The 72,089-nt window shown below is 40.1% G+C and overlaps 1 protein-coding gene and 1 long non-coding RNA gene across 2 annotated transcripts; one reads left to right on the top strand and one right to left on the bottom strand.

Annotated features, from left to right (window-relative positions):
• Positions 1 to 25,232: 25,232 nt before the first annotated feature.
• Positions 25,233 to 27,354, top strand: LOC114277733 (ethylene-responsive transcription factor ERF060). Its single transcript, XM_028219675.2, has one exon. It carries the CDS (start codon positions 25,980 to 25,982, stop codon positions 27,102 to 27,104), a length of 1,125 nt encoding a protein of 374 aa, XP_028075476.2. The 5' UTR covers positions 25,233 to 25,979; the 3' UTR covers positions 27,105 to 27,354.
• Positions 27,355 to 39,366: 12,012 nt separating this feature from the next.
• LOC114307212 (uncharacterized) lies at positions 39,367 to 41,262 on the bottom strand. The gene is made up of 3 exons (XR_003645024.2): positions 41,063 to 41,262; positions 40,661 to 40,780; positions 39,367 to 39,977 (listed from the first exon to the last, which is right to left on the bottom strand). It is a non-coding gene; the product is annotated as an uncharacterized LOC114307212 (long non-coding RNA).
• Between the last annotated feature and the right edge of the window lie 30,827 nt (positions 41,263 to 72,089).

The raw sequence follows: 72,089 nt of genomic DNA, 5'->3' as shown, positions 1-72,089 counted from the left end.
TGTCAGAGAGATAAAGGAAAAATTATTGTTTGATCAGGGAGATTACGTGATTATATTTTTGACTAATTATAAATTCTTACGTTCTCTCATATTTTTTTATCAATTAATATACACCTTAATATATTAATAGATAAAGTGACATTATTTATATGATTTTGAATATTTATAACTTGTATAATAAATGTAATCAATGTGGGGATATATTTTCTAAGTACCAACACGTGACAAGGTGACGCCGGCGTGTCAGCCGAGGTGCCACGTGTCTTGGTCGTTGTGCCGAGGTCATCTCAGCTAGGCCGAAGTTATCTCCGAAGATATCGGAATCCGAGATAACGGATAAGGGACAAGAGTCCTAGAATGAACAGGGAACTCAACTTGGATATGGACAAGAGTCATAGATTAGGAGAAGACTTCAGTTTGGATAAAGATAAGACTCTTAGAGAGTTAATCCTAATCCCACTAGGAGTCCCAGATTAGCAGTAATCCTAAATCCATTAGGGCCAGACTCCTTTTGGGACTAGGATTGTGTTGGCTATAAAAGAAAGGCACCCCCTTGGGTCTAAGGTACGCAGTTTTATACTCAAGCTTGTGAGTTTAGCACTTGATTATCTTTGAGAGATATACTGACTTGATAGTCGGAGTGCCCACGGGTGGAAGAGCCACCGCCGGAGCCCTTTCTTTCTGTTACAGGTTACTGGAGCCATCTATTCTGCCGGTGCTCTCCAGCTGATTACTAGGCGGGCAGTGTGGTAAGAAAATTACCCACACAATTTGGCGCCGTCTGTGGGAATCTTAGAAGAATAGATGGCCAGTGACGGACAAGGGGAAAACATTAGGGGCGAAACTCCTGCTGGGAGTGGTAGACCAATCGACCTTGACGTTGAAGTAGACAACCACAGTACAGAAAATCATGACCAGGGCCACGGAGAAAAAGACGTCGGCCAGGAGGGCGACGCTTCAAAAAGGACAAACCAAAGCAAATACTACAACGAAGATAACCTTCAGGTTTGGAGGGATAGGTGCTTACGAAGGGATGAGGAAGTAAAAGACTTGGCAAACAAGCTGGCAGACCTACAGTCAGTGGTCAACTTCATGATGCAAAACAATGTTATGCAGCCACCATACCCGCTGCAAGATACACCGATGCCAGCGATTAATACCCAGAAGGGAGGAAGAAAAGCAATCCCCGAAGCCCCTCAGCACACCAGGGGTGCAAGCCACTCTCACCGACGTTCCAGGGAAGTCGGACGAGAGGAACCAAAGCAAGAAGAGTCCCGAAGGACACATCACATAAAGGACCCAAGGCCCAAAGAACATCGAAATGTTTAAGACCAAGCACTCTGCTTTGACACAACCCATGAAGAAAGATCGAAACGGGCCCACCACGAGGCCGAATGTAGTGTGCCAAAAAGATTGAAGTCCAGAGATAGCCGAGCTCCAGGGAGGAGTAAGGAAGACTTGAGGGACTACTTCAAAAGGAGACAACAGAATGTTGAAACCGAGGTAACTTCCCCAATTAATCTGAGAACACCATTCTCGGTGGAACTAGACAAATTTAAACCACCAAAGAGATTCAGTATGTCGAGGTTCCAAATTTATGATGGTAAGTCAGACCCCAACTTTCATGTTAGACTATACCTGAACTCAATGGCGTTATACAGTGGGAACGAGCCATTGCTCTGCAAAGTATTTCCCTCCTTCTTTGGGGAAATTGCATCTGATTGGTTCCATAAGCTACCAAAAGGAAGCGTGAAGACATGGGAAGGCTTGGCCGAGATGTTTGTGGCCAGGTTTGTAACAAACAAACTACAACCCTTGAGGGTCAACGCCCTGATGGCTTTAAGAATCACCAAGGAAGAAGGCCTTAGGGCCTACGCGAAGAGATACTACGAGGTGTTCAATCCAATACCCGAATATAACCAAGAAGTGGCGGTCGTATCTTTCAAGAACGGCCTGAAAGATGACTGCCCACTACGGAAGTCTTTGGCAAAAACACTGCCAAAGAGCATGGAAGAACTCATGGCAAGAATTGAGAAGTACGCCAGAGCCGAGGAAGATACATCGGGAAGCAAAGAGATAAAGCAGGAGAAAGCAAACGGCTCGCCGAAGCGAGGCCGAGGTAACAACGGACCATCCGAACAAGAAACGGAATTGAAGGGCAAACAGGCAGTGACGACGGTGTTCCGAATCCCCATCCATAAAGTCCTGGATCAAATACGAAACCAACCCTATTTTAGACCTCCAGCAAGAGCACCAGGGGAATTCATGGGAAGAAACATGGGTAGGCGTTGCGCTTACCACAATGAAGAAGGGCACCCAACCCAGGGTTGCAGAGCCCTAAAAGCACACTTAGAAGACTTGGTAAGGCAAGGCCATCTGAGGGACCTTGTTGATGTGGCCAGGACCCGAGAAGAGCAGGCAAGATTGCCTCAAGCACCAGCAGCTCCACCACCTCCAGCACAGCTACCACAGGTAGGAGGACCAAGGGTGGTTAATGTGATCCACTCAAGGGTCAAGGAGAACGAAGTCAGAGGAGAGACCCAGAAGGTAAGGCATTTACAGCATGTCTACCAAATCGGGGAAAAAAGACTTCGGCCTGAAGAAAGCCAAGGACCAATGATAACCTTCACTGAAGCCGACCTAGATATGATCCAGCATCCGTATAATGATGCCTTGGTAGTATCCCTCCAGGTTGGGGAATGCCAAGTAAAACGCATCCTAATAGATCAAGGCAGTTCTTGTGACATCATGTATATCAGATGTTACAAGGAGCTGGGTCTTCATCCTGACGACCTGGAACAATCCAACAACCCTATGGTCGGCTTCAATGGAACGCTAACATGGCCACTGGGCGCAGCAAGCGTGGAAGTACAGGCCGGTACTAAGAAGATCAAAACAGAATTTATGGTGATTGACACACCCTCACCATATAACATCATCTTGGGAAGACCATGGTTGCACGCAATGGAGGCAGTTCCCTCAACATTGCATCAACTACTACGGTTCCCCACAGAGCATGGAATTGAAGAAGTCAGAGGAGATCAACTGCAGGTAAAAAGTTGCTCCATGGCAGCAACGAAGTCCACTTGCAACATTCGAGAGCCAAAAGAGGCAGAGATTGAAGACGAGAACATGGAGGTCCTAGATAATGTCGGCAAGGAGCCAACCGAAAAGAGTGAAGAGACACTAAAGAAAATCCTAGTCCAAGAAGGCGATGAAGAACGTTTCTTTCTTCTCGGTTCAGGCTTAGCCGAAGAAGAGGAAAGAGAACTGGAAGATTTTTTGAGAGCCAACATTGAGGTGTTCGCCTGGACACCTTATGAAATGCCTGGCATTGACTCTGAGGTCACTTGCCACAGACTGAATGTCGACAGGTCGGCAAAACCTGTAATTCAACGAGCCAGAAGACCGACGTTGATGCACGTCTAAGCAGTAGAAGAAGAAGTAGACAAACTTCTGGAAGCCAGGGCCATCCGAGAAGTTCACTATCCGACATGGCTATCCAATACAATAGTAGTGAAAAAGAAGAACGGTAAATGGAGGGTCTGTGTAGACTTTACCAGCCTCAACAAAGCCTGCCCCAAAAACAGCTTTCCTCTGCCCAAGATTGACCAGCTAGTAGATGCAACTTCAGGGCACGAAAGGATGAGTTTTTTGGATGCATACAGGGGGTACCACCAGATTGCCATGTACCCACCAGACGAGGAGAAGACTGCGTTCATCACCCCTAAAGGCTTGTACTGTTACAAGGTAATGCCTTTTGGGTTGAAAAACGCAGGAGCAACTTACCAAAGGTTAGTAACAAAAATGTTCAAGCACCTGATTGGCAAAACGGTAGAAGTCTACATCGATGACATGGTCGTGAAGACCAAGGAATCTAAGGGTCATCTTGCCGACCTAAAAAAGGTCTTTGATATACTCAAAACATACCGGCTCTGACTCAACGCATCAAAGTGTGCGTTTGGAGTTGGATCAGGCAAGTTTTTAGGGTATCTGGTAACAAGAAAGGGCATTGAGGCCAGTCCAGACCAAATCAAGGCCATCCTAGAACTACAAAGCTCGACGTCGGCAAAACAGGTTCAGATGCTTACTGGAAGGGTTGCAGCCCTAAACAGATTCATCAACAGAAGCTCAGATAAATGCAGACCCTTCTTCAACTTAGTGAAAAGAGCCACAAACTTTCTGTGGACAGAAGAATGCGAAGCCGCTCTAACCGATTTAAAGAAGTACTTGACCACAATTCCGGTTCTTTCCAATCCAGAACCAGGGGAAGAACTGTTTTTGTACTTAGTAGTTTCAGAACACGCAGTAAGTGCAGTACTAATCCGAGAAGTAAAAGGGGAGCAAAAGGCGATTTACTATGTAAGCAAAACCTTGGCCAGCGCAGAAACAAGGTATCTACCACTGGAGAAATTAATGCTGGCCTTAGTAATGGCTTCAAAGAAGTTGAACCATTATTTTCAGGCGCACAAGATTGTGGTCCTAACAGAGCACCCACTGAAGTCCTTGCTACAACAAGGAGACTTAACAGGAAGGATAGCAAGATGGGCAGTGGCTCTGGGCCAATATGACCTGGAGTTCAGGCCGAGAACAGCAATAAAGGGCCAGGTTTTGGCCGACTTCGTGGCAGAATTCACACTTGAAACCATCGAACATCGGGTTCCGTTGAGCCGAGATGAGCAGTATCCCAGCAAACAAGGAGAAGCCCAGCCAAAGGCAAAAGAGCAAAGGAAGGAAAAACTCAGACCCTACAGCGTCTACATCGGCGATTCATTCAGACTGTTCGTCGATGGAAGTTCAAACCGTCAAAGAGCAGGGGCAGGAGTACTGCTGATATCTCCAGATGGAGAAATAATAGAACAGTCCATCCGTTTGGGGTTCAAGGCCTCAAACAATGAAGCAGAGTACGAAGCATTAATTGTAGGGCTAAAACTGGCAGCAGCAGCAGAAGCAGATGAGGTAATTGTTTTTTGTGATTCACAACTTATTGTTAACCAGTCAACAGGCGAATTTGCAGTCAGAGACGAAAGAATGTCAGCATATGCAAAAGAGGTCATCAGATTGGCAGCCCTATTTCAGAACTGCCGACTACTGCAAGTCAACCGAGATGACAACACCCACGCCGACGCATTGGCTTACCTGGCAAGTTCAATACAGACTAGAAAAACAAGAACAATTATGATCGACTATATGTCGGGCCCGAGCATAAAACCAGACAGCACAAAGCAGCAAGCAATGTGTGTGGACATGGGGCCAAGCTGGATGGATGCAATTGTTGCATTCCTGAAAGAAGGAAAGTTGCCAGATGATCGTAAGGAGGCACACAAAGTCAGATTGAAATCTGCAAGATTCTGTCTGACAGAAGATGGACATCTCTACAGAAGGTCCTTCACTGGACCACTTTTAAGGTGCGTACACCCTTTGTAGGTTGAGGATTTCCTCTATGAAATTCATGAAGGAATTTGTGGAAGCCATGCTGGGGGCAGATCATTAGCCCACAGGGCTATTACCCAGGGGTATTGGTGGCCCTACATGCAAAAGGAAGCTGAAGCCTACGTAAAGAAGTGTGAATAATGCCAAAAGTTCGCACCTTTGATACATCAACCAGCTGCTGACCTAAATCCAGTATCCAGCCCTTGGCTGTTTGCCCAATGGGGCATGGATCTGGTTGGGAAACTTCCCCAGGCAACTGGGCAGAGAAAATACTTGCTGGTGGCAACAGATTACTTTACAAAATGGATAGAGGCAAAACCTCTTGCCAAAATCCGAGATGTGAACGTCAAGAACTTTATAGGGAGAAATATCATCACCAGATTTGGCATTCCAAGAGCAATAATTGCCGACAACGGAACACAGTTTGACAGCAAACTCATCAAGAACTTTTGTGCCAAATTCAAGATCAAGAACTACTTTTCAACACCAAGTTTTCCCCAAAGCAATGGTCAAGCAGAAGCATCCAACAAAGTAATTTTGGATGGAATAAAGAAGAGGCTGCAGGCAGCAAAAGGAAAGTGGGTAGACGAGTTGCCCAACGTGCTTTGGGCATATCGGACTACGCCGAGAAGATCAACAGGGGAATCCCCTTTTGCCATGGCTTATGGCACAGAAGCTGTCATCCCATTAGAGATCGGTATCCCAGGGATCAGGACCCAGGGAGTAGAGAATGGCACTAACGACATAGTCTTAGCCCGAGATCTGGACCTTTTGGAAGAACGACGAGAAAAGGCTGCAATTCAGCTAGCAATATACCAACAGCAGCTTGCTAGAACTTACAACAAAAAGGTTAATCCAAGAGATTTTCAAGTCGGTGACCTAGTCTTGAGAAAAGTCGTCGGCAACAAAAAAGATCCCAGAGAGAGCAAGCTTGGCCCAAACTGGGAAGGACCCTATAGAATTACTTCGGTATTAGGCAATGGAGCCTATCGGCTTGAAGATAACGAGGGCAAAGCACTGCCAAGACCTTGGAACACTTGTAATTTAAAATTTTTCTATCATTAGATATACATCATTTTTTGGCCGATATCATCAATAAAGTCTTTTCAGAATTCTTTCAACACATATGATTGACAAAATTACATATTGGTGTTTTTGGAAACATGAATAATGAGAACCCAAGTAGAACTCAGGATTACATTGGGGGCAGAGAGAAGACAACGACACTTAATTCACTTGTTGAAATTTGTAACAATTTACAAGTTGGAATTAGGCTGATTCCTTATCTTCACTTGTTGAAATTTGTAGCAATTTACAAGTTGGAGTTAAGCTGATTCCTTATCTTCACTTGTTGAAATTTGTAGCAATTTACAAGTTGGAGTTAAGCTGATTCCTTATCTTCACTTGTTGAAATTTTTAGCAATTTACAAGTCGAAGTTAAGCCGAGATAATTCCTTAATTCATTTGTTGAAATTTGTAGCAATTTACAAGTTGGAGTGAAGCTGATTCCTTATCTTCACTTGTTGAAATTTGTAGCAATTTACAAGTCGAAGTTAAGCCGAGATTACTGTTTCTCTTCACTTGTTGAAATTTGTAGCAATTTACAAGTCGAAGTAAAGACAAGGTTATAGTTTGCACACTTATAGCAATCTACAGCATGATCCAACCAAAGAAGATGCTTAACACTTGTTGAAATTTATAACAATTTACAAGATAATGTTAAGCTGACATATGATCATCTGTTGAAATTTGCAGCAATTTACAAGTTGAGGTAAAAGCTAAGTATATTGTTTAAACACTTGTTGAAATTCGTAACAATTTACAAGTAGATCATTGTTATAACTTGAAGAAAAAATTACAGTATATATTAACACTTGTTGAATTTGCAGCAATTTACAAGTAGGTTAGACCGAGATTGCTGTTTAAATACTTGTTGAAACTTGGAAAAAAGTTTACAAAATTGACATTAAACAATATATGTTTTACACTTGTTGGAATTTATGAAGAGTTTACAGATCTGTATCTTGCCGAAGTGAAGTTGGACATTATTTCACCCGAGGTGCGTAACCCCGAGAAGATTATACAAAGAAAGCAAAATGGAAAGGCATGCAAAAAATTCTAAGTATAGAACTATGCAGAAGTAATCAACAGAAAATTACAAAGATTGAAATATCTATAGAAAAAACAGTTGCAGTTACATATTGAAGAAGGCACTACGGCCTACCAGAAGTAAATCGTTTTTTCAGGAAAAGGCACTTCAGCCATACAAAGAACCTTATATTGTCCACAAAAGAAAACAAGTACAAAAGACAGGGAAGATTATGATTTTTCGGCTTCAGAAAGGATTTGGGTCTGGACCTCGTCCGATTCTTGAAGAATTACCTCGGCAGATTCCTGAGGAAATACTTCGGCAACCTTTTCTGCAGCTAGCTCGGTATCGATCTTAGCAAGTGTTTTAGAAAGACTCCTTTCAGCCAGAAGGAGGTCGGAAGATAACATCCCAATATCAACTTCCTTGGGTACCTCCTCAATCTCCTCATCTTGGGTTAAGTCCAGGATGGGCTCAATTTGAGAAGGAGACTTGACCCCAGCATCACCCTTGGGTTTCTTCATCAAGGCCTCAGCATCATGATCATCTTCATCCTCAGGCTCAGACCCAGATTCTTCCTCGGCTTGACTTGGTGGAAGAGGAGGAAATGGGAGAGGAATAGCGTCGGCATTACGGAAAGGCGAGTCAGCAGGGAGATCAAGTCTTTTTAGCAGAGACATCCAACCAAGGGAAAATCCCCTGTTGCATGCTTGCCTGACTTGAAGCTTGTACTCCTCAGTGACGTCGGCCATGCCCTGCGCATAAGCCTTTTCATCAGCTTCTTTGATTTCAGCCGTTTTCGTGGCCAAGGCCTCCTGAAGTTCCTTCTCGGCTTGGGTCGCCTTGTCCTCGGCTTCATTTTTCTGTGCTTCGGCAACTTTTTTTATAGCTTCAGCAGCCTCGGCCTTTTCTTCGGCCAAAGTTTGGGTTTTAGTGGCAGCCTCGGCCTGGTCTTCCAATTTCTTCATTTTTGTTTGAAGACCCTTGTTGATCTTCTGGAGTGCAGAATACTCCTTCTGCAAGTCAGTTAACTTCTTCCTGTTCTCAAAAGATTGCATGGAGAATGAGTGGGCATGCTGAACAGCCTGAAAGAACACAAAAGCGAGAAGTTATTACAGAAAGTTTTACAAACAATAAGGAAAAGACAGGTTACCAAGTGAAGACACTTACTTGAACACAGCGTTGAAGCATGAAAGCGTAATTTTCATACTCACTCATTCCAGCATTCTTTTCTAGATCACCTGGGAGAAGAAGAGCTGTACTAAGGGCAACGCTGACATTAATGTCGTCGGCGCTATCAGTAGCCATGACCGGCTTGTCCTCCAGGGTAATATCGGGCGTCCAGGGGACGTTTGGCACTTTGGATTTTGAAGTCGTTGCAGAGGAGGACCTCGGCCTCTTTGACTTTGAAGATTCTAATGGCTGGGTCTCTGCGTACCTCTTCTCAGCAGAGGGTTGGGATTTGCTGCTTTCAGCCAGCTTGGAGATGGGCAGGGCATCCTCAGCCTCAACCTCAGTTGCCTTGGCCTTGGGCTGAGCCTTTTTGATTATTTTTGGCTTCGGTGGGGGCATGGATTGAGCTGGAACAACATCAACATTGGCAGGTAAGTCGGCTAAAAGATCTATAGCAATAGGCTTCAGGCGACCCATCTCAGCAGTCTTGACAAGTCGACGCCGACGTTTTTCTTTCTGGTATTGGACTAAGTATGGGGCCGAAGTAGACGGCAGATCGACTGGGTCAGAAATAGATCCTTCGTCTGCTCGTGATATGGAAGCAATGGGGGGAGTTGTGGCAGAAGGTGGAGAAAGACTCTTTTTCTTCATTTTTGAGACGTCAGGTAGTGTGGATTTGTATATCGGAATAAAATTCAGTAACAGGGGAGCCTTGCGCTTGTGAATTGGAAGATCTAGAAGCTTCTTTAAATCTTTTCCAGGGAAGAAGGATTGACGGAAGTTTTTGGGTGGCTGATGAAGATCTGCAAGACAAACAAACCAACATTAGAAACAGACAGAGTTGTGAAAACTTGGAAAAGAAACAACTAAGTATTGGCACTGGGCTCTTACCCTTGCCCTCTTTAACTGTTCGAGGAAGAGGGTAGAGGTGAACATCTTCGTCTGGGCCAAATTCCCAATTTCCCGAAGCAATGACAAAGTCATCCCCGGCTCCCTTGTTGGAATCCGGGAGGTCGGCTACAATTTTGAACTCGGTGGACCTCGGCTTGAGGTAGTAGACATAACCTCTTTCCTTCAGGTTAAGGTATAACAAAATTGGATATCGGCAAGGGTGATCCTAACGTTCTCTTGCCTAGCCAGGGCTATGATACCATTAATCACTGGATAAGAGTTGATGGTAAGTTGCATAGGGTTCAACCTATAGAAGTGGAGAACCTCGCGAAAGAGGGGATTGAGTGGAAGCCGGAGTCCACATTCAGTAAAGGTTACAATAGGAAAGGGCATCGTATGATCTGTGGGCATGATGGAATCACCATCCCCAGCTAGCCTAAGGTGAACATCGGCTGGGATGGAGAACTCCTGCCTAAAGTATTCGAGTTTTGTTGGGGTATTTACCCGATATCTCCACATACCCATAACGTCGGCCTAAAGTCAGAGGGCTAGGTCTCAGAAAGGAGGTGTTCTTAAAAAAGTTATTGGAACCTCGGCAACAACCTAGGTAAGTAGTGATACGGTTTGTTTCAGTTTTTCCTAAATTAAAGGTTCTACAAACAAATCCCAAGCCTAAGAACTTTGAAGAACAAGATCAAAAGCACAGATCTGGAAAGGAAAAACAGAAAACAAGAAACAAAGAATGACGTTTCAGAATCAAGAACAAAGGTATGATTCTCAAAAGCGAAAGAGGTACAGAAGTAAAAGATCAAGAACCATGGCAAGGAAGTGTTGAAACAGTACAAGTGTTCAAGAGATAAGTGAAATCATGAATAAACACATCCAAATGAACAATCCAAGGTATGAACAAAACAAAAATGGCAGCAAGTAAACAAAAGCGCATAGAAGAAATTGAGAATAAAAGAAACGGAATCTTACCAGAACAAATGGAGCCGGAATAAAAGCCGCCGAGGTAGGGCAACGATTGCAGACACAACAGAACGGCAAACGCTTCGCTGAAATGGAGGAATGAAGACGGTTGTAGAGCTTGGAGCTAGAACAATGGTGGATTTCAGAAAGTTTAGAGAGAGAAAAAAAACCAAAAATTTGAATGCATAAAGTAAGGAAAAGAAGATAGAAAGAAAAGTTTTATCAAAAAACTTGAAACGGCGGCAAAAGCAGAGCATTTATTACGCCTGGAGCAACGCACACGTCAGACGGCGCAGACGAGTGAAAGACAGCTTTTAGGCGCGTCACAGACACGGGCCAATGAAGACAAAGCACGTGAAAGGAACGGTTAGATGTGCATGACAGCTCATGCGCGTGATGGAGTTCATTTGAATTCTTGTTCTCCGAAGAGAACACATCGGCTTGAAAATAAATTATTTCGGCCAAACAGTTTTTGAGCCACTATGCAGAAAGAAATATCGATGTAGGTTCCATCATCTCAGGATGCTGAGGTAATAGAACCTAGGGGGCAGTTGTGAGGATATATTTTCTAAGTACCAACACGTGGCAAGGTGACGCCGACGTGTCACCCGAGGTGCCACGTGTCTTGGTCGTTGTGCCGAGGTCATCTCAACTAGGCCGAGGTTATCTCCGAAGATATCGGAATCCGAGATAAGCGGATAAGGGACAAGAGTCCTAGAATGAACAGGGAACTCAACTTGGATATGGACAAGAGTTATAGATTGGGAGAAGACTTTAGTTTGGGTAAAGATAAGACTCTTAGAGAGTTAATCCTAATCCCACTAGGAGTCCCAGATTAGCAGTAATCCTAAGTCCATTAGGGCCAGGCTCCTTTTGGGACTAGGATTGTGTTGGCTATAAAAGAAAGGCACCCCCATGGGTGTAAGGTACGTAGTTTTATACCCAAGCTTGTGACTTTAGCACTTGATTATCTTTAAGAGATATACTGACTTGATCGTCGGAGTGCCCCCGGGTGGAAGAGCCACCGCCGGAGCCCTTTATTTCTGTTACAGGTTACTGGAGCCATCTATTCTGCCGGTGCTCTCCAGCTGATTACTAGGCGGGCAGTGTGGTAAGAAAATTACCCACACAGTCAATAATAATATCATAATACTAGTTAGTACATTAATGTGTACATTAATTAGTGCATGTAGCACTACCGTTTTTTTAATTATCTAACATAAAAGAATAATGTTATATGCACTAATTAATTTACTGACTAATATACTAATTAATAATGCAACATAATTTAAATTTTTTTTAACATTTATAATTTGTATAATAAAATGATTAATAATAATATCCTAACTGATATTCATATATTAATTAATACTTAGTGCCATTTTGGAAACGTGGTAAAAAGTCACGTTTTTGGACAAAATATTCAAAAACATGGCTGCCAAAAATGCCAGAAAAGTCATTTGGCAAGTGCTAAAAACGCAACTGTAAAATTACAACCTATGAAAAAAAAATAAAAAAATAAATCTCTTATGTTGGGTAAGGGTATTTTGGTCATTTCAATTTAATTTGACACCATAAATGAATATTAAACTAAAAAGAAAAAAATTAATTTTTTACCAACTTTTTAAATCACTTAAAAAAAAAAAAAAAAAATCAACTTTTTATTAATTTTCCAAAACAACTCTAATAGTATTACTGTACATAAAATTGCGAGGACAACCATTAACTTCTCGAGATAGAGAGCGAGAGAGAAATTACGGCGGTACTTTGCGTGTCTTGTAAGTGATATACACGTAGGAAACGACGTGTGAGCGCATCAAAAGTGGGCCCATAACTCCATCATCAATCGCCCCCACCACCCCTAATAAATTGCAATTTGATCCCTTCGCTTCATTCTTACGCTACTTCGCAGTCAAGCTCGCATATTGGCATCGTTTGAAAAATTGATTATTTTAATAATTATTTTATTTTTAATTATTTTAATAAATTAAAATATTTATATTTAAAAAGTAATTATAAATTTAATAAAATATTTTATCTACTTATTTTATATTTTTTTGAATTAAAAAAAAAAAACTAATTTTTAACTTTGCAAACACCCCTGTTATCACCTCCCGTCCCGTTTCTCAACGTTTTGACTTCCAACACCTAACCACGGTTACTTTGTGTTCTCTGAATTCTGGACCGACATTAACCATGGTTTAAATAACTTAACCAGCGGTGCTGCTTGGTTAGCATGGTGGATCCAAATTGCACCAAGGATGTATGTTTTTTTTTAAAATTTTCTAAAGTGGTGTATTGTGTGATTGAGATTTAATATTAAAAAATTGATGTGACTTGTCATTAAATCTCAACTACACAATACATTACTCTAAAAAAATTTTTAAAAAAAAAACTTTAGAGGATCCTTACTCCCCAAATTGGGGGCCTCTCACGAATCTCTAGAATCCCCCACTCTAACGTCTCTTTCTCTCTCTAAAAATCTCTCCCTCTAGAGAGTTCTGGCGCCGCAATTAACGATGGATGGATTCGTCCCACTTGCGAGGGGGACCGGTCACCTAGTGGTCACATGATGATGCTGGAGTTTTTTTTTTCCTTAATTATTTTAAAAGTTAATTAAAAAAATTAGCTCACTTTCCAAATTATTTAAAAAATTAACATATTTTTTAAAATTAGATTTTGAAAATATAACTTTAAGGGGTTATTTAAGATGATCTAAATAAATATACTTTTTAACTTTTTATGAAATATGCGTTGAGTATGGATTAAGTTTGAAGTGATATGGTAGAGAGGTGATTTGACTTAAATAAGATGATGTGAGGGGTTGTTTGGAACGACCTAAATAAGTGCAGTTTTTGTCTTTTTACGAAAAGATGTGCAAAAAAGTAGAGAGGTGTTGTGATGGAAAAAAGATAAAAAGATAAAAAAATAAATTATTTTTGAGTTGCCAAACTTGGCCTATAATAAAATTTTGACTTTTTGAATTTTTAAATTTTTTAGTTTATGCCAAACTAGGCCTAAATTGAAATCACATATTAAAAATATAATTTATGATGACATGGACTTCATTAAGATATATTCCATTTTCAATATGTGATTTCAAGGTAATATTGTATATTGAAAATGTAATTTTAATTTTAAAATTATATTTTTAAAATGTAATTTCAAAAAGCATGTCAATTTTTTAAATAATTTAAAAAGTGGGTCAATTTTCTAAATTATTTTTTTTCAGAATATTAAAAAAAAAACTCGATGATTCTATTCTAGCTTTATTTATTTTAAAGATAGTAAAATGTAATTTGTTAATGAAATTAAATTACAATTAAAAGGTCATTGTTAGTCTATCAACTTGAATTCTTAACATTTTTCTTTATCAGATGTTAAGATATAACTACAACATCACTGAACCAAATCCAAAATACTTCCAGCTCTCTTTATTTGATGTGGTGGTCTTATAGCAAATTTACATGGGGTTTGTTGATTGAAATTGTAAAATTTATTTGTTTGGTTTATACTGTATTTTTAAAAATTGATTTTTTTTTTTATTTTTTTTTGTATTTTGTGATTTTTTTAATATTTTATCAAAAATTTTATCTTTTAGATACGCCTGATTTAGATATAGTTAAAAAGTATAATATTAAATTTAAATTTTTTTCCACAAATATTATACTTTTTTAGTATATTAAGATTAAGTGAATTTAAAAAGTTAAAAAATTTGATTAAAATATTTTAAAAATTCACTAAAATATAAAAATACGAATTAAAAATTCAAAAAATTATTTTTAAAAATTCCAAACTAAACAAAGTTCCTTTTTATTAGAATTTTAGAGAACAATTTTACAAATGTCAAACAATTAGTGTGGAATAATAATCCAAATCCCCAAATGATTCCTCATTTATTATTATTTCGGTTAGAAATTGATTAGAATTACACACAAAATATTAATTTTATTAGTTTAAACAATGAGAATTGTCAATTTTTATATTGATTTTTGAAAAAATAACATGACAAGTGTCATATCATGAATAGTATGGGGCATTATTTCAATTCAACCCAAACGTGTTTGCTTATCACTTAGGGGTTTTTTAAAATGTTTTAAGGCCTCGTCTGGGGACTTACTTTTTTTAGTCAATTAATTAAAAAGTTATTAAATTAGTCAAAAAGTCAACAATTCATACCAAAAAGTCAAAGATTCTCTTTTCTCTCTACTTTTTGCACATCTTTTTGTAATTAGCCAAAAAGTCATCCCAAACATACAAGTTTTTTTTGCCTACATTTTTAGCCAAATAGCAAAAAAGTTACTAAATTAGCTTGTTCCCAAACGAGGCCTAAATAAGTGTACTCTTTGACTTTTTATGAAATATGAATTGTGTTTGAAGTGATGTGATATAGAGGTTATGTGACTTAAATAAAATGATGTGATTTAAATAGGATAGTAACTTTTTACTTTTTTAACTTTTTTAGAGGATGCCAAACCTAGCCTTATTCTTTTAAATAAAGCGATTTTATGCCTCGATTAAAAATCATCATTTGTCCAGAAAGGCTCTTAGCCGAACCCAAGCGCCACCTCGGGCATGTTAGCACAACTTGAATGAGGTTGGGCTTAAGGTTTTGGGTTTAAAATCTGGCTTTACCAGTGTGTGACCTATTGAGTCTGAATGTTTGCCTTTTGAGAAGCAATTAGTTAAGCCTGTTGGAACAATTCGTCTTGAATTCTTCAGCTGGTAACCTTTGAGTCTTCAAAATTTGGCGATGATCTTTATCTATGTAGAACAAAAATTTTGTGTTTCAAGTTGCATTATTTAGTCACTTTCCTAAAGACAATATTTGCATCTACCGAAAGGTGTGCAGGGGGTTATAGCAAATTTGCCTCCAAAATACAATGAAGCCTGATTTAATGATTAAGTCTACCGGCGCCTGCACTAATGACAGCAGATCAGAATACTCTTTATATAATCAAAAAAACTAAGTTATTGATAATCAAATCTGCAGAATTTGATTACCAGTAAGAAAAACAGAAACTTATTTAAGAAACTTTTGATCGAAAACTCTAAATCAAGAGAGGGAGAGAAAGAGAATTGCAGGAATGCTTTCTAAATTTTAGATGATTGAAATGGCTAATTTCGCAGCCTATTTATAGGCCTTGATGCATCTGATCAATGGTCATGTCTCTTAAATACATCCGATCAGATCTGACCGTTGGATCGGCGTCATCGCTCCAACCTGTCCGATGTAAATAGGAAAACGCCCTTATGGTGCCGATGCGTATGTGCTAAGTGCGCCATCAAATGCCACAAAGCCCATTGCCTACGCCACGTGCGTGTGTGCGGATGGTGTTAGGGAAAATCGATGTGATTCCCCACAAGTAAATCAATCAATGGGAATAAAAACTAATGCGGAAAAATTAAATCAAAGGCAACACAAGAATTTTTACGTGGTTCCCTCAATGTGAGGTACATCCACGGGATCGAAATCCGATTCCACTATTAACCAAATAAGTTCCAAACAATTACAAACGAGACACTAATAGTCTCACAAAACCACCCTTAGGTGAATTCCAAATAATCACAAATAAACAAAGAGGAAAGACCTCACCAAATAGATGAACCAAAATCTTCAGAACCAAGATTGTAGAAGACCCAAAACAACGAACCAAATTAGTTTCAAAGCAGCCACAAACCGAACCAACAACAGCTTCACCGAATAAATTTGATCCAAACAGCACTTGCACAAGAAGAACAAAACCCACCAAATTTTATTATGTCCCAAGCACTATCTCACCAACTATTGATCAAAAGATGGCTACTGACGGCTGCACCTTTTTTTTTTTCAATCTATCTCACACTTGCGGCACACCCAAAACAATATATATATATATTGTTAATTTTAGGGTTTGTTTTATCAAAACCCTAGTTGTAACTAAATTGGATTGGGCCTCCACAAATTAGATATAATATATAAAAATATATTATACATAAACCAAACCAAATTAAAACTCTTTTTCCAAAACTAATTGGGTCCCACACTCCAATAAGGACGTATACCCAACAATTCTCCCCCTACCGACTTAGGTGGAGACATCAACCATACCCGCCAAAGTTCGACACTTTAAATGTTTGTCCCTCGACAAAGTCTTTGTCAACATATCTGAAATATTATCATCTGTGTGAACCTTTTCGAGTTGTAACAATTTCGAATCTAACACATCACGAATCCAATGGTATCTCACATCAATGTGTTTCGATTTCGAATGAAAAGTTGAATTTTTGCTCAAGTGAATAGCACTTTGACTATCACAATAAAGTACATACCTTTCTTGCTCTAAACTCAACTCTTGCAAAAATTTCTTCAGCCATAACTCTTCTTTGCAAGCTTCCGTAATGGCAATAAATTCAGCTTCGGTAGTTGAGAGAGCAACACATTTTTGTAATTTCGATTGCCATGCCACAGCTCCCCCTGCAAAAGTCATCAAATACCCCAAAGTAGATTTTCTAGAATCAACATCACCGGCCATGTCAGAATCAGTGAACCCATCAAGCATCGGTTTACCATCTCCAAAACACAAACACACCTTCGAAGTCCCTCGAAGATACCTTAAAATCCATTTTACCGCTGCCCAATGTTCTTTACCCGGATTAGAGAGAAACCGACTCACCACACCAACTGCGTGAGCAATATCCGGCCTTGTACAAACCATGGCGTACATCAAAGAACCAACTGCTGAAGCATAAGGAACTTTCAACATCTCTTCCTTGTCTTTCTCACTTGTAGGACATTGATTCGAACTAAGCTTGAAGTGACCTGCAAGTGGACAACCAACCGGCTTTGCTTTATTCACGTTGAACCTCTCAAGAACTTTCTCAATGTAGCTTTCTTGAGACAACCAAATCAGTCCCTCTTTGCGATCACGAACAATTTTCATACCAAGAATTTGCTTTGCCGGTCCCAAATCTTTCATAGCAAAGGACTTGCTCAACTCCAATTTCAACCTGTTTATCATGGTAGAATCTTGACCCACAATTAACATGTCATCAACATAAAGCAAAAGAATAATAAATTTGCCATCTGAAAAATTTTTCACAAACACACAATGGTCCGAAGTGGTTTTAGAAAAACCATTATTCATCATGAAAGAGTCAAATTTTTTGTACCATTGCCGCGGGGCTTGCTTGAGACCATACAAACTTTTCTTCAATTTGCAAACAAATTTCTCTTTTCCTTTCTCCACAAAACCTTCCGGTTGCTCCATGTAAATTTCTTCTTCAAGATCACCATGAAGAAATGCGGTCTTCACATCAAGTTGTTCAACTTCAAGGTTCATACTTGCAGCCATGCCAAGTACAACCCGAATAGAAGACATCTTTACAACAGGTGAGAAAATCTCGTCAAAGTCAATGCCTTTCTTTTGCCCAAAGCCTTTCACAACAAGACGTGCCTTGTACCTCAAATTCTTGCCATCATTCTTCAATTTGAAGACCCACTTATTTTTCAAAATTTTCCTCCCTTTAGGCAACTTCACTAAATCATAAGTCTGGTTTTCAAGCAAGGAATTCATCTCCTCGTTCATGGCCTTTTTCCAATCACCTTTCTTTACATGCTCAATTGCTTCTTGGTAGCCCTCCGGCTCCCCTTGATCAGAAATCAACACAAATTCATTTGGAGAATACTTTCTTGAAGGTTGTCGGTCCCTTGTAGATTTTCTTAACTCAAGTTGTGGTGGCGGTTCTTGAGTTGGATGTTCTTCCTCAATTTCTGACTCAACTTCATTTTGAATAGCATCATCCTCTACATCTTCAATAGGTAGCTGCATATCTCCCCCATTTTCATCATCAATTGAAGATGAAGGAGATAGATTCATATCAATGAGATCACTAGTTTTTGGCTCCAGTTGATCACCTTTGCCAAAGTCTTCAATTGTTTGGTCTTCAAGAAACACAACATCACGGCTTCGAATAACTTTCTTGTCGACCGGATCCCACAATCTATACCCAAATTCATCACGCCCATAGCCAAGAAAAATACATTGTCTTGACTTACTATCAAGCTTGGACCTTTCATCTTTTGGAATGTGAACAAAAGCTCGGCAACCAAACACTTTCAAGTGCTTATAAGACACATCTTTACCGGTCCAAACTCTTTCTGGAACATCACCATTCAAAGGATAGGAAGGAGACAAATTGATCACGTCAACCGCTGTCTTCAATGCCTCACCCCAAAAGGATCTTGGCAATTTAGCTTGTGAAAGCAAATACCTTGTTCTTTCCACAATGGTGCGGTTCATCCTCTCGGCAACCCCATTTTGTTGAGGAGTCTTCTTAACTGTCTTTTGGTGCCGAATACCTTGGCTGCGACAATACTCATCAAATGGCCCAATGTATTCACCACCATTGTCTGATCGGATGCACTTCAATTTCTGCCCTGTTTCTCTTTCAACCATAGCCTGAAAATGCTTAAATACTTCTAGAACTTGATCTTTAGTTTTTAGTAAAAAAGCCCAAACTTTCCTTGAATAATCATCAATGAAAGTAACAAAATAAAGTGCACCACCATGTGTTCTAACTTTTAAAGGACCACAAATATCCGAATGAATCAACTCCAAAATATTTTCTTTTCTAGAAGCAACATTTTTATGAAAAGAAACTCTATGTTGTTTACCCGCCAAACAATGAACACAAGTTTTAAGATGTGTACCCTTCAAACCGGGTAGAAGCTCTTTCTTGAACAAAACTTGCAGCCCCTTTTCACTCATGTGGCCAAGCCGCTTGTGCCACAATTCGGTAGAAGTATCATCTTGAAGTGCATTGACAACACCTTTACAAATTTTTCCTTGCATCGAATAAAGTGTATGAGTCTTCTTACACTTAGCTACCACCAAGGAACTTTTTGTGAGCTTCCATATTCCATCACCAAATTTGTTGTTGTAGCCTTCATCATCTAGCTTCCCGGTAGAGATCAAATTGAGGCGAATGTCGGGAACATGCCTCACATCTTTAAGCAACAACTTGCAGCCCAAATTTGTTTCCAAGCAAACATCACCCATACCAATAATCTTGGACAAACCTTCATTACCCATTCGAACAGAACCATAATCTCCTGCAGTGTAGGTAGTGAAGAAATCAACTCGAGAAGTCACATGAAAAGAAGCACCGGAATCAATCACCCAATTGCTCTCGTGGCCCACAAAATTGATACAATCATCTTCACAAATGACCATGAGATCACCATTGGTAGTAACTGCCGTTGTGTCTTCTTGCTTCTCGTCCACACTTTTGTCACGCCTTTTCTCCTTATTCTTGAGCTTTCGGCATTCTCGCTTCATGTGCCCTTTCTCATGGCAATAATAGCACTCAATGTCTTTCTTTGAAAAAGAACCATCTTTTGATTTGTCACGGCTTTGATCACGACCATGAGGAGTCTTACTCCTCCCCCTTGTTTTGCTTCGGCCTCTCACAACGAATGCTTCCGAATGAGAGGAACCCGCTGATTTTCTTCTAGTTTCTTCATTCAACAAGCTACTAGTGACTTGGCCCATTGTGACAACTCCATCAGGCGCCGAATTACTAACGGTCACAACCAAAGTCTCCCAACTTTCGGGCAAAGAACTTAGTAGCATCAAAGCCTGCAACTCATCATCAAAAACAATTTTCATAGAGGCAAGTTGGTTAACAATACTCTTTATTTCATTTAGATGTTCCGGAATATGGCTGCCCTCTTTATATTTTTAATTAACCAACTTACGAAATAGAAAAGCTTTATTTGTGGCTGATTTTCTATCATAAAGGCTCTCTAATTTTTTCCATAAATCATGTGCTGAAGTTTCAGTAGCAACATGATGAAACACACTGTCATCAATCCATTGACGGATAACTCCAACGGCTTTTCGATTAAGCCTATTCCATTCATCATCTTTCATACCCTCGGGTTTGCCACAAGCACCCTCAATGGGTCCATACAAATCTTTACAAAATAATAGGTCCTCCATTTTAGTTTTCCAAGTTACCCAATTACTTCCATTGAAGCTAGACATATGACCCACATTCCCCTCCATTGATTTACACAAATAATTAAACCCAAATAAACCGTATGCTCTGATACCAGTTGTTAGGGAAAATCGATGTGATTCCCCACAAGTAAATCAATCAATGGGAATAAAAACTAATGCGGAAAAATTAAATCAAAGGCAACACAAGAATTTTTACGTGGTTCCCTCAATGTGAGGTACATCCACGGGATCGAAATCCGATTCCACTATTAACCAAATAAGTTCCAAACAATTACAAACGAGACACTAATAGTCTCACAAAACCACTCTTAGGTGAATTCCAAATAATCACAAATAAACAAAGAGGAAAGACCTCACCAAATAGATGAACCAAAATCTTCAGAACCAAGATTGTAGAAGACCCAAAACAACGAACCAAATTAGTTTCAAAGCAGCCACAAACCGAACCAACAATAGCTTCACCGAATAAATTTGATCCAAACAGCACTTGCACAAGAAGAACAAAACCCACCAAATTTTATTATGTCCCAAGCACTATCTCACCAACTATTGATCAAAAGATGGCTACTGACGGCTGCACCTTTTTTTTTTTTTCAATCTATCTCACACTTGTGGCACACCCAAAACAATATATATATATATTGTTAATTTTAGGGTTTGTTTTATCAAAACCCTAGTTGTAACTAAATTGGATTGGGCCTCCACAAATTAGATATAATATATAAAAATATATTATACCTAAACCAAACCAAATTAAAACTCTTTTTCCAAAACTAATTGGGTCCCACACTCCAATAAGGAGGTATACCCAACAGATGGTGCATCTTTGCGGTGTGAGTGCATGCATACTAGCATCCATCCTACAATTCCATAATTAAAGGAATATTCCATGTAACACTTTATTAAGTATTTCATGTTTTGCTCTCTTTCCAATGTAGGACAAAATCTTCAAGTTTATTTCAAGCTTTCTAAAAAAAAAAAACAAGAAAGATTTTGAAAACAACCGAAACTAAACAATAAATTCGGAAAATTCATTTTTTTGAAAGTTTCCCAACAGGGCTTGCTTGCGGGCTCACTAAAATTATGAAAAAAGTAAGGGAAAAACTAAAAATGTAAAGAAAAAAAATACAAAAATAGACCTTAAATTCAAGCACATTGGGCTAAGTTTGTGAGTTCATCTGAGCCAAACCCGCCCAAGAATTTTGGCTGACTCGAGCTTGCCAAAAAAAAGGCCATTAGGCTCAGAATTCTAACTTTTTGATATTATTTGATATATGTATAAAAAATATTAAAATAGGTAAATTATGTATTAGAATTCAAACTTTTTTTTAACAATATTTAATTCTTAACAAAATCATTATCATAACTTAAAATTTAACCATCATAAAATTATTATTTATTATACAATGATTAGTTTCTGTATTAATTATCAAATTAAATAAAGTAAAGCTTTTTGATTAGTGGCTGGTATGGATAAGGATGATACGAAAAGGGAAATGTTAGGCTACAAGAGAGGAAAAATGGATTTTAGTGGATCAACAATTTCATTATTTAATAAAGAGAAATAGTACTCGCACTCTATATTTAATCTCTCATACTTTTGTTGTGAGAGATTAAAATGAGAAAAAAACATAAGATTAATATAAATACCATTGTAATTTAACAAATTGTTGAATCCATCATACAACGTTTTGTAATAGAGGAAAAATTATGAATCACGTTTGGAATATATTTTTCATCTATTTAGAAACTCAAAAGTGGAAAAAAAAAAAAACACTTATGGTTTTGTTCGGTTCCAATTTCAAAATCAATTTTTTAAATTTTTTATTAAAAATAAAAATTAATTTGATACATTTTAAATTTTAAAATTATTCCTCGTCTCCAAAAAAGCGGAACCGCATAAAAATGACAAATGACAAGTGTTTTTGATTTATTATTATTTTTACTAAATTAATATTTAATTTTTTTTTTCAAATATTTTCAAAAAATAAATTCTGAAAATCAAACCAAACCAAATTATATTTTTTTTTTTGTATCATAGTAATTTTAAATTTTTTAAAAATTAATGTAAAAGTATTTTCCACAAAATAGGTGCTTTTAGAAAAAAAATTTCAAGAGTAGTCAGCCAAATAATTTCCATTTTCAAATTTTAATAATAAAAAATATAAAAGGAAAATGATAAAAAAATATAAAAATAAATAAAACGCATTTTTCATCCAAAATACATCTGAATGATGTTTACACTTTGATACTGATCAAATGGTCCAAGCTAGTTGTGATATTTTAGTATGGTGGACCGCGAAACGTAGGAGTCCTGCCTGGTGATCAATTATCATTGAAGTCAGAGCCTCAGGCGTGCTATAAAAGACAAAACACTCATTAAATTCCGAAAGCCTATGCGGGGGCATAAAGAGTCAACAAAATCCTCTAACTAATTATCTCTCGCCACGTACACATACGCGGCTAAGCCACTAAAAATCGGCGGCCAATAATTGGACTGTTCATGAACGAGTCTTTTGTGCCATTGGCTGGCCTTCATCGACTAGTGGCATCCATGAAGTGACAATTAAGTAATGAAAAAATAAATAACAATAATCAATATAATATGTTATATACCCATTAATTAACATGTTAAAAATTTTAAAAAAATTACTACACATAATATATATTATATTAAAAATAATATTTTTCTCATACTCAAGTGACAGATTACAAAGATTTTTTTTAAAAGAGTCATATTAGTATAATTTTTCTTAATTATATATTGAGTTTTATACAATTCCAACCTAATTTAAATGATACTGACTTTACTTATTTTATATGAATTATATTTGATAAATATTTTTTAATATATTTTTCATGATAAATTGAGATAATTCACAAATCAAATATCAATTTTGCGTTTCATATTTTTTTTCTTAATTTTTTCAAGGGTATTAGGATTTTTTTAATGCTAATTTTTTTTTTCTTCTTTTTATTTTCTCGTGCATTATTCTATATACCCAATATTAATTTTATATTATAAATTTCTCATTTAAATTTTATATAAAAAGTAGAATGAATAATTTGAGACAAATGCTAACAAGTATTTTTAGGCATTATTTAATATTGAAAAATGCGTAAAAAAATATTTTAAAAATATATAAATTTTTAAACATATATTAATTTCAATAAAAATATATTAAATTTAACATAAAGTGTTTTATATTTTTTAATCTTTTTTGGTCTTTTACTTGTGGCATATGGCCATTTGTTAGAAAGACTCATAATTAAAAATGTTAGAAAGTGCCTTTATAGCACTTGTTAATATTGAAAGAAAAATGCTTGGGAGCACTAATTAGTGCTCCCACTAATTAGGTGGCAGTGGGTTTCGCCATTAATGATGTGATGTTTTGGTCTTGGAATTGTATTTTTTTTTTTTTTACTTTTTTAATGCATTAGTGCTATTAGTGGTGATGTTTTAGTGGGATGAATCATTGTTGATATTGAAAATGTGAAAAAATAGTCTTGAAAAAATGAAATATATATATTTTTAAAATTTATAAAAAATATATTAAATTTAATGAATATAGAATATTATATTCACATCTATTGAGATTTATTTAAAATATGAATTATGTAATATGGTTTTGGAAGTTAGATTATGACTCTTTAAATTTCTAATTGCATAACAAATGATCATTTTTATTAATAAATTATCAAATCAATTAAATATTTTTAATGATTTCAGAAATATATTTTAATTAATAATTCAGTAATTTATTATTGTATAGAAGAGTAGTTATAAAAATTTGAGAAATCTTAACTTATGTATATTTATAAGAATTTACACGATTGTATGAGATAACTTATATATATATATATATATATATATATGTGAGAAATTACGCAAGTATATATGGTATGTATCCCATGCTATTAATGGCATAGAGTGTTTTACTAATGTCCAATCATTTTATTTTTTACAAAAATATTTTGTTCAATAAATTTTAAAAAATAAATGATTTGAATAATTAAATTCAACCTAAATTACGTCCACCAAATCTCAATGCTCTCTTAACGTGGTAGAATTCAAACTCTGAAGAATAAATCAACTAATATAGGGTTATTTTAGAAATATGGTTAAAAATTATCTTTTAGTTTTTAATTCATTTTAGGTCACATCATTTCTAACATTTTTTACACTTTTTTTTAAATAAAAAAAACTAAAAAACTAACTTTTAATTATTTTCCCAAAGCAACCCATATTTTATGAATTTTTACTTATCAAAGAAAATTATGTAAGGATTTGTTTGAGATGTGAATTGATTTTTTGATTTTTTAATTTTCTGGCTATTTTAGTATGAAATTAAAATTTTTATTTGGGTTAGATTTTTTGATTTTTTTACTTTTGTGAAAAAAAGTAAAACGATTATGATTTAAATATGACATTTTATCTTATTAATTTTTTAATTTATTTTATCTTTTTATGACTGTTTTAATTTTTTAGTTTTATAAAAATAATTCACCCCTTTTATTTGAGAACTCTAAACAAAATTTTAATGACTTTGACAATAAAAATAAAATAAAATATAAATATCACATCATTATAAAACCTACACACCATTAAAACTTTTCTTTTACAACTCCAATTTCCAAATCTTTATTTTTTTCTTTAATCCTATGCTAGGCTAACGATGCAGTACTCTCAAATTAGCTAATAATTATAAAAAAAAAAAAAAAAAGAGTAGAGAGAGAACACGCGAGTTTGGAAATGAGATGAAGAGAGAGAAAGGTGGGGGGATTGGTCAGGGCATTATATAAGGACAGAGTGGGTGACCTTATTATGCAGGAGTGAAACACAGAGTGAGGTCACATAAACAAAGTGTGTGTTCATCATCTTCTCTTCTTTTTTCTCAAGCCCCCCTCTCTAATCACCCCGCTTCTCTGAATCCCTTTCTGTCATCTTCTGTCTTCAAAAACTTCAATTTCACGGTTTGTTTTTTCTTGAATTTGAAAAGCTCATTAAAATCACACTCAAAAAGCATAGAAAAAAGAAGCAAACCCGTAAGGGTGTTTTTGAAAGTCAGGCGATTCAGAATAGAGATCCAGGTTTTTTCTTGGTATAAATTTCTGGTTTTTTTTCTTTGAACAAAACAACTAAGAGGGTTTATTTTTCTGTCTCTCTGGTTGCTTTTGGTGTTTAATTTCTTTTCTTTATAAGGATAACAAAAGGTTAGTTATTTTTAAACCTCTTTGATCCTTCAGTTTGCGTAGAACTCTTGCCTGTTCTTTAATTTTGTTATAAGAAACAGGTTGGTACTTAGATTATTTCTTTTTTTTTTTTTCAAATCTCTTTCTTGCTCTTTGCAATTTCTACTTTTATCTCTCTCTCTCTCTCTATAATATTTTATTTTTGTATCTAACTTTGTTGAGAAGTCATGGCAGCAGCTATAGATAATACATACAGTAGCAGCAGCCCAATTTTCTCAGATCCCTTCAGGGGTGAGTTTATGAAAGCACTTGAGCCTTTTATGAAAAGTGCCTCATCAACCATCACCACCTCCTCCTCCTCTCCTTCTTCCCCCTCCCCTTCTCACTCTACTTCCTCCCTCTCTCCACCCTCTACCTCCTCTTCTTCTTCCTCCTATTACCCTTTTGGCTCTCCTTACTCTTCTCTCTCGTCGGAGCCCAACATGTACCCTGGTTTTAGCTCATCCCCATCCCCATCGACAACCCACGTGTTTTCTCAAGGGTTCTCGAGCCATGACCAAATGGGTTTTGAGCAATCAGGTCCTATTGGACCCAACCACCTCACCCCATCTCAAATCCTTCAAATCCAAGCTCAAATTCAACTCCAACAACAGCAACAACACTACTTAGCTTCATTAGCAGCAGCCTCATCAATCCACACCCAAACCCTTGGACAAAAACAACAATCCTCTGGTTTTCTTGGCCCCAAACCAATCCCAATGAAGCAGGTCGGAACTCCGGCGAAGCCAACCAAGCTCTACCGGGGAGTGAGACAGCGTCATTGGGGTAAATGGGTTGCAGAGATCAGACTCCCCAAGAATCGAACTCGTCTTTGGTTGGGCACTTTTGATACTGCTGAAGAAGCTGCCCTGGCTTATGACAGAGCAGCTTACAAGCTTCGTGGAGACTTTGCGAGACTCAATTTCCCTAATCTTCGCCACCAATTAGCTGATTACAAGCCTCTCCATTCCTCTGTCGACGCGAAGCTCCAAGCCATTTGCCAGAGCCTTGCCAATTCACAGAAACAGGGGAATTCAGGGGAGCTTTCAACAGAGTTCTCGATGCCAAGAACTGAAAATTTCTCTGATAATTCGACGAAAAGTGAACTGGGTTATACAGGATCGGATGATATCTTCTTCAAGGTAGAGGCCTCGCCGACATCGTCGCCATCACTGTCTGACGAATCATCGGCAGGGTCTTCGCCGGAATCCGATATCACTTTCCTGGATTTCTCAGAGCCTTCATTCGACGAATCGGAGAATTTCACGTTGGAGAAGTTTCCTTCAATTGAAATTGATTGGTCTGCTCTCTAGTATATCTGTTTTCTTCACTCACTTTGTGTAATTGTAACCTCTGTTTTTTTAGCACTTTGTAATTTTCCTTTTTTTGTTGTCTGTACTTGTAATTTGGTGTCTAAAGTAGCTTCTGCAAATGGGTTTTTTGACATTTGTAGAGGTGAATTTAAGTTAGGAAGGTCAGTCATTTGAAAGGTTTTATGTAGTTGTTATGTTTATAAATAATGGAAAGATCTCTGTATCTTGGTCGGCTGGTGTTTTTTTCTTCTATGCTTGGTTGAGGGAGAATTTCTAGTTTCAGTCTTTGGGTTTGTACTTATTTGGTCTTTTTTGAATGTGTTAATGTACTGTTCTTCTTTTTTGTGTAAGTTAATCTTGGTGTGTTTTTGTTTCTATTTCTATGTTTTTGTTTGTGATTCAATGGGTAGTTCATGTGCACAAGAATAAGAAGGTCAAGAGTAGTCAATTTGAAAATTTAACATGTTAACAAATTATTAAAAAATACTACTATGCCTGGGCTTTTTCAGACTTTTTTGACTATTTCAGTCACAAAAAACAAAATAGGTTATTTTAGCCATAACAAACAAAACATCACATCCAACCTATAATCATTATATTCTTCTCTCACAAAAAAAGTCAAAAAAGTCAAAAAGCCAAAAAGCCCTTTCCAAACCATGCTTTTTAGCCCAGGCTAAAATAGTCAAAAAAGTCAAAAAGTCAAAAAGCCAACCCACTTCCCAAACGGAGGCTATATATAATTAAAATCAACGACCGTGTTAGGGAGTTCGAAAACGAGTTCTCCCGAATCTCTCTAATCTTGATTTTTTTTTTCAGAAGCAGAGAAGGAGGAGAGGAAGGAGGAGGAGGAGGAGGAGGAGTGGACTGGAGGGGGCCATAACAGTTGGGAGGAGGCGGAGGCGGGGCCGGAGGCGACGGCGGAGCTGCTGCGACGATCGGAGCTGGGTGACGGCGGCGACGGGCTGGGCGATCGGCGGCGACGTGCTGGGTGACGATTTCTTCTCTCTTCCCCTCTTCTACTCTCTTTCTCTCCCTCTCCCGCTTCCTCCGAGCTGTTGCAGAGTCGAACATGGAAGAAGAAAAAAGAAAAGAAAAGAAAAAAAAAATCTCCAAAACGACGTCGTTTTGGAGATTAGGGGATTAGGGGGGGCAAATTCGAGCTCTCAAATATTATTTTAAAATCAATTTGTTTATTTTTTGACCTTACCAATTGAAATAAGTTTGAATGACTAATTTTTTTATATCATTTCTCTATGTATATAAATTTATTGGGCCAAAAAAGAAAATTTTGGAACTTAAAAAATATTTATATTTAACTTGTTTATAAATCAAATTAATCTCAAACAAATTTTAACGAGTTAAACATCAAACTTGAATAGCTTGATCATTTTATGATTTTAGTTTTATGAAATTCACAATCAAGTTGTCTTAATATTTTTTTAATACATATTTTAAACATTTTAATACATTTGTATATCATTTTCAAATTTCATACATTTTTTTAATACATATTTATGATTTTGTTTATAGTAACATCTTTTTATATAGAATTCAAAATCATTCATATAGTTGAGGCATATGACGCATATAATGCTTACACTGAAACTTGCCAATGCTGTAGGTTCAAGTGCTATGTCAACCTTGAAGCCAGGGGGCTTAAAGCCTCTGTCTTACTATTGTGAGTGCCCATCAATGTGTTTGTTTTGAATTTTTTGAATTAAGTTTTTTAAAAATTTAGTTTTTTAATTTTTATATATTTTTTTATTTTTAGTGAATATATTTAAAATTTTAAAATTTTAAATATATATTTTTTTTATTTTTTTAGATGCACCTTATTTAAATGTATCTAAAAAGTAAAAAATTTGTGAAAAAATATTTTTAAAATTTAATAAATATATAAAAATACAAAAAATGTACTGAATTCTTGTATTTTTTTTTTGGTATTTTTGGTATTTAGTGAATTTTTAAAATGTTTCTTTCCCAATTTTTTTTACTTATTAGGTATATTTATGTTAGGTATGTCTAAAAAGTAAAAAAAAATTATTTAAAATATTAAAAAATTCAATAAAAAATAAAAAAAATATGAAAAATAAGAAAGTAAAATTTTTTGAAAAGAGTTTTTAAACAACTCTAACCAAGCATGCTGAATGAAATTAAAGAAATTGAGGTGTACACATATGCAACATTAAGGTCCAAAACACTTGTTTAGAATTAATATCCGCTTAAAAGTTTGAGTTTTGTAAGTGATAAGATTCATGCATTTTTACTTTTTAATCGTATATGGCTACGTTTATTTGACGGATTAGGTTGGATGATATTGTTAGTGAGATATGGTTAATAAAGAGATTGTTAATGTAAGAATTATTAGTGAGAGAATAAAGTAAAAATGTGTTTATTTTGATAATAAGGTGAGAAATAATTAATGCTGGGGTTGTTAAATTATTTTCAAGTAAAATAAATTAAAAAATTAAAATAAATATTAAAACAAAAGGTGCACTTGGGTTAAAAAAAAAAGAAAAAGAAGTTGGCTGGCCAGCTATTTTTTTGTCTGGCCGAATGTTTTTTGGTTGGCCAGCTATGTTTGTAAAAAATTAAAAAAAAAAAAAATTGCACTATATCAGATGTTCGGGAAGACATTCGGGCGAATGACCTGATAGACTGAAACTGTTCACTATTTTCTTAATCCCACTCGTTTTCCAGCCAAGCTAATCCCTCTACTAAGGGGGATTATTAAGCCGCTCAGACTGGGTTGGCCGACGTTCGTGCAAATTCTCTAGGGTTGCTGAGAGTGGTTAATAAATTACTCTTCAATATGATCTTTGCGGTTACGCACAATAGGTTTGAAAAATGTAGTGTGTGGTACCTCGAGTGAGGGAGGTATGGAAACTTGATGAAGAGTTTGCAAGCTACATCAAGATGTGTATAGTGGGCTACTTTGTGGGGCACCTTGAGCTAGGACGTGTGAGCACCTCACTAAAAGAAGGTATTGGTTGTATTAGGTCTTCGAAAATTCACAAAGCTTGAGTGACAAACTCGACAAACCACATATGCGATAGGAGGTGATTGTTGCAATGGTCTGTATATGTAGACGTGTACCAAGCCTCACATGGCTGTGTTGCATGAATTATAAGTGTGAGACAGTGAGTTGTGATCCTTTACTTAATAAAGACAGTGAGTTGAAAATGAACAATATTGTACGATATAGGTTGGGATGCAACTACTTGTATCAAGTGCTTTTACTACTGTGCAACATATTCCTCCATTACTTCCTAACTGTTGCACCAAATTTTGTGTATGTATGATGTATATATAGAATATATAATGTGTATACATATATGTTCATGATTGACACTATAACAAAAAAGTGTTTTTACTGTGCCAATGCACGTCGTGGATATGATTCTACGACGCGCAAGGTAATGTCATATTTGTAGGACAATCTTCATTGTATTAAAGTTTGTATACTTAACAACAAACAGAAGAAATAAAGAAAGGAGAGAGTTTGTTTGATTACAAAAATCAAACCAGTAAAGAAAATAAAATAAAATAATAGATTCTTATTTTGTTACAAAAACAAAATTAGAATCTGATAAAAAATAAATAAATAAAACAGAAAGTAAATTAATTACTAACCTTATGTATTTATTGAACAAAATTCTGATCAAGTCCAGTATTTAACACTATGTCCTTAAGAAAAATTCATCCTCTTCATGGTGCTTTCAGATTGTGGACGTTTATCTCCTAGGATAAAATGATCAGTAATGAATAATTGCAGCACTACAAATTATTCGCACAACGAACACACTTTGTGCATACACTTTTTCTCATAGGAAAATTAAATGCAGCAAAATGTAGAGAGTAATTACAGAGGGAAGAATGAATTTTCTGAATGCAAAATCCAAATGAGGGTCTATCTATTTATAGGAGAATTTGTGGTTGTTTGATTTGAATTAAACAGGTGCAAATTTGTTTGAACAGGTATTATACCAATTCGGTTTGAATGAACAGGGAAGGAACCTGTTGGGTTTAAATTTTAAACAGATATGAATATGTTTGGTTTAAATTCAAATAGATATGCATTTGTTCGGGTGGGGAAAAAACTGGACAGGTGTGACAACCAATTTTTGATTTAATTTTCGAAATTCAAATTCTAAAAAATTAGAATTTAATTTTAGAAAAATAAAATTCAAATGTTTTTGGCTAAAAAATAATTAGTATTGGGCCAGACAAGCCTAACCTAACCTCACACTATGTACTTGCGCCCAACCCAGCCCAGGCCAGTCTAGCCCGCCCGGACGAACGGTGGCGGCGGCGGCGGCGGCATGCGCTTGTGTGTTTATTTTTGGATTCAATGGGTCTAGCCCACTTTACCCATAACCTCTCCCTTCTACAAACTTGGGGTGCCCCTTGGGGCCCTCCCCAAGTTATAAACTGAAGCCTTATAAACTCACAAAAGTTTGCCCCTCAAACCTTGGTTTTTTAAGGCCACTTTTGTGTTGGGGGTGGTCTACCCCCTCTTAGGCCTTGTTTAGCCTTGTTCTTGTGCCTTCGTTTTAAGCTATTGGGACCACCTTGTTTTGGCCTTCTCACCATTGAAACTCAGAGGAATTTCAGTGGTGGAAATGGTGTTTTGAGGTCCCAAATGGGAGAGGGTCATCCCCTCTCTTTGTGTTCTTGAATGCTTGCTTCATTTGCCTCATGTTTGAGCTTGTTTGTTAAGCTTATTTTGGCTCCATCTTAGCATGTATTTGGAGTTATTTTGATATGGCATACCACTGTTTTGATTTGGTTTTGTCATCCCTTGCATGCGTTATACACTTGTAGTGTAAATCTTGCAAACTAACTTTGTGTGCTTCATGAAGTAGCATGTCTTTCCAGCTTGTTTTGAGTCCATATCAGCATGTTCTTGGTGTATTTTTGCCATGATATATCTCTGTTAAGGTTTGGTTTGATAGCCCCATGCATGCTCCATGCACTTGTAGTGCAATTCCATGAACTAGCCTAATGTATATCATGCTTTAGACCATCATTCTAACATGATTTTGGCTTAACTCTAAGAAGCTTTTGTCCATGTTTTAGCATACTCTAGCTCTGATTTGTGTTTTTTTGGTCATGCATGCCATGCTTTGTATAGCTATAATACATTCTAGCTTGTTAGCTTTGTGTATCAAGTCCACTAGCATGCATTGCTTGATCTATTTGAATGATTTGGAATCATTTGTCATGAGATTTCAGTACATGTTTCATGGTCATACACTTGCATTTGTCACTCTTTCCATGCTTTGGAGGGTTGGTCTTTTATACCTTAAACATGAGCCATTACGTATGCCTTCATGCTTAAGCTTGCGAGCTATCATTTCAGCATGTTTTTGGGGTTATTTTACCATGATATAATTCTGATTTTTGTTGGCAAAGCCATCTCATGCTTGGTCTTAGTAGGTGTAGTGTAATCCTTCCTTTTGGCCTTGCATATTTCATGCTTCATGCTCACCATGCTAGCTTATTTTGGCTTCCTTCCATACATGTTTTAGCATCATTTTGACATGCTCTAGGACTGTTTTGGGTTGTATTTTCCATATGCTTCATGTATTGCATAGCTATAGTGCAATTGGCCTTGCTAGCTTTGAGCTTTGAGCATCATAGCATGCTTCATTTGTGTCATGTGCATGATTTGACATCATTTACCATGACATTTCAGAGCATATAGGACTGCCATGTTCCCATTTCTTTCACTCTTTGAATGCTTTAAAGGGCTTTAAAGGGTTATGCATTGTTGCCTTGCTTATGGCCTAGTTTGTATGCTTGCATGCCTTGACTTTTGAGCTCCCATCTAAGCATGTTATGGTCTTTGTTTAGACCTATTTGAGTTCTGTCCATGATTGGTTCATGCCTTTGTACCATATATTGCATGCCCCCTTTGTAGTCATCTTTGCTAGCTTTAATGCTTAAGGACCTTTGCATGCTATACTTGTATTGTTTGAGTGATTTGGCATCATTTTATACCTAATTTGAGAGCATGTAGTGTTGTCATACTTCCATGTTTATCACTTCTTCACTGTGTTTGAGGGTTGTACTCTTAGGCTTAGTTGATAGGTCAATACGTATGCATGCATTTCTCTTGCCTTCATGCCTTTATTTTAGCATTATGGCCGCTGATTTAGGCATGACTGAGGTCTGTCCATTTTGGTCTAAGTCCATCGAGCATGTTATGTAAATGTTATTACATTGCCTCATGTTGTTACATGCTTATGTTGCTTTGCATTGTGCATGCATGCATTAGCCTTGACAGCATGCTCATGTTGCATTAGCATTGTTTGCATGTCATTAGCTTTGTTAAGTTGATCATGTCATATTGCATTGTGTATGCCATGTTACATTGCATTGTGCATGCTTGTTGTTGGCATTTTGTTTTGCATGCTTAAGTTGCATTGCATTTGTTTGGATTAGGTGTTAGTCCAAACACAAGGAACGAGGGAAGTTTCATACTCGAAGTGATGAAACGTGCCTCAATTCTTGGTCGCCGACCCTCTTGATCATACATGATAGAGGTCAAGGCTTTATGTGTTTATGTGTGCATTCATTTCATATTGAATTGTGCAATTTGGCTTCTCGGCCATCATGCATCGAGATGCGTGATTGGTGGCCCGACGGTCGAGAATCGCACTCCCTTGAGCTTATGAAATGATAGGGAGAATGGTGGTGCACACATATCTTGCAAATACATTGCCATGTCCTTTCTTGCTCTCTATTGCAGCAAGCTGGAAGAGTGCATCAACAACTGGTTGGCCGACCAGAAAAGCTAGCTGGCCGACCACCTGGTCTGCAGCAAAGAAAAGTGGTCGGCAGGTAGTTGGCAGCATCAACAACTGGTCGGCCATGTTCCTAAGGGTCCCATGGTGGAGTTGAAGCTTGGTGGAGCTTTGTGCAATGTTCTGAGAACAGTTACAAACAGAGGCAAATTGGGGCATCACGGTGGATTTTTGAACGAGGCGACCGGGCATGCATGCACTCCTCTTCCCGAGGACTTCTCTTTACTGCTTTCCTTAGCTAGTTTATGCTTTGGTTCTGTATTTAAGTAATTAATGCGTTTAGCTGCTTATTTGTGTTGTAATAACTTAATTAGTTAATTTGTTAGTTAATTAGTTTTGTGATGTAATAATTAGTTTAATTAGCTTAGATTAGCTAGTTAGTTTTTTATTCGGACCCTCCGGCGAGAGGGCCAACTGTTGTAATAAGCATGTGTGTGTGCGATGCATGTCTTTCAACCCCCATTTCTTTCTCCCTTTTACTTAACCGCTTACGATGGTTAGTTTTAGGGCATGTTTCGATTAGCATACCTTAAGCTTGCATGCGTGCATCATTCATCTATTTGGTATGCACCGGCCTCGGCGCATCATACTAACTACATTGTATTTCAATTCCAAGTTGAATACATGTATCGAATTGTCGCATTCATATGCCATTCTAGAATAGCTGAGCCTATTTTAGCTATATTTTTGCATGTGTTGCATTAGCCATGTTAACATGAACTAGGATCATGCATGATTTCTAACTAGTTCTCTGTTTTGGCTCGGAGTACACTGTGAGTGTTTACACTTTAGCATACTGCATGTGTGTAAATGTTGCCACGTTTAGCATGCTTACCATGAGACTAATTGCTTATTTGATTAACTGCCTGAATGCCTGTGGGTGAAGATTGGATTGCTTGAATTGGAACAATTCATCAAAATCTGCGACTTAGCCTACATGCGAGTAGCAAACTTCAAACCATTTTCAAACAAACGAACATGCAATGTTTTGTTCAAACTTAGGTGATCTAGTCATACTTGTATGTTGCGCACATCACATAGTAATTCTAGGTTAATAACCGGAATAAGAACACATGCGTTTTCAAAAACAAAATATCATGTTAGTAAAGGCCAATTTTTGATCGGGCGAGCGGGGGTGCTCATTGCATGACCTTCCCCTCTCGTACACAAGTTCTCAAGCCGAGGCAACTTTGGTGATGATGGACACGTGGCCTTAGGCACGAGTCAGGGTTTCCTAAATTTCTCCAAAATAAAATTTTTAGGTGGCGACTCTGTATCTGGCAAAGTAGTCCATGTTTGACACTTCTTTATAAAAATCAGTTTTCCAAAACGATTTGCCAGATTTAGACTCTTTGGTGATTTATCGGTCTCACATTGCATTTTGTGAGATTAGATTCAGAACCTTGACACGAGTCTGAACTGTAGTAGCTCAGAACAAAACGATTCGTGCCCCCGCGGTGCGGAGAGCGGGAGTTCTTGGGGCGGTCTACAGTGGTCGACCTTTCCACAATTCATAAGGAGTGCTATTCGTTTTTTTGTAGGGTATTCTATTAAGAACATAATTAGCAGACAATATTGCTTCTCCCCACAAGTTCGGCGGTAAGCCTGAACTTGGTAACATGGCATTCATTATTTATTTAAGGGTTCTATTCTTCCTTTTAGCAATCCCAATTTGCTATGGAGAATAGGGTGCTGTACTTTGGTGAATAATGCCATGTTGTGCACAAAATTCATTTAAAAGTGCATCATATTCATCTTCCCTGTCACTTCTAACCATTTTAATCGTTTTACCAAGTTGATTTTCAACTTCAGTTTTGTAAAGTTTAAACATTTCTAAGGCTTCATCATTACTTCTAAGTAAGTATACATAACAATATTTTGTACAATCATCGATAAATGTTACGAAATACTTCTTGTCTCCTCTAGTTTGAACAAATTTAAGAGCGCACACATCAGTATGAATTAATTCTAGAGGTTCAATTTTTCTTTCAACCAATTTAAATGGAGCCTTAGTTAGTTTCGCTTCTACACAAATCTCACATTTGTGATTAGGATCAATTTCAAACTTTGGTATATAATTCAAACCAATTAAACTACACAAAGCATCAAAATTCACATGTCCTAATCTACTATGCCATAAATTTGACTCAAGAATATAAGCAAAAAATATGTTATTCTTATTAATAGCAAGTTTTGGTACAACCGTCATTACATTTAACTTGAAGAGACCATCACCTATGTATCCCTTACCAACATACATACCACTCTTTGTTAATACAAATTTATCAGATTCAAATATAAGCCTAAAACCATTTTTATTTAAGAAAAAATCAGAAACTAAATTCTTTTGGATGTCTGGTACATGCAGCACGTTGTTGAGGGTTAGTTCCTTCCCCGATGTCATCTTCAAGACTACTTTCCCTTGTCCAGCCATAACAGAAGTAGATGAATTTTCCATGAATAGTTGCTTACCATTTGCAGCCTCATTATAGGTAGTGAACATCTTCTTGTCCGCGCAAATGTGTCAAGTTGCCCTAGTGTCAACCCACCATTCCTTGGGATTTCCAATCAAATTAGCCTTAGACACCACAATAGAGAGATTGATGTCATTTACCCCGTCAGAGATGTAATCAAGTTCTGTCACATTGGCTTGATTGGTAGTCTTCTTGCTTGTACTTCAGCGATCCTTCTTAGGGCAGCGGCAATCAGAGGCTCCATGTTTGGTCTTGCCACAGTTATAGCATTTACCTTTGAACTTTTTATTGCCATTGTTGTTGCCTTGTTTAGGACTATCTTCAGCAAACTTTCTCTTTTTGTTATATGATTTGGGTACATGTTCAACCACATTAGCCTTGGACTCAATGAGATTTTTACCATTATTCTTTTCAACCTTACGGTTATCTTCCTCAATTCTTAGTTTTACAATCAATTCATCCGTGGTTATCTTCTTGCGTTTATGTTTTAAATAATTTCTGAAATCTTTCCAAGCCTGTAGTAATTTTTCAACTAACGCAGTGACTTGGAAAGACTTGCTCAGAGACATATTCTCAGTATGAATATCATGCAAAATTAATTGAAAATTTTGAATTTGAGAAATTATTGTTTGGGAGTCTACCATAACGAAGTCTAAAAATTTATCAACAACAAATTTCTTTGTACCGGCATCCTCTGTCTTGTATTTTTTCTCCAAAGAATCCCACAATTCTTTTGCTGTTTTTAGAGAATAGTAAACATTATAGAGCATGTTGTCAAGGCCATTGAGAATATAGTTTCTGCACAGAAAATCAGAATATTTCCAAGCGTCTATAGTGGCAACAACTTGCTGATCACTTTCATCCTCTCTAAGTACTGGAGCCTTTTCACGGAGAAACCGCAAAGATTCAGAATTGTAAGATAAAACAACATTTTCTACCGTCATCTCTTAAACTCGGTGCCATTAAATTTTTTCGATTTTTCTCCATGATTTATAGAAACTTAAACATGGTTCTGGATAGGGACCAAAGTCGTTGTAATAATCGGATTTGGAGTACTACTTTCAGCAGCCATAATATCTGATTACAAAAAATCAGAAAAAATTAAAACTAAACAAAAATTAATTTTCTAGTTACTCAAACCAGAAAATAAATTATAACACAAAATAATTTTACTTTTCTGGTTACTAAAACCAGAAAAATAAAATACTACACAATAATTTCCTGTATAAGTACTACACAAATTAATATTATGAAATTGTTAATAACACCAGTATATTACTACTAGTTGTCAAAGAAAATAAACAGTATATTACTATTATTTGTATTTTCCAACCAGAATATCACTTTGTGAAAGCACAGAAAAATAAATACAATGAAGACACCAAAATCATCTGTCTTAATATTGTGGGACAATCTTCATTGTATTAAAGTTTGTGTACTTAACAACAAACAGAAGAAATAAAAAAAGGAGATAGATTGTTTGATTACAAAAATCAGACCAGTAAAGAAAATAAAATAAAATAATAGATTCTTATTCTGTTACAAAAATAAAATCAGAATCTGATAAAAAATAAATAAATAAAATAAAAAGTAAATTAATTACTAACCTTATATATTTATTGAACAAAATTCTGATCAAGTCCAGTGTTTAACACTATGTCTTTAAGACAGATTTGTCATCTCCACAGTGCTTTTAGATTGAGGATGTTTATCTCCGAAGATAAAATGATCAACAATGAATAATTGCAACACTACAAATTATTCGTACAATGAACACACTTTGTGGATACACTCTTTCTCACAGGAAAATTAAATACAGCAAAATGTAGAGAGTAATTACAGAGGGAAGAATAAATTTTCTGAATGCAAAATCCAAATGAGGGTCTATCTATTATAGGAGAATTTGTGGCTGTTTGGTTTGAATTAAATAGGTACAAACTTGTTTAAACATGTATTATACTTGTTCTGTTTGAATGAACATGTGAGGAACCTGTTGGGTTTAAATTTCAAACAGATATGAATCTGTTTGGTTTAAATTCAAACAGATATGCATCTGTTCGGGTGGGGAAAAAACTGGACAGGTGTAATAGCCAATTTTTGAATTTAATTTTTGAAATTTAAATTCCAAAAAATAATTAGTATTGGGCTGGACAAGCCCAACCCAACCCAAGCCTAGCTCGTTCGGACGGACGGACAGACAGCGGCGCGCGCACGCGTGTGTTTATTTTTGAGTCCAATGGGTCTAACCAACTTTACCCATAACCTCTCCCTTCTACAAACTTGGGGTGCCCCTTGGGGCCCTCTGTAAGTTGTAAACTTAAGCCTTATAAACCCACAAAAGTTTGTCCACCAAACCAATGCCGGACAAGCCTTTAGTTCAAACCTTTAAGGAAACTTTACCAATATACCATTTCCATGGAGCTCTCTTTGGCTTCAATTTCTTATTCACCCGATAATGGTTTTGAGCAACCAAATATACCATGTGAATCACAACGTGACATAGAACACGTTACCACTTAGACTCGCCAACTTTGGCGCATGGGTTCCACCTAAAAAATAGACCAAAGTTTAGGAAAAAACCTAATTTTCCAAAACCATTTCTAACAATATTATGACCAGTCATGGAAAGTTATTCACTTCCAACGGCATGCCATAGCATGCTGTTAAAACTTTTAACAGTACATCTTATAGGTCATGTTTAATTTTTCTACGACTACTTTTGCACGTCGTTAATTCAAGAGACAAACCACGACACTCATTGCTAGTCATTAAATATTTAACACAACGACCTATTCTGCTAATCGTAGAATATGTTTAGTTTTTTTTTTTTAATTCAATAGGTTCTTTTCACCTATTTTGTACAATCTAAAAAAAATTACAAACAAATTTCACAAATATATATATATATATATATATATATAAGTATCAATCAACCACCAAAATATTTATTAGACCTGTTCTGTACAATCTAACAAACATTAAAATAAGCTTCACAAAACATTAATTAACCACCAAAACATTGTTTCAAGCATAAAAAGGAAACTATATCCATAAATTATGAACATTTAACAATTGTTTATACATTCCAAACATTCAAAACCTATATCTTTAAGTTCTAAACTGTCCAAAAAGTTTAAATCATCCAAAAACTATGCATCTAGGTTTCTAAATATATCCAAACTATTCAAAGATTATCCAAAACTACCGGCAACAGTTTTTACAGCAAACCCGCTTGCTCCTATCACAAGGGCAATGGTGCTCAATGTATGTGCTAAGGCACCTAAACCCGTGGCAAAAACTGTAGCAGTAACCCTGTTGCCAATAAAATATGAATTCATCAGGAAAAAATACTCATGTCATTAGAAGCTTATTGGCCAATTGCATTTAAAATATTCAAAAGCCTAAGCTGAAGATGTCAAACCACCAATAATTGCCATCAAGGTTCCTCCGGTAAATACAGTTGCACTTATTATACCTCCACAATTCCACTTGTCTCAAAAGCTGTCTGGTGATTGGTTGTCTCCTCCTTTTAATTGTTCCCTTTTTGCTAAAGCCATTGCAGAGCAAGCAACCATCATCTCCATGGCTTCCTGCAGACATAAATTCTCTCTTTATCGAGGGTAAAAATCTAAAGTTGAAAAAAAGAAAATTAATAGAGTAAGAGATTTCACTTAAAAAAAAATGAAATTGTTTGATTTCATTTCGCAAAAGCTTACAAGAATTTTGGTTGGGTGCGCCCATTTCAATTCCTGATTCAATCTATAAACCAACTTGATGTAGTCTCAGTGATACAATGAGACAATCTGGGAGGTTATTATTACAAGCGTTAATCTTAGCTTGCCTTCTCCACTGTCTTACCTACAGTCCAAGCACCTTTGATCTTCATGGCTTTTTTTACTCTAATTGGGCAGGGGATATTGTTGACAGAAAGTCTACTTTAAGGTATTGTATTTTTCTTGGTTCTAATAGTGATAAATTTCTTAGATTTTCTTTAATAGTGATACATTTCTTAGATTTTCTTTAAATACATAGAGCAAAAGCTATATACATGCCTTCAAAAACAAATGGAACGTTTGGAAAAAGGAGGGTTATTTTTAGTTTTAGAAGCCAAGTTTTGTATCAATTGTACAATCTGTTTACCACAATTCAACTCTAGGTTGTCAAATACAACTTTCAAATATGTAAATGATTTACTTGATCACAATATAGGAAAATTAGTGTGCATTTATATTAAGCTAAAAGTATTGAAGGCAAGTATGAGCACATCACTTACCATTCTAAGAACGTTGCCCACTATAATTGAACCAATGAGATCATAAATTGCATTTCCTGTGGTATTCAACACAACCAATGATGCAGCAGCAATGAGCAGACCTGTTACTGTAGCACCATCCTGCATATTTGACAACATTTTAAGGGACAGATTACAAAGAAAGAAGCAGCAGTACCATGATTTGACAAGATTAGAGAAAATATAATTACTTCAATGTAAAAATTGCAGCAATCTGAATAACATGCTTTCAATTTGACTACATCTTCGTTTATTTTGTTACCATATGCCCTTGTATTGCAATGTTGCATAATGAGACTACATCATGTAACATAGGAGCATCTAAATTTCAGGAATGAAAAAATGGAGTAGATTTGTCAAGAGACAATTCAATTAGTTGATTACCTGAGAAGTGCACAAGTTCTGAATGCTATGAACTATTGTAGCACCAGAACCAAGACAAAAGATACCATCAACAGATATTAAGGACCAAACAAATCTTTCTTTGGAATAACCATAACTGTGAACATAAAAGAATAGGATTCAGCACATCCATAAAACCAGAGGCATCTAATGAATATATGTGCAAGTGTATTTCCATAACATTCAATATATATAATATACACGGCCTGTACATGATATCGTGGCCCTCCAAGTTTGTAGACACCTCATTTTGACTATTCTTAAGACTTGGGCACTTTGTTTTGAACACCCACTGATGAAAATTGAAATATACTATTTTATGAATTTCTTAGCAGAAAACTCATATTGAAGTTTTAATCCCAAACCTCACCCATTTTGGCAAAATTATTAATTTGTAGTATTTTATAATATTTTATAATTTTATTTGTGTGTACATATTTTTAGGTGTTTTCATCAAAACCAAAACCAAAAACAAAAAAAAAAAAAAAGGAAGAAAAACAACAAAAACAAAAAAAATAGTATGGTCAGAATGTTTGGAGGGATTTTTGGGGAGGGGGAAAGATAAAGAAAATGTTATGATGCTAAATGATGATGATTATATTTGGTGGGGGATGGACAATTATGTTAAAAAAACAAAAGAAAAAAAGAGTGCATGGTAGGGAGGGGTGTAAAGTTGATTAATTGAGGGAGAATGATGATGAGAAGGAGAGGGATATTTTATTGGAGGTGATGGAAAGCAGATTGGGGGGGACAACAACAAAAATAAAAAAAAAGAAAGGGTGGTATGCTTTGCTGGATGGCAGAGAGGAAGAGGATAAGGCCATAAAAAAAATGAAGTTTCAAATTTGGCAGGAGAGGTGTTCATATGGACGGGGCCATAAAAATAAAAAATAAAAGGATACACTTCTGATCTCTCTCTGGCTCGACGCACACATAAGCTAGACCCACTCTCATCTCTCTCTGGGGGGGGGGGTGAAGCATTCACACATACATTGTACCTCTCCCTCTCGGCTCTCTCCATATACATACATTGAGCTTGACCACATACACACATTGAGATTCATTATACACACACAATGAGAGCTACACCCAGACAAGCATCTTGACTCTCTCTCTGGGTCTCGATTAGGAGAGGAAGACATCAAAAACGCCCAGTTTCTCTCTTTATATCTCACTCTCACTCCTCTCCAGCCATGATTGCCTGATAAAACCATGCATTCAAACTCGGCTCTCACTCTCTCTCAGCAGTTTGATTGAAAAAAAGATACACACACACTTCAACTCTTTTTCTCTTTTTCTCGGTGCATGGCAAGAGGAGGAATATAGAACATGTTTTTGGAGTAAGAAATCAACAAACCCATCTCTGGCTCTCTTAATCTTACCTGTAGACACCCTATTTTTGATCGACCTTAAGACTCAGACGTCACCAGTTGAGCGCTTGGTGGTGTTGCATATTGTGCTCGTTCTGAGGTTGTCGAGTCTCGGCTGCGAGCCTTGCCTTCGGACTTCGGGGCTCTTTTGTGCTTTGCTTCGGTTTACGAACCAGGTCCTGTTTTCTTTGTTTTCTTTTCCCGAAGGGAGGGAGAGGTCTCGTAGACCATCTCTCAGTGGCCGTAGTCTACGTTTCGTGGTCCTAGGCCATTTTTCCTGTTTGGAGCCCAGTTTCCAATTTTCGGAGCCGTCGGCCGTGTGCCTCGGTTCGGGACCGCTTAACTACTTCTGTTTTTCCGATTTTTGGCACACATCTTATTTCCTCCCTTTGGAGGAACACTGTGGCCCTGGAGACCACCTTCGTGGTCATACGCCACTTCCGGTGCCTAACAGCCTGTTTTCGAGGCCCCGAACTGCGTGTTTTGGCCCCCGAACCTTCATTTTGCATCCGTTTTGGTCCATTTTTGGTGGAGACCCTATTTTCACTGTTAGAGAGGTGGTACGATGGTGGCCGGCCACCTATTCCCCTGAAAAACCTATTTTCTCATTTTCTCTCTCCAAAAGCCGGTTTTTCTAACAGAAAGCTGGCTTTTCCTACTTTTGAGCCACATTTTCTGGCTTTTCATACCACCATTGTGATCTACTCATCTGGGAGGCCACCAATATGGGTAGGCCGACCAGTAGTTCACCTTGACCCTTTTGAACCTTGTTTAAAAGCTAGCTTTTCTCTCTCCTGGGTCACATTTTTTGGTTTTTCTCCACAGGGCTGTGTTCTACTCATCTGGGAGGCCACCTTTCTGGGTAGGCCGACCTTTCTGGGTAGGCCGACCAGCAATTGTTCTTGAACCTTTTGACCCCTGGTCGGCCGACCAGGGGGAGTGGCCGGCCGGCCACTTGAACTGGCCGGCCTGCTTATTACTTTTCCTCTCTTTGAGTGTAATCCAGCTGTGCCAGCTAGAGATCATTTGGGGCATCCTCCATACACATGTATGGAGGATCTTTGAAGCTTCCAAGAGAAGCTTTAGCCTCTCTTCTCTATAAGAGAGGCTCTCCTCTTTGTATCTAGGGGTTAGACATTTTTGATCAAGGCTTATACACCTCTCTCTCCATTGCCACTATTCCAAGCTCCAAAACCCTAACTTTCTTGGTCCATTTACACTACAACCCATAGCACCACACCACCATCATCCATTCTAGCCCCTTGGAAGTCATTTGCAGAGGTTGAAAGCTCATTTCCTTGGACCAAAGGCTGCTGGAAAGTTGGGCTACAAGGGTAAGCTCCTATTCTCCCCATTTTGGCACTATCTTGTTCTATATCTTAGCCCATTTTTATTACACTTTTGGGCTTCGGCCTGAACTAAAAACAGTCTTATTTTGAGCTCATATTCATGTTTTATTAAGGATTTTTCTCTGTTTGAAGTCTTCTACTCCCCCTTTGTGCTTTATTCCTCTTTTGGGGCTTATTTTGCATGATATATTAGCCCTATTTTTGAGCATTTCTGGGCTTCGAGACAAACTGTGAAGTATCTTATTTTGAGCCCCTATTCAACTTTGTTGAGGGATCTTTACTGTTTGAGGCCATCTACTGTCCCTTTCCATTTATCTATCTTTTAGGGCTATTTTTGCATCATATTTTAGCCTTACTTGTGAGCATATTCGAGATTTTTCATAAACTGTAAAGTATCTTGTTTTCAGCCCCTCTTCAACTTTGTTGAAGGGATCTTTGCTGTTTGAGACCATCTGCTGCCCCTTGTCCTTTATCTATCTTTTAGGGCTATTTTTACATCATGTTTTAGCCTTACTTGTGAACATTTCGAGATTTTCTATGAATTGGAAAAAGTCTTATTTTGACATCCTCTTTAAGTTTGGTTAAAGTCCCATTCCTGTTTGGGGTCATCTTCCCCTATGCATGCTTCATTCCTTCATGATTAGGGCCATGCATTAGAGCACTTGCATTGGCCATGGTTTGGCCTCTTAGCCACTGAAATCCAACGGATTTTCAGTGGCTTTGATGCATTTTTGAGGGCCAAAATTAGAGGGGGGTGACCCCCTCTCTCCTTGTTTTGTTTGGGGATCTTTTGGGCCTCCCAAAGGGACCCCATTTTTCATGCATCGAAGTCACTTTCCAGGCCTCATTCTGAGGGTTTTGAGGTCTGCCTTAGGTCTATCCGGGGCCCTTTTGATCATATTTTATGTCTACAATGCATGTGTAGAGCAATCCCATCCAAGGTCTTTCAAAGGGGCCTTTCTTTGCATGTTTCCTAGACCAATTTCAGGGCCTATTTGGTGAGTTTTAGGGCTGTCATAATCCATTTCCAGAGTTGGTTTTGCCATGCTAAGTGTCTATCTTGTATGTGCTTAATAACCCCTTGTATGCCCTTCCAAAGAAGCCCCTTATTTTTGCACATATTGGCTGCATTTCAGTGATTATTTGGATATATTTTGGCATGTTTTGTTCACTGATTTTTTCTGGTTTGGTGAGATTTCATATGCTTCATATGCATGCCATGTAAACCATGTTTACTAGTAAAAGTTGCATGCTATTTTAGTCCATCATGCTAGCATCTCTTGGTCATGCTTTGAACTAGAAATGTTCATGTTTTGGGACTGCCTTGGCTCTGTCTTTGTGCTTCATGGTCAAATAATGCATGCTTTGTATAGCTACAAGTCAATACATGTGCCTAGTTTTGAAGTTTCGGGGCTCATCTCATGCATCGGGTGCCATATATCCACGATTCGGGATCGTTTTGTATCATATTTCAGTGCTGAAATTTACATGTTTGAATGCCATGTTGCCTGCCTTGCCATGCCTTGTTAGAGTTGCACGTTGTGCCTTAGGTTCGGTCCTCGGTTTGCGTGCACGTGTGCACACATTTCGGTGGTCTCATTTTCATCTCATGGCTACTGATGTGAGTGTGGCTGAGGTCCACTCATGTTGGTGTAAGTCCATTATGCATTGTGTATGCCATTTCATAGCATTGCGTATGCTAGTTTGTATGTTAGAGCATTGTGTATGTCATGTTGCATCGTGCATTGTGTATGCCATTTCATAGCATTGCGTATGCTAGGTTGTATGTTAGTCGCATTGTGTATGCCATCTCATTTGCATCGTGTTTGGGATAGGAGTTAGCCCAAGCACGGGAAACGAGGGACGTTTCGTACTTCGAGTGACGGAACGCGTCTCAATTCCCGGTCGCCGACACTCCGGATTACCCATGATGGAGTTTAGGTCTTGTTGTGTTTTCATGTGCATTCATTTCATATTGAGTTGTGCAATTCGACTCCTCGGCCATCATGCATCGATATGTGTGATTGGTGGTACGAGGATCGAGGACTACACTCCCTGAAGAGTAGTCATGCATACATATGTGAAATACTTTGCCATGCCCCTTTGTTGCTCTCTGTTGCAGCAAATTAGAAATCAACAGCTTTCCAAAGCCTTACACAACATTCCGAAAACAATTGCAAACAGAGGCGAATTAGGGCATTGCAATGGATTTTCGCGCCAGACAACTCAAGCATGCATCTTCCATCATTTAGAACAGAGCTGAGGCAGTCCATAGGCTTGCATGCTGATTTATCGCTTTCCTAGTTAATTTGTTAATTAATTAGGGTTTTGTAATAGTTAATTATTATTCGGACTGTATTATTTATTCGGACTCTCCGAGTGAGGGCACAATTGTAATAAGTGTGCATGCGTGTGATGTATGTCTTCCAACTCCACGTCTTTCTCCCTTTTATTTACCAACTTATGATGGTTAGATTAGGGCATATTTCAATTAGCATACAGTATGATAGTATGTTTGCATTCATTCATCTGTCTTGCATGCACCAGGCTCGGCGTATCATACTAACTGCATTTGTATTTCAATTCCAAGTTGAATACGTGTTAGCTGTAGCATTTCATATGCCATCTTAGAATAGCCGAGCCTATCTTAGTTGCATTTTGCATGTGTTGCATTAGGCATTACTGTATAGTTAGGATCATGTATGAATTTCTAACTAGCTATTGTTTTGGCTTGGAGTACTCGGTAAGTTTTATGCTTTAGCTTCCTTGCATGCGTGTGAATGACTGCCATGATAGCATGCTTACCATGAGGCTATTTGCTTATATGATATACCTGCTAAATGCCTGTGGGTGAATGTTGGGTTATTTGAATTGGAACAATTCATTAATTGTGAGTTTTAAGCCCACTAGATAGTGGCAAAATCATGTTTTCTAAGCCCACCCGAGGGTGGCAAATCCACGTCTTAGCCTACTTGCGGGTAGCACCATCAAACCATTTTCAAAATAAACAAACATGAAATGTTTTGTTCCAATTCAGGCGACCCGGTCTATACTTGTATGCTGCGCGCATCACTTAGTAAATCTAGGCTAATAACCGGAATAAGAACGCATAATGTTTTCAAAACTCGATATCATGGTTAGTAGATGCTGATATTTGATCGGGCGAGCGGGGGTGCTCATGAAATGACCTTCCTCAATCGTACCTAAGTTCCTGAGCCGAGGCAACTTTGGTGATGACGGACACGTGGCCTTAGGCAACGAGTCATGGTTTCCTAAATTTCCCAAAATAAAATATTTAGGTGGCGACTCTGTATCTGGCAAAACAGTCCATGTTTGGTACTTCTTTCAAAAAAATCTGTTTTCAAAAACGAATTGCCGGATTTGGACTCTTTGATGATTTCATTGGTCTTGCATTGCACTCTGCGAGATTAGATACAGGACCGTGACATTGAGTCCTGAACTGTAGTGCGCCCTATGAACGAAACGGGGGGGGGGGGGGATTTCCTCCTGGGACGTTTGGGGACGTCTACAGTTTCTGGCGACTCTGCTGGGGAATTTGAGGACTTGACTTGAACTCATGATATCTTGTTTTGATTACACTTATGTGTTTCTTTGCATTGCATGTGCATTGGTGCGCCTAGGATACCGTGTTTGCCATCTGCTATTCCTGAACGGTTTGCCGGAGGCTTGCTTTGTCAAAGCATGCCATAAGGCTGATCGGTTATGGGCTCTGCCAGTAAGGGAGCACAAACCCCGATTTTACCGGGGCACCCTTTTTGACCATTCGACCTAGTGTATATTTGGAATCCATAGTGACCATTCCAAACTAGGACAGGTTACTTACCCGTTTATAAGTTGTTTGAAACCGCTGCGTGCGTAGTGAAACCCTAGTTCCTGACAAAATAGGACAGGGAAAGCTTACCCCAACATAGGGGTGTTTTGGCTCTTACTTGTTTGTTATGTGCTTTTAGAGTACGTCTCTATACGAATGCATGTATCAGTTTGCAAGTTTGAGCATCAGGGCCTGCGGGCACCAGTTCAGTGTTTCTGGGTATCAGGCCTGCGAGCACCGGTTCAGTATTTCTGGGTATCAAGGGCCTGTGGGTGCCAATTTAGTATTTTCGGAATTAGCTATCTGCGGGTATTAGATTCAGTTCCAGGGACAGTGAGTTGGGAGTAGTGATTTGGGAATAATGATCAGTCTTTGAATAGTGTATCAATCGCGTTTTAATTATACCCGACTGTGTGTTGTGTTTATTTACGCCGTTATGCTGTCCATTTGTCTGCTCGTTTATTTCCTTATTATTGTTTTATTTATCTTTTTTGCTAGGTAGTTTAGCACAATTGCTCCAGACCAAGCAGATATTCCCCGAGCACTCTGGACAAGAGGTCGCCGACTCAATCGATCTGAGGATCTGGTTGACGGACAACCAGTGTTCCACTCTCTACCCCCGGTTGTTAGACAGAGGTTGAAAAGGCGCAGTGTATCTGAGCAGAGGTTGCCAGTGCAGCGGATTACCCCATCAGTGGACAGTCGGATTGAGATCCCAATTGTTGCTGTAGAGATAGACCAGCCAGTAGTTCAGACAGATCAGGGCAGTATGGCGGGACCAACAGGAGTTGAGGAAATGATGCGTCAGATGCAGGACACCATGAGAGCCATGCAGCAGGATGCTGTTCGCCGGGATGAATTTGCTAAACAACAGGCCGAGATCATGGCCCAGCAGGCGGAGTTAATTGCCAGATTGCAACAACAAACTGGGGCATCTGCTTCACACCCAGTTCCTCCCCCACCAGGAATCCCAGCACCCAAAGAGGCGCCAAATGTCTAGGCAGATACGGACATACTAACGGGGCCAGCTCCGTCTCCAATTCTGCCCCAGCTATCTAAGGCACCTACGCCTATCAATCAACCAGACTCTCCCTTCGAGTTCGAAGTAGACCATACAACACTGAAATTGAGCAAGCTTGAGAAGTTGTTCAAGAAATCCCAAGGGGTAAAGGCTATCCCGGATATCGAGGACGGATATACCGACGTGGCTGTGACGCTACCGGATAGGTTTAAAATACCGCAAATTGATTGCTTCGATGGATCTGGGGACCCCATGGTGCATCTCTGGCTATTTTCAGATATACTACGGCCAATGGGCCTCACCAGACCACAAAAGCTTTCACTATTCGGCCAGACCCTGTCGGGTGTGGCCGCTATCTGGTATGCGAAGCTAGAGGATGATGTCAAGCGGAGTTGGAATGAAATGGCCGAGGCCTTTGTCGCGCAATACTCTTACAATACCCAAATCGAGATTACGACTCGAGATCTCGAAACAACAAGGCAGGAGCCTAAGGAGAGCCTCTCGAATTTCGTAACTCGGTGGAGGGCGAAGGCTTCGATGATGACCCGAAGGCCTACCGACAAAGACCAAATCAAGATGATTGTGCGCAATCTCCAGCCAAAACTGATGTAAAAAATGATTGTGCTCCCCTTTCCCACTTTTTCAGATCTACATGAAATGGGGGTACAAATTGAAGATGCAATGAAACAGGGTCTGATTGACCAAGATAGAGAGCAACCCCGAAGAACTTTCAACCGCAACAACAACACATGCACTAGCAATGCCACAAATGCCAGAGCTTCAGAAGTAAGCGTGGTCACCACCATTGCCCCTCCCCTTCCAAGATCCATGGCAGCTACACCTTTCTCCGGCGCGTCCGGAAGTAACACACAAACCACTCGATTCCAACCCAGAGGCCAAAGAACTTTCACCCCACTGTATATGCTCCTGTCCAAGGCTCTAGGGGTATTAATCAAGAAAGGGCACTTAAAGCCCCTAGAGCCAAGGTCATTGCCAAATCCACTCCTTCCTTCTCATAACCCAGCAAAATACTGTGCATATCACCAACAACACGGTCATGACACTGACCAATGTTTCAGATTGCGTCATGAGATTCAAGACCTCATTGACAAGTAGGTGATTGTACCTCCAGAAAAACCCAATGTCACAACAAACCCTCTTCCACCACACAACCAAGCTCCACCTCCCAAAAGAATCAACTTCATCCAGACTGGGGTCATGTCTTACGATCCCAACATATATATCACTCCTTCCTACCTGCCTAAGCCGGAGGTGCTCCTTCCCGACTGCACTAACTCTTTGTGCATGTTGGACATCTCCAGAACCCAACCCGAGCCAATGGTGGTGACTGGCGAGGATGGAACAGAAGAGATTTCAGAAGGGGATGAAATAGTTCAATCAGGGTTTGAGCAGTCTGGGAGTGTCGTTGGGGAAGCCTACGATCCAAGTGATTACATTCTGCCAGCAGGCCAGTTTGAGCCTAATATTGAATTACCAGAGAGGGCAGAGCTGTGTGCGATCCGAGAGAATGGATTTGAGCAGGGTAGAGATGGTTTGACGGTTGTGGAAGAGGACTTGGCCAACCTCCAGTTTTTCAATGACCAAGATCCAGGAGACGCGGCAGTTAACTGGTTTGATTATGAGGAATCGACAGAGGCTACTGGGTGGCTCGATGACTTGCCAGACGTTGTTGACGAAGCTCAGTTAGAAGAGGGCCCGGCAGGGGCAAGTATATCAGTGGTGGCCGGAAGGGCCGAAAGTCAGAATGAATCACCGGAGAGCGCCGGTGCTAAGAATTCCGCTCGAGACTTGGGCAGTATGAATGCGGGAATTGTTGAACAACCAGCTGTACTAACGCAGCTGGAACAAGAAAGGTTTGAGGATGCCGAGAGAATTAGGAAAGCTAAGGGCCCTGAGGGGACTGAAAGTGCTGTGTGCACGAAGATAGAGAATGCTGCGAGCAAGTGGACGGAGAGTACTGCGAGTGCAATTGAACCGGAGCCAGACAGGTGTCTGTTGGCTGCCGACGGAATGTGGTGGGAAGACGATGATTTATGTCTTGCCCACACGGATGAGGATTAGGGGAGTAATCAGCCAGATGATACCTGGTATATTGGTGAGGTCGATCATATGATGAGAAGCGGGCGGTATTTCAAGCCCCCCGCACCTAGACCAGCCGGAGGCGTCTGGGAAAGATAAGGAGGCAGAGAAGCAGAAAGAAAAGCAAGTCGAAGAAGAGGCTGTACTAAAGCAGTTAAAGCAGATACAAGCAGACATCTCCATCTGGGGACTGCTTATGGCATCGCGAGTGCATCGACAAGCTGTCTTATTAGCCATGAACAAGGCCAAGCTTCCTATAGACACCACGCCCGAACAGCTGGTGGGCTTAGTTTTTCCGGGAGGAGCTACCCCGATGTTGACCTTTTCTAACAAAGAGCTGCCACCTGAGGGTGCGAACCACAACAAGCCACTCTACATCTCCGTGGAGTGCAGAAATAAATGGATACTCGTGGTGCTTGTCGACACAGGGTCCACCATCAATGTATGTCCAGCGAGGACTGCCTATGCAATTGGTTTGAAGACCGCGGACTTTGTGCCAACAGCCCAGGTGATTCGGGCTTACGATAATACAAGCAGGGAAGTCATGGGGACGGCTAAAATTCAGACCAAGGTTGGGCTGGGGCAGCATGAAATTGATTTTCACGTCCTAGAGGTTCCCGCCACTTTCAATCTGCTCTTGGGACGGCCGTGGCTGCATCAAGTGAAGGCAGTTTCTTCTACCTTGCATACCCCCATGGAAAGGGAGTAGCCATTGTTTTTGGGAATTCATCGATCCATCCACCGCCGGAAGTATCTACGCTAGTTTTGGAAATTGAGCACGGTATGAAGGATGTGTTCTTATCCGGTTTTACCCTAGCTGAGGCCCGGGTCGTGCAGAACATCTTAGCTGTTAATGAGGGGGTGTATGTCAGTGCTCAATCGGTATACCTCATGAACAAGCTTCAACATATCCCTGGGATGGGATTGGGAAAGAGCGGCCGGAAGGGCGTCGCAGCATTGGCCGAGGTGCCACATAACCCGCATACCTTTGGTTTGGGTTATCTGACCACCAAAGAGGATTGGATAAGGAAGGGTAAGGAGATGGCTGGGAGAGCTAGAGCGAAGAAGGCAGGGAAGCCTTTTGACTTAATGCACCAGTTCATTCAGGGTACCCTAAACGGACGCTTCGTCCGGGAAGGGGAGGACTTTCCGTTCTGTGGCTTCCTAGAGCCGTGGCTGAACATGGAGAGGAAGCGCGTGCCGGGGTTTGAGATCTTCTTTGACCTGCAGTTACCTAGGGATGACGTTGCCGGAGAGCAGACAGACCCAATAGCTGAGGTTGAGCAGAGCAAGAAAATGGAGTCTGAGGACGTCGAAAGTGAAATGGGGGTAGCGCTGGCATGCCTACTTTCAGATCCTCCGATCGAACAGAAGTGCTTGGGGGATAATTTCTCGGTATGCGTGATCGGAAATGGAATGGCTGCGAGCCTACCAGCAAACATTTTGGATGCATCTATCGCACCCTCTCTCATTTGGCAGTATGAAGAGGGATTTTGGTCCAGCTGCACCGGGTCAGGTAGTGAGTCGGAATCTGATTCCACCGAGTCCTATGAGTCGGAATCAGGTTCCAGCTCAACTGAGTCTGAGTCTGGTAATCCTGGGGATGATAACCCGGATGCCACAGTCTTGTCCAGGTCGTCTTTTTCTTTCTCTTTTGAGTCTGTTGTAGCCGAGGAATCAGACGATTTGGATGTGCTTAATGAGAATCAAGTAGCTGTGGTTTCTGAGTACTTTTCTGTGCCTTTGATTTATTGTGTTAATTCAGACTTTCAAAATTTTGATGAAAACGACGAAGAAGAAATTCCTCCGGTTTTGCAACGCTTAATTGAACAAGAACAGGAAAGATTTGTTAAATCCTTAATGGATGAAATCACTACCGTGAATGTCGGTACTGAGGACGACCCGCGGCTGGTCCAGATCGGGTCCGCGTTGTCTTCGGAGGAACGCGAGCGCTTAGTCGTTTTATTAAAAGATTTCAAAGATGTTTTCGCGTGGTCCTACGAAGACATGCCTGGAATCGATCCTGAGATTGTACAGCACCAGATCCCTCTTGATCCCGAGGCCCGACCCATTAAGCAAAAACTCAGATGGATCCGCCCGGACTGGGCTCTCAAGATTAAGGAAGAGGTCACCAAGCAAATTGATGCAGGCTTCCTGCTGGTATCCGAATACCCGACTTGGTTGGCCAACATCGTTCCAGTGCCGAAGACGGATGGTAGGATTTGAGTATGTGTGGATTTTAGGGATTTGAACAGAGCTAGTCCGAAGGACGACTTTCCCTTACCGCACATTGATGAGTTAGTGGACTTCACAGCGGGGCATGCTCTGCTTTCGTTTATGGATGGCTTCTTAGGCTACAACTAGATAGTGATGGCACCTGAAGACCGAGAAAAGACTACCTTCACCACCCCGTGGGGGACCTACTACTACAGAGTGATGCCGTTTGGGCTGAAGAATGTTGGAGCTACATATCAACGGGCCGCAACCACAATATTACATGACATGATCCACAAAGCGGTTGAGGTGTATGTGGACGACATGATTGTCAAGTCCAAAGAAAGAGAGGGCCACTACACCGCCTTGCGAAAGTTCTTTTAAAGGATCAAAGAATTCCGGTTGCGGCTGAATCCTCAGAAGTGTACGTTCGGTGTTACAGCAGGGAAAATGCTGGGGTTTCTCATTACACAGAGAGGTATCGAAGTCGACCCTTCCAAAATCAAGGCCATCCTAGAAATGTCACCACCAAGGACTGAAAAGGAGGTGCGAGGCTTTCTGGGTAAAGTGCAATTCATAAGACGGTTTATCTCAAAATTAACCTTAACTTGTGAACCACTTTTTGGTCTCCTGAAGAAAGGAAAGAAATTCCAGTGGGACGGCCGATGCCAAGCTACTTTTGAAAAGATCAAGGAATATTTACAGAACCCACCTGTGTTGTCACCACCAGAACTGGGAAGACCGTTGATATTGTACCTTTTGATAACTGAGACCACAATGGGCTGCATGCTCGCGCAAGAATCAGAGGACAAAGTGGAAAGGGCCATCTATTATCTGAGCAAGAAGATGCTGGAGTATGAGACTCGCTACACACCATTGGAGAAGGCTTGCTTAGCCTTGGTATGGGCTACCAGGAAGCTGCGGCATTACCTGTTAGCTCACTCTGTAATGTTGGTTTCGAGATTAGATCCCATCAAATATCTCTTCGAGAAACCGGCACTTACGGGTAGGCTAGCTCGTTGGTTGTTGTTGCTTTCCGAATTCGATCTAAAATATGTGACGCGCAAGTCGGTCAAGGGAAGAGCAGTAGCAGATTTCTTAGCTGATCATCCAGTGGAAGGGGGTGAAGCAGTTGAGTACTTATTCCCAGATGAGGCCATTTTGCATATCGACGATGAGTTTTGGACGATGTATTTCGACGGAGCGTCCAACCAGTATGGGTATGGAATAGGAGTGTTGTTGATAGCACCCAACAATTCCCGTATCCCTTTAGCCTTCAAGCTCCGGTTCAAAGTCTCGAACAACGAAGCAGAATATGAGGCGTGCATTGCCGGTTTAGAAGCAGTCCTGGAACTAGGGGCAAAACGGTTAGACGTCATCGGGGACTCGAACCTTGTTGTGTCTCAAGCGAAAGGAGAGTGGAAAGTCAAAGAAGAAAAGATGTTAATATATCATCAGGCCCTGGATTTGTTAATTCCTCGGTTTGAAAAGCTAAACTTTGCTCATCTAGCAAAACAGAACAACAGGTTCGCAGATTCACTAGCAACTCTATCTTCTATGATAGACATCCCGTTTGGAGTCCGGATACGTCTAGTCATCATTGATCAGAAGTTTGCGCCAGCATATGAGTCAATCGCTGCTATAGATGAGGTTCAAGATGAGAACCCCTGGTATTACGACATTTGGAACTTCTTAGAGAAAGAGGTGTATCCACCAGGGGCAAATGCCAAGGATAAAAGGGCAATCGGAAGAATGGCCGTTCAATTCATCATCTGCGGAGGTAAATTGTACAAGAGAGGTCATCTGGGAATGCATAAGCTGTGCGTTGAAGCTGAAGAATCAAAACGCCTGATGGAGGCCATCCATGGAGGAGAATGTGAAGCGCATATGAACGGGGTAATGCTGGCACGAAAGATCCTCAGACAGGGTTACTACTGGTCCACCATGGAGGAGGATTGTATCGGCTTTGTTCGGCGGTGCCACAAATGTCAGATCCATGCAAACCGCATGAACATCCCACCATCAAAGTTGTACAATATGACTTCGCCATGGCCATTTTCAGTTTGGGAAATCGATGTGATCGGGGCTGTCACTCCGAAGGGGTCTAACGGGCATGAGTTCATCCTGGTCGTAATGAATTATTTCACGAAGTGGGTTGAGGCCCAGTGTTATGCGGTGTTGAAGGCATCACATGTTGCAAAGTTCATCAGGAACAACATCATTTGTCGTTATGGGGTCCCAAACGAGGTCATTTCAGATAATGGTTCCCACTTCAAGACGGAAGTGATTGACTTGTTGGAGAAATACAACGTGGCTTTTCATAAGTCATCCACATACCGGCCGCAAACCAATGGAGCGGTTGAGGCCGCCAACAAGAATATCAAACACATATTGCAGAAGATGGTGGAAACCTACCGGGATTGGCCAGACAAGCTGCCGTTTGCTCTGTGGGGATACCGGACTTCAATTAGAGCTTCTATTGGGGCGACTCCGTATTCATTAGTTTATGGGAAGGAGGCCATTCTACCTATTAAAATTGAGGTTCCGTCTTTGCGAGTGCTGGCTGAGTGTCAGATAGCCGAAGCAGATTGGCAACAGAACAGATTTGAAGAACTCATGCTTTTTGATGAGCGCAGACTAAAAGCACTGTACCATGTTCAAGGCTATCAGCGCAGAATTGCCAGGGCTTTCAACAAGAAAGTTAAGTCCAGGAATCTAAAAGAAGGAGATTTGGTGCTCAAGGACAACCGAGCTCCCATCCACGACCCAAGGGGCAAGTTCAGACCCAATTCGACTGGTCCCTACATCATCAGGTCAATCTGGTCAGGTGGAGCTGTGGTTCTCATGGACCTAGATGGCTTGGAGTTCTCGCAACCGATCAACATAGACAAGTTGAAGAAATATTACCCCTGAGAGGCTCGCTAGGCCGAAAACCCGAAAGGGCGACCTAGGCAAAAGTTAGAGCATTGAAAAAAATTTAAAATTATAAAAACTAAGCTCGCAAGGTTGAAAACCCGCAAAGGGCGGCCTTGGCAAACGTTAGAGCGTAAAAAGAGAGCGAAAATACTTGAGTGAACCTAAGCCTGAACTACGTAAGGCTTGATTCCCATCTTTGGGATACGTAGGCAACTTCATCCTAAAGTTCAGCCATAAACTTTTCCCCGATCAACTTTGTCCATTTGATCATCTCGGCTATCTTTGTCTATTCAGCATTCAAGAGTCCGGTTATGATCTCCGGTGCAGTGCTCTTCAGACTAGGGGCAACTTTCCGTTGCTGCGCAGTGCTGCGGTACTCTTCAGACTAGGGGCAACTTTTCAGTTGCTGGGATTCGGGGTTGTGCATCTCAGTGACAGATCTCAGGCATGTCCAGTTCTGATCCATATCGAAAATGGTTTTGAAAAGTTTTAATAAAAGTTGACTTTGTTCAAAATTAATCTTTTTACAACTTAGACCATTTTTGGACCAAAGCGGAAAATTTTTAGTACCTACAACCTTCAATTTCATTGATTTCAATACAGAGTTTTCCTGCTCTTGCATACAAATTGAAGTTGTTTTTTATTACAATCATAAAGAAAATTTGAAAGTTCTAATAAAGCAATAAATTCGGGGCATAGCTAAGTCAGGTGTTCCTGCGCCCCCTCCCAGAGCTGGTTAAAGCCTCTGATACCAAAGTGGGCCCTTCCTGTGCCTCTTCATTGAGCCAATCCAAGCACTCATCAGACAAGGTGTAACTGAAAGTGGGAGCAGGGGCCAGGAGCTCTCTAATCCTCCATGCTGTGGCATACCGGGAATGCAGCATGATACTCTATCCCCTCTGGCGGGCAAGTCTGATCATGGCCGAATTGGCGCCGAAATCGGAACAGAAAGTAGAACACACAATGAGTCAGACCAATTAACTGGATCCCGGTCTGCCGGGACATGCTATACCTCATTGCCGGAAGATTGAGCCAAGGACAGCGCCAAGCAATGCGATCCGCAGACAAATTGCACATCCAGTCGAACCACCATCCCTCATCAAGGGCATCGACTAGTTGCTGTCGGAAGAAGTAGCCGCGAGCTGAGTAAGCTGGGCAAGAGTCCACAACTTGCAATTTATCCATCAACCATACCTGGGGAGGGATGGAAAATGAGAGAATAAAGAATAGAGAGATGTACGATGAGAGAAAAGTAAGAAAAGGGTTTTGTGAGAAAAACCGAGTCTGAGGGCCGAGTGATGTGAGCAATATATATGTGAGAAAGGGTGGGAAACATTACCTGCAGCAGTAGTGGACTCCCCGCGAATCTGGTCGTCTCTCGGCGATAGAAAGCGTCCAAGCCCATCAGCGTCTCAGCCAATGTCATGGCAATGCAGCTCTTTCCTTCTTTCAAGCCTTGAGCAACTTTAATCAGACGGATGCTAGATCTGCTAAAGCCCGGGGCAAGCAAAAAGTGAGATAGCATGCACAAGCAAAGGGCGTGTTGCTGAAAACCTTGCCAATGATGGTCGCTGCGGTTACCCGTATCAGAAAAATGATGAATCAAGCCAAGGATATCTAGTTCCCCGTTGCAGATCAGAGACCGAGCATCGTGCATGGAGAGCCCACACATCTGTCCTAAAGCTTGGGCGTGACCGAAGTGAAACTGGGACAAAATCTCTTCATGGCGTTCAGATTCCATCAAAACCTGAAAATCTTCGAAGGTCAGACACATCTCTTGCCCGCCGAAGCTAAAGACGTGTGTTACCGGATTCCAAAACCTCGCCGCGGCATAGAGGAACGGAATGTGCAGCGAAGTACGGCTCAGTGTGAATAGTGCATTCACGCCGAAACCCCGAAAGTTCAACTTTTCTGAGCCATCTAGAGAAGCAATCCAAACTGTGAGATTTTGGGTGAGAAATGCTTCCATTTTGGTGCAAAACTAAGATGAAATGAGAGAACCACGAGGCTGGAGTTTTTAAAGAGGATAAGGCACTGTTCGGAGGACACGTGTCAAAAATTTGGTGGTTGCCAAGCTAGGTGGCCGGCCGGCCACCTTTTCTGGCAGGCCGACCACCCCTCTCCCCTCCAATGCAAAAAGATGGTCGGCCAGCTCCCTTAGGTGGTCGACCATCAAGAGGAGGGTGGCTTTAGTCTTGTTCTAGCCTCTAGAAGAAAGTTCCAAGCATTTCCATGCATTGGGGCGTTAAAGGCGCGAGTTTTCCTCTATTTCGGATGCGTTTCGTCACCCAGATCGTCCGAAATGTATTTGTTTATCGAGTTGTTGTTAAATCCGGCTTATTGAGTTGCTGTTTTTGCTTATCGAGTTGTTGCTTTGCTTACCGAGTTGTTAAGCTTACCAAATTGTTAAGTTTTGTCGAGTTGACGAGTTTTGTGTTTTGAGTTGTTACTCTTTGTTTATCAACATTGTTGTGTCTTACTTATCGAGTTGTAAACTTGCTAAGGTTCTGTCCTTTCTTAGTAAGTTAAAGTTGCTTTGTTTGTTGCGTCGGTTCACTACCTGACTTGGCAATTTTCAATGCACGATTTCCATTTAATCTCATTTTTGTGCAAAATAATGTGATGCGATGCAAGAACATAAAATACAACACCTTTCTTTGAACAAAAGCTGTTTCATTCCATCATGCCTCATTTGTTACAACATTTTACAACAAGGGTACAAGTTTTATAGAAAATAAAACTGCCTAATAATGTACAATGTGCTACAACTACTAGTAAAAAAGGCAAATAAAGCAGGGAACAGCTGCATCAATGCTCTCAAGCATAGGAGTAAGAGGCCCTTTTCGTCCTCTTCTGCGGAACAGCCTCAGCACCATCATCGCCATCTGAGTCAGAGCTGTCATTCTCGAGATCCTCCTCGGCATCATCTCCGCCCTCAGAACCCGACTCAGAGTCATCCTCTCTGCCAGCAGATGTCTCTGACTGATGATGCGCGGACTCCTCTTCCTCGCTGGACTCCTCCTCAATAATATGTGCTCTGTGCCCGCCTCGTCCGTGAGACGACTCCCCTCTCCCGGCTCTTCGAGAAGGTCTAGATGGCCCAGCTCCTCCGGAAGGCCCAGATGGCCCGGCCTGCGGTCCAGTATATATTGGAGGCATCTGAAAAGAAAGAGTGCAATTTGAATACATCAGCCAAAATATGTATATCAGATGTACAGATAAAAAGCTACATGGAGTGGATGTATGCAAATGTAGTACATGGATGTGGTGTGTGTCAGATGTGCTCTCCGCATACAGTCGGTCAATCAATGCAGTGAAATGTTCAAATTTAGCATGTCATCAGAAATATGATAAATGCAAGAAAACTAAACAGTACCGAGACGTCCATGATCGACAGCTGCGCCTCTCTCCGCAGGACCATGCCTTCGAGCGAGGCCACTAACCCAAGTAACCCCTCAGCATACTCTGTGGTAGGCTGCAGATGCAAGTGCAAATCATCAGTAAATGAATGAATATCCAAGCATCTGAGTGATAAAGCAAAGCTGTAAAACATACCGGTGGTGAGTCAGGGTCTCTGGTGTATGGATGATCTGGCATAGGAGGCTCTAGCAGAATTGGGTAGGAAGCCCCGTATCTCCATCCCGTCAACTCAGTCGGGATACCTGGCCATCCGGCATCATGATAAGTTGGGGGAATCGGGGGGACCAGTCCAGCCCCATCTCTGGATGTGCCGGCCCTCATGGCGAAGGAATGTCTCTAGCTCGAGTGCGACTCGAAGACGGCATACCGGTAGACCTCCTCGAAGGAGTACGGACACCTGTCAATGGAGGCATCAAGTAGGTGTGACGGTAAGTCGCGTACTCCCCGTCCTCCAAATGCAGCAGTGCATCAATGCCCAGCCTGGCATCAATGACACCCTGGGGAGTAAGCCTATCAGTGAGCCGCATATCGTCTGGGGGTGCTGAAGGGACACTCGGCTCAGGGAAGCCCATAGTTTGACGGAGAAAGCGTTCCCCCAAGAACCAAGCCCTGCTAACTGGCCCCTCGAACAAGATCCTATACCGGGAGGAGGCCCATCCTCCGGTAAACTGGAATCGAAGATCCCCACCCAGAGGCGCCCAAGGCTGCCATGAGATCTGCAGATGACCAATGCATAAGTCGGTTAGAAATCGCAAATGTTCAAAATAAGTCAACACATGAAGAATTGAGAGTTCTGACATACCTCGGTCGCTCGCACCGTGTCAAAATACTGCCGTAGGTAGGGGAGAGTCTCCCGAGGTCACGACTGGTACTGGCCCTCGAAGATGAGCGAATAAGGGGTCATCAGAGGGGCCTCCACCTCAAGCTCCAGGGCTAGTGTCGGAAAGTACGCGAAGACCCATAACTGTGGAAAACAGGGCAAAAGCCATCAAAATACAGAATGCTGAGTGCAGAATCTGAATACAGAATGCTGAGTGCAGAATGTAAGTACAGAATGTAAAGTGTGCCGTGTGTGAAATGTATAGATAATGAAAAACAGAAATGTGAATCAAGAGGGCAGAAGGTACCTCCCAGCTCTCCAATAGCCGCCGACTATGTTCCCCCATCCGTGGGAGGTTGCACTCATATAGCAATAGAGGGTAGCCAGGCTGGCGCCACCCCAGTCATACTGACTAATCTGTGTGAGGTCTACCAAGGTACTCAACAAATATAGCCCAACGGTGTTCCCCCTGTCGGTGAACAGAGTGGTCCCGAAGAGGAACATCAAAAACCCACGGGTGTGCTGTGCAATCTTCTCAGGAGTCTCGGGCTCAGTCCCCCTGAACTGTGTAGAGAACCAGGTATATCAGACTCGGCCCGAAGATCGGTCGATCGGTGGGCGAGCTCCCAACAGATGAATCTAGGCTGCCTCCCACTCGCCCATGTCCTCGTCGTAAGGGATCGCCCAGCCTCCTACGTCAAGGCCCGTCAACACGGCGAAGTCATCCCCGGCAGCTGAGAAATAGAAGGAGTTGGTGGTGTCCCACCATCTCTTTACCAAGGCGCCCATCAATGTCCGGCTAGTTGGATAACGAGATATCCCGGTATAAAAAGTCCCGAATCCTGCCAGATCAACCCAATCGCGGACAGCCTCCGGGAGCTTCGTGTACCAATCTCTCGCAGCAATAGAACCGTATCCCCGTGTAACGCGGGAGGATGTCTGCGTTCATAATAAACACAAGTATTCAGTTTCAGAACAAAATGAATAAGCTGTGTGCAAATGAAAAGATATAAGCTGTGTGCAAATCAAATCAACTTTCAATCAAATGTGGGTTGCTTGTTCACCATCAAATTTGGGCTGCGTGTTCAGATTTTAGAAATTTAAAGTTTGGGCTGCGTGTTCAACTTTCAATTAAATGTGGGCTGCGTGTTCACCATCAAATTTGGGCTGTGTGTTCAGATTTCGGAAATTTAAAGTTTGGGCTGCGTGTTCAACTTTCAATTAAATGTGGGTTGCGTGTTCACTATCAAATTTGGGCTGCGTGTTCAGATTTCGAAAATTTAAAGTTTGGGCTGCGTGTTCAACTTTCAATTAAATATGGGCTGCGTGTTCACCATCAAATTTGGGCTGCGTGTTCAGATTTCAGAAATTTAAAATTTGGGCTGCGTGTTCAACTTTCAATTAAATGTGGGCTGCGTGTTCACCATCAAATTTGGGCTGCGTGTTCAGATTTCAAAAATTTAAAATGTGGGTTGCGTGTTCACCATCAAATTTGAGCTGCGTGTTCAGATTTCAAAAAATTTAAAGTTTGGGCTGCGAGTTCAACTTTCAATCAAATGTGGGCTGCGCGTTCACAATCAAATTTGGGCTGCGTGTTCAGATTTCAGAAATTTAAAATATGGGCTGCGTGTTCACCATCAAATTTGGGCTGCGTGTTCAGATTTCGGAAAATTTAAAGTTTGGGCTGCGAGTTCAACTTTCAATCAAATGTGGGTTGCGCGTTCACAATCAAATTTGGGTTGCGTGTTCAGATTTCAGAGATTCAAGTGATTGAGCTATGTATTCAAGACGGGGTATTGTGTTATAAGCTAAGCGTGTAGAACAAGTTGTGTGCTAAAATGAGTAGAAGCATGACATGCGGATGTGTTCAGAACGAGCAATAAGCATACATAACATGAAATGTGAGGAAAATGCAGAATTAAGGCAGGAAATGTAAAAAAATGAAGTACATATCTCTCACGCCTCATGAGAGAGATGGGACTCCGGCTCCCGCCATAGCAGGTCTACAGGAGCTCGAGGGTCGAAGTCGGTAAAATGATAAAAAATCGCCCGAGGGAGGACATGAGTCGAAGGATCGTACCTCTCGGGGATAAATGGGCGAACCCTCGGGTGCAAAGACATGATGTCAGGCTCGCCTCCGGCGCCTGGAGAACCTCCGCCGTGGGGAAATTGACCCGCCATTTCAAGAAATCTGCAAAAAGGAGCAAAAATGAGCGAAATGAGCCAAAATTGGAAAAAGTCAACAAAAGTCAGCTCTCGGGAAATGAAAAAGTCAACAAAAGTCAACTCCTGAGAAAATCTTCCAAATATTGATACAAACTTACCTCAAGTGGTGAAAATGAGAAAAGAAGCTTCGAAATCAAATTTTAATCAGTTCAAAGTGAAGAGAACTGAAAGTTTTCGCAAAACAACTTGGCGTGGGGCGTTGAAAAACGCGTATAGAGCACAGATCTGAGAAAGAAAATGCTCTAGGAAGGGAGAGGGACTGATTTCGGACCTGATGTTATGAGCAAAAGGTGTTTGGCTTTGTATATTTAAAGAAATGGGAGCAAAAAGACCAAACTGCCTCGGATTTGGGCTAGGCCGACCATCCCATGCACTCCAACCTGGTCGGTGACCTCTCCCTGGGACCAAACCTGGTCGGTGGTGTTCCCAAGGTGGTCTCTAAGGTCTCTGCAAATTTTGGTGATGATTGGAGTCCCCGGGACCCGAGAAAGTACAAGGAAAATGCACTTTTCGTTGCGAAATCCCTCCACGGGAACTCCAACTCCAACTTTCGATGCGTGCCTCATCGTCACTCGTCAAGAGCAAGATGTATCCTTTTTGAGTATGTTGTGATCCTTCCGGGAAGTAAACCAGAGGTCGCGATTAAATTACACTCGACGAAGCTTGCATTTTTTTGCTCGTTGTTTCGCGGCAAACATACATTCGAATTTGCACTTATCCTGCATTGTTATGCACGTCACTTGCATTCTCATGCATACCACTTGCATTGTTGTGCACGTTTCATTGGTATTGTTATACCCTCATGCTTAATTTGCATCGACACGCGCGTGTCTCTTGCATTGCAATGCACTCTCCCATCGGCACCCTGTTTGTCTACGTTCGATATAGCGTTGAACATGTGTTGCTAATGATGTCGTACTTGTTGAGTTTCTTCCTCTTTCAGGCACGATATTGTATGTACAGTTCATCTGAAGCTGGTGTGACCAGACGAATCGTGCAGGTATTGTATCTTCTCCGTGTGAGATGTGGCGAGAATTGAATAATTCTTCGCATTCTTAAACTGCATGAAATGTAGTTGTTGCTTTGCATTCTTGCTTAAAACTGTTGCGTGTGCGCTTCATTATAGCTTGCTGCTTTGCATGATCATGAGTTACATCCGGCGTTGTGCATATCATTTTGCATTTTTCCCCTGCTTGCGGGCATGCCTGCAGGCACATCTTTGTTATCTTGTATGTTTGTCTAAGTCTTCGGCCTTGTCAAAAATGGGTCATCTCTGGGCTTTGACATTCACTCCCGTCATGAATGACTTCCAAGTTCTGTCAAAGAGGGGCAACTGTAGACACCCCATTTTTGACCGGCCTTAAGACTCAGACGTCACCAGTTGAGCGCTTGGTGGTGTTTTATATTGTGCTCGTTTTGAGGTCGTGGAGTCTCGGCTGCGAGCCTTGCCTCCAAACTTCGGGGCTCTTTTGTGCTTTGCCTCAGTTTGCGAACTAGGTCTTGTTTTCTTTGTTTTCTCTTCCCGAAGGGAAGGAGAGGTCTCGTAGACCATCTCTCAGTGGCCGTAGGCTACGTTTCGTGGTCATAGGTCATTTTTTCTATTTGGAGCCCAGTTTTCGGTTTTTGGAGCCGTCGGCCGTGTGCCTCGGTTCGGGACCGCTTAACTACTTCTGTTTACTCCGGTTTTTGGCACACATCTTATTTCCTCCCTTTGGAGGAACACTGTGGCCCTGGAGATCACCTTTGTGGTCATACGCCACTTCCGGTGCCTAATACCCTATTTTCAGGCCCCAAACCGCGTGTTTTGGCCCCCGAACCTTCGTTTTGCATCCGTTTTGGTCCATTTTTGGTGGAGACCCTATTTTCACTGTTAGAGAGGTGGTAGGATGGTGGCCGGCCACCTATTCCCCTGAAAAACCAGTTTTCTCATTTTCTCTCTCCAAAAGCTGATTTTTCTGACAGAAAGCTGGCTTTTCCCACTTTTGAGCCACATTTTCTGGCTTTTCATACCACCATTGTGATCTACTCATCTGGGAGGCCACCAATATGGGTAGGCCGACCAGTAGTTCACCTTGACCCTTTTGAACCTTGTTTAAAAGCTAGCTTTTCTTTCTCCTGGGTCACATTTTTTGGTTTTTCTCCACAGGGCTGTGTTCTACTCATCTGGGAGGCCACCTTTCTGGGTAGGCCGACCAGCAATTGTTCTTGAACCTTTTGACCCCTGGTCGGCCGACCAGGGGGAGTGGCCGGCCGGCCACTTGAACTGGCCGGCCTGCGTATTGCTTTTCCTCTCTTTGATTGTAATCCAGTTGTGCCAGCTGGAGATCATTTGGGGCATCCTCCATACACGTGTATGGAGGATCTTTGAAGCTTCCAAGAGAAGCTTTGGCCTCTCTTCTCTATAAGAGAGGCCCTCCTCTTTGTATCTAGGGGTTAGACATTTTTGATCAAGGCTTATACACCTCTCCCTCCATTGCCACTATTCCAAGCTCCAAAACCCTAACTTCCTTGGTCCATTTACACTACAACCCATAGCACCACACCACCATCATCCATTCCAGCCCCTTAGAAGTCATTTGCAGAGGTTGAAAGTTCATTTCCTTGGACCAAAGGCTGCTGGAAAGTTGGGCTACAAGGGTAAGCTCCTATTCTCCCCATTTTGGCACTATCTTGTTCTATATCTTAGCCCATTTTTATTACACTTTTGGGCTTCAGCCTGAACTAAAAATAGTCTTATTTTGAGCTCATATTCATGTTTTATTAAGGATTTTTCTCTGTTTGAAGTCTTCTACTCCCCCTTTGTGCTTTATCCCTCTTTTGGGGTTTATTTTGCATGATATATTAGCCCTGTTTTTGAGCATTTCTGGGCTTCTAGCCAAACTGTGAAGTACCTTATTTTGAGCCCCTCTTCAACTTTGTTGAAGGGCTCTTTACTGTTTGAGGCCATCTACTTCCCCGTTCCCTTTATCTCTCTTTTAGGGCTTTTTTTGCATCATATTTTATCCTTACTTGTGAGCATATTCGAGATTTTCCATAAACTGTAAAGTATCTTGTTTGGAGCCCCTCTTCAACTTTGTTGAAGGGATATTTGATGTTTGAGACCATATGCTGCCCCTTGTCCTTTATCTCTCTTTTAGGACTATTTTTACATCATGTTTTAGCCTTACTTGTGAACATTTTTTAGATTTTCTATAAATTGGAAAAAGTCTTATTTTGACATCCTCTTTAAGTTTGGTTAAGGTCCCATTCCTGTTTGCTTCATTCCTTCATGATTAGGGCCATGCATTAGAGCACTTGCATTGGCCATGGTTTGGCCTCTTAGCCACTGAAATCCAGCGGATTTTCAGTGGCTTTGATGCATTTTTGAGGGCCAAAATTAGAGGGGGTCTCCTTGTTTTGTTTGGGGATCTTTTGGGCCTCCCAAAGGGACCCCATTTTTCATGCATCAAAGTCACTTTCCAGGCCTCATTCTGAGGGTTTTGAGGTCTGCCTTAGGTCTGTCCGGGGCCCTTTTGATCATATTTTATGTCTACAATGCATGTGTAGAGCAATCCCATCCAAGGCCTTTCAAAGGGGCCTTTCTTTGCATGTTTCCTAGACCAATTTCAGGGCCTATTTGGTGAGTTTTAGGGCTGTCATAATCCATTTCCAGAGTTGGTTTTGCCATGCTAAGTGTCTATCTTGTATGTGCTTAACAACCCCTTGTATGCCCTTCCAAAGAAGCCCCTCATTTTTGCACATATTGGCTGCATTTCAGTGATTATTTGGAAATATTTTGGCATGTTTTATTCACTGATTTTTGCTGGTTTGGTGAGATTTCATATGCTTCATATGCATGCCATGTAAACCATGTTTACTAGTCAAAGTTGCATGCTATTTTAGTCCATTATGCTAGTATCTTTTGGTCATGCTTTGAACTAGAAATGTTCATGTTTTGGGACTGCCTTGGCTCTGTCTTTGTGCTTCATGGTCAAATAATGCATGCTTTTTATAGCTACAAGTCAATACGTGTGCCTAGTTTTGAAGTTTCGAGGCTTATCTCATGCATCGGGTGCCATATATCCATGATTCGGGATCGTTTTGCATCATATTTCAGTGCTGAAATTTACATGTTTGAATGCCATGTTGCCTGCCTTGCCATGCCTTGTTAGAGTCGCACGTTGTGCCTTAGGTTCGGTCCTCGGTTTGCGTGCATGTGTGCACGCATTTCGGTGGTCTCATTTTCATCTAATGGCTACTGATGTGAGTGTGGCTGAGATCCACTCATGTTGGTGTAAGTCCATTATGCATTGTGTATGCCATTTTATAGCATTGCGTATGCTAGTTTGTATGTTAGAGCATTGTGTATGTCATGTTGCATCGTGCATTGTGTATGCCATTTCATAGCATTGCGTATGCTAGGTTGTATGTTAGTCGCATTGTGTATGCCATCTCATTTGCATCGTGTTTGGGATAGGAGTTAGCCCAAGCACGGGAAATGAGGGACGTTTTGTACTCCGAGTGACGGAACGCGTCTCAATTCCCGGTTGCCGACACTCCGGATTACCCATGATGGAGTTTAGGTCTTGTTGTGTTTTCATGTTCATTCATCTCATATTGAGTCGTGCAATTCGACTCCTCGGCCATCATGCATCGATATGCGTGATTGGTGGCACGAGGATCGAGGACTACACTCCCTGAAGAGTAGTCATGCATACATGTGTGAAATACTTTGCCATGCCCTTTTGTTGCTCTCTGTTGCAGCAAATCAGAAATCAGCAGCTTTCCAAAGCCTTACACAGCATTCCGAAAACAATTGCAAACAGAGGCGAATCGGTGCATCGCAATGGATTTTCGCGCCAGACAACTCATGCATGCATCTTCCATCATTCGGAACAGAGCTGAGGCAGTCCATAGGCTTGCATGCTGATTTATCGCTTTCCTAGTTAATTTGTTAATTAATTAGGGTTTTGTAATATTTAATTATTATTCGGACTGTATTATTTATTCGGACCCTCCGAGTGAGGGCACAATTGTAATAAGTGTGCGTGCGTGTGATGTATGTCTTCCAACCCCACGTTTTTCTTCCTTTTATTTACCAGCTTATGATGGTTAGATTAGGGCATATTTCAATTAGCATACAGTATGATAGCATGTTTGCATTCATTCATCTGTCTTGCATGCACCGGGCTCGGCGCATTATACTAACTGCATTTGTATTTCAATTCCAAGTTGAATACGTGTTAGCTGTAGCATTTCATATGCCATCTTAGAATAGCCGAGCCTATCTTAGTTGCATTTTGCATGTGTTGCATTGGGCATTACTGTATAGTTAGGATCATGCATGAATTTCTAACTAGCTATTGTTTTGGCTTGGAGTACTCGGTAAGTTTTATGCTTTAACATCCTTGCATGCGTGTGAATGACTGCCATGATAGCATGCTTACCATGAGGCTATTTGCTTATATGATATACCTGCCTGAATGCCTGTGGGTGAAGGTTGGGTTATTTGAATTGGAACAATTCATTAATTGTGAGTTTTAAGCCCACTAGATAGTGGCAAAATCATGTTTTCTAAGCCCACCCGAGGGTGGCAAATCCACGTCTTAGCCTACTTGCGGGTAGCACCATCAAACCATTTTCAAAATAAACAAACATGAAATGTTTTGTTCCAATTCAGGCGACCCGGTCTATACTTGTATGTTGCGCGCATCACATAGTAAATCTAGGCTAATAACCGGAATAAGAACGCATAATGTTTTCAAAACTCGATATCATGGTTAGTAGAGGCTGATCTTTGAGTCAGGGTTTAGGCAACGAGTCAGGGTTTCCTAAATTTCCCAAAATAAAATATTTAGGTGGCGACTCTGTATATGGCAAAGCAGCCCATGTTTGGCACTTCTTTCAAAAAAATCTGTTTTCAAAAACGAATTACCGGATTTGGACTCTTTGATGATTTCATCGGTCTTGCATTGCACTCTGCGAGATTAGATACAGGACCGTGACATTGAGTCCTGAACTGTAGTGAGCCCTATGAACGAAACGGGGGGAGATTTCCTCCCGGGACGTTCGGGGACGTCTACACTACCCACTAACTTAGCCACTTCTCTCACCACCACCTGTCCAACCCAGATGCTGATTGATATCTATTCTTTTCTCCACCGCTGCTGCGCCGGCGACAAACACTCACACCACCACATGCACTTATTTTTCCCCTCCCAACACAAGGCCATGTAAACTCCATGCTTCAGTTCACCGAGCTTCTCGTTTCTCTCTCTACAACCCTCTTGGCACCTCTCTCTCACACAAAGGCACACATATGCATAAACTCTCTCTCTTCTGTTGAAGCTGGGCAAAACCAAAACAAAAAAGACTCTCTAGACTTGCTCTCTCGACCTATAGATCTGCCACCGTTGTCTTTGATAAACCTACCATCGCCGTCGTCGCCACAGACGGCGGCGACGACTTGACCAACCTGCACTCTCTCTACCTCTATCTCTCTTTATCTCTCTGATTTTGACTCCTCTCCTCTCTTGGTCTCCGATCACACACAACAGACACACGAGGCACTCTCTCTCTCTCTGGTTATCTATCTCTAACACACACTCACTCCATGCACATCATATACACACCCAACAAACACATATTTTTTTTGGGAGAGACGTGCATAGTCAGGAAGTAAAAAAAAAAAAATTTCAAAGTTGCTACGGTCTCTCTCTTTCTCTGGTAGATGGTAGAGACTTGGGCTCTTCTCTCCTCACCCTCTCGGAGAACACACAGGTATACACACACATGCATGGCATCTCTTCTCTCTCTCGCTCTCTCTGGAACGGAAGTAGAGCAAAAGCCTGGGTTAGGAGAGCAAATTAGCAGAATACATTTTTACTCCAAGCTGGTGATCGGGTAAAAAATAAAAAAAGGAAGAAAACAATTCATATCTCTCTCTCTCTCTCTCTCTTTTTCTCGCTGTGCATGGAGGAGAACAGCAGCTGGGCTGTGCACGCATGATTTTTGTTTTGGTTTGGTGTGCATGTGTTGGTCCTACTAGTGCCAGTGGGATATTTTGGTTTGCAATTTTGGGTTAAGCAGATTGGGCGCACTAACTTTTGGTGGGTCTATGTGTGAATTTTCTGGCTCACAATGCCATGAACACCATTGAATGGGTGTGCGGTTGCTGCCACAGGTCATTCTGATTTTGCCACCAACGGCTGGGGGTTTAAAACTTTTATTTTTATCTTGAGTGTTGGTGAGGATTTTATTTTATCCATTTTCTTTGGATCTGTAATATTTAAAGTGTTGAAATAATTTTCCACCCCGCTTCTTTCTATCTCATTCTTTAATCGCTTTCCCTAACTGTACATATTTATATATTTGACATGTCATGCATATCCATGCTTTGCATCCATGTTTCATGCATTAAGATTCAGCTAAAATTGCATTTGTGAATTTAATCAATTCTTATGTGATTCTATGCGCTACCTCATGTTCTTGAGATGATTCACATGCCATATTTTAGAAGCTGGATCTTTAGAAACATTCTTGTGTATGTATTGCATTAGGATTTTGTATATAAGGTCATGCATATTTTACTAACTTTGTTTTGTAGCTGTTCGCGGTACGTCGGTAAATATGTGAGTTGTTATGCTTTAGTATCCGCATGTACATAATTTTCATATTATGTTTAGCATCCTACCATAAGGCTAATTGCTTAAATGATAAACTGTTTGAATGCCTGTGGATGAAGGCTTGTTGCTTGAATTGGAATGATTCAACGAATGTACGTTTTAAGCCCACTTTGTAGTGGCAAATTCATAAACTGTAAGCCCACTTGACGTGGCAAATTCAAATCCTTTGCAAAACAAACATGAAATTGAATTGTTCCAATTTGAGCAAATTAGTCTATACCTTGTGTGCTTCACATAGTAAATTTTAGGATTTATTAAATAATCAGAACATGAACATATAAAGAAAATAAAAGTCATATCATGGTTTAGTAGAGGCCGATATTTTGATCGGGTGAGCGCGGATGCTCAATTAATGACCTTCCCCCTTCATACCTAAGGTTCCGAGCCAAGCATCCTTGGTTATGACGAACAGTGGCCTTGGCATGAGTCATGGTTTCCTAATTTCCCAAAAATATTAGGTAGCGACTCTGAGATCTGATGACGCAGTCCATTTTTGACAAAATTGCAATAAAATAGATTTTCAATAAAAGTTGCAAAATCTGGACTCTCATCTACGTTTCACATTGCACTCGTGAGACTAGATCAAAGAGATCGAGCGTCCAAACTGTTTAACGTGCACGGATACCCCCGGGCATGTTACAAAGTTGTATTACAAAAAGCCACCCATTTGTCAAAAATGTGAAATATATGCTCATCTGATGATTTTTTTTTTTTTTTTTATAAATATATGTTCGTAATGAAATTATTCAAAAAATTTATACTTTGAATCAAAACTCCAATTTAACTTATCCATTGAACTCAAATTTCAAAATGAGAGATGACAAAGCTCAGAACAAGTTTCAAAAAATACAAACTGAAAGAAGAAATGTGAAAGCATGTAGATTCATTTTTTGATATCTAGAAACAATAAAATGCTTATAATTAGCTTACCGCCCATTTTGGAAAAACTGGCAGCTTGAGATAAAATTTCGCTGAATTGTAATTTCAACAATTTATAAAGGGCACAGTATGCACATAATCTCGAAATAGAAGTAGTCTACCCCCATTAACAGTAACTTTCATCATGTCCTTTTAAGTTGAAAATTGAATCCAAACATGAATTTCCTGTTTTTGACCACTCCATACCCAAGAAACTTTTGCGCCACATGTCATAACATGACAGGCTATGACTCGCAAGAAGTTTACTACCCGTCTAAAGACAAGGCCCTCCCTTAATCTCCATGTTTTAGCAGTATCCAGATACAAAAAGAAAACAAATGAATGAATACAATTTTTGTGAAATGGACCTTACAAATAAATAATGTTAAATCTTATTTTATTCATGTGTTTTTTTTATATTTAATTTTATGTTTGGTTTATGTGTTTTTAGCATTATTGATTAAGCATACGCTTACCAAACTAAAAAGCATAAAGGCTATCAGTCTGTGTGTGTAGTGTAAGATGACAAGCCATTTTAAAAAAAAAAAACCCCACTTATTTTCAAAATGACAGGCCATTCCAAATACTAACTACCAAATAAATTTTTCACATAGCATGATACATTATAATATGGGAACACCTTTAATGCCAGTACTTGTCTTTGGCATTAGTATGATGCAATCAAAGATTGATTCACAAATAAAAGTGGCCCAGAGGAAAAAAAGAAAATTTATCTTCAACAAAATACCATATTTACTTGGAATTAAACTAATTATCTTCACTTTTCATCTTGATTTTTGTTTAAAGCTCAATATACGATGATTGGCTTCTACAACATTTCATCAGCTAAAATTTGGAACCAATTTGTACCTGAACTTTTTATGTCTATTTCTTTTTATAGTACATGCATAACATAGAGCATGGGACAAATCCCAACATCAAATTTTCCACATTCCATAAAATGTGGAAGAATATATTACTAGAATTTTCAAGCACCTGTAAGCATTGAGATTTTAACTATTTTGGCATTATCTTTACCTTAATGTCGTTCGCATGACCGATAAAAACATTTTAGATACACACCCTCGATGAGAGAAGTGGATGAGAGAGAAGATGTCAATTGTTGTTGGAACAATCTTCTGTGTAAAAAATAAATTGA

The sequence above is a fragment of the Camellia sinensis genome, chromosome 1 (assembly GCF_055761805.1).
Source record: "Camellia sinensis isolate YWXY chromosome 1, ASM5576180v1, whole genome shotgun sequence".
Taxonomy (NCBI): Eukaryota; Viridiplantae; Streptophyta; class Magnoliopsida; order Ericales; family Theaceae; genus Camellia; species Camellia sinensis.
This window is presented reverse-complemented; position numbering and strand designations above follow the sequence as displayed.

Bases quoted from the DNA above. Each gene is read 5' to 3' on its own strand.
- LOC114277733 (XM_028219675.2), top strand. From the start codon at position 25,980: ATGGCAGCAGCTATAGATAATACATACAGTAGCAGCAGCCCAATTTTC.